At 39.1% G+C, this 65690-nt stretch overlaps 1 protein-coding gene across 1 annotated transcript; it reads left to right on the top strand.

The window, feature by feature from the left end:
* Positions 1-7460: 7460 nt before the first annotated feature.
* SLC18A1 (solute carrier family 18 member A1) lies at positions 7461-32861 on the top strand. The gene is made up of 16 exons (XM_047719784.1): positions 7461-7513; positions 9332-9553; positions 10221-10584; positions 11232-11290; positions 14061-14144; positions 15004-15096; positions 17629-17718; positions 17964-18007; positions 20013-20073; positions 20155-20250; positions 28427-28505; positions 29427-29478; positions 30692-30755; positions 31021-31140; positions 31361-31494; positions 32453-32861. The coding sequence occupies exons 2-16, from the start codon at positions 9430-9432 to the stop codon at positions 32567-32569; spliced, it is 1581 nt and encodes a 526-aa protein (XP_047575740.1). The 5' UTR covers positions 7461-7513; positions 9332-9429; the 3' UTR covers positions 32570-32861.
* The last annotated feature ends 32829 nt before the right edge of the window (positions 32862-65690 follow it).

Here is a 65690-nt window from a genome sequence, read left to right as displayed (position 1 = left end):
TATGGCCAAATTTTCTATCTTCTTTGGTTTTAGACATTCCTGAGTCTGCTATCTCTTATAGGCAGGGCTATATCCTCAAGAACACTGGGGATCAAGAGGTGTTGGTTGGAAATGGGGGAATGCTGAATTTCCCTAATCTCCAGTCTACTTAATCATTTTATCCAGTTTGTGTCCAGGTCTCTACAATACAATTATTCTATGAAGTTCCAGCTTATTTTGAGTTTGGTTTTAAACTACCTCATTTCCCTTGGTCTGAAATGAACTCTTCCCTCAGTTTACTGGGCATAGCACTTCCATGCCTTTTGGACACAAACCCATTCCTGCAGGGTCTACAATACCATATATATCGTTGCCATAAAGTAACATCTTCCTGGCGTTCTTTTCAGAAGCTTGTGACAGGAACCAAACCCCTCTAGTCTGAGGCTGGAACGCTGACATACACACTTGATATAAGAGGAAGTCTGAAACGATTGCTCAATATTTCAACAGCAAGAAAACCAGGAAGCAATGAGAAACAAAAGTACCCTCTAGATCTGAGCTATCAGACCATCTGCTCTGGCAGGCTATGTCAGTCACAGGCAAAAGAGTAATTAGGTTATGCATGTTATTTGGTCTGGAGAAAAATCTATCTGTCTGATGATGCTGTGTGCCAGCCATTTTAACTGGAATGATAACAAAACCACTATCAAAGGTCCTCAAATTTCCATTTCAGTCCCAAATTGCTCTCAATAAGCTGCTCTGTCTAGAAATCACTAGTCTATATCAAGGACTCAGAGTTCGTTAGTCCAAAAGCATATAGAATGAGCTACTTTTTTTTTTACTGGTGACTATTTTTACATTTTCCACTGTAATTTAGATAATAATTGAAGAATCTCCATAATTTGCCCATTTAGCATAACCACTAATATAATTTACGTATACTTATTCTATTTACATGGAGTTTTCATAGGCATATAATACAATGTACTTGAAATGTCAAGCATTTTTTAGTTGTGGTCAAATATACACAAAATTTATTATCTTAAAAATGTTTAGGTCTCCAGTTCAGTAGTATTAAGTATATTCCCATTGTTGTGCAACCTGTCTCCAGTTTTTTGTCTTGCAAAATTGTAACTCTATTAGTTTAGTCTATTAGTTAAACAATTCCTCACTTCCTCCTCTCCCTCCAGGCCCTGGAAACCACCATTATGCTTTCTGTTTCTATGAATTTCACTACTCCAGATACCTCCTATAAGTGGAATCATACAGCATTTGTATTTTTGTGACCAGCTTATTTTACTTAGCATAACATCTTCAAGATTCATCTTCAAGATTGACATGTGTCAGAATTTCCTTTTTTTTTTTTTTTTAAGATTCGTTTATTTATTTGGAGGGAGAGGGGCAGAGGAAGAGGGACAAAAAGTTTCAGGCAGACTCTGCCCTGGAAAGTCTTAAACGGAATTGTCATGAAGGGCAAAGCCTGACTCAGGGCTCAATCTCCCCAGTGACTGGAGATCTTGACCCGAGATGAAACCAAGACTCAGTCACTCAACCAACTGTACCATCCAGGTGCCCCAGAATTGCCTTCCTTTTAAAGAATTCATGGTATGGATATACCCCACCACATTTTGTTTATCCATTCATACATCAATGAATATTTGGGGCTATCTCTACCTTTTGGCAATTGCGTATAATTCTACCATGAATATACATAAACTGTCATGTCCTACTTTTCACTTCACATTATAATAACTATGTATATGCAAAGATAATTTTTTTCAGGTTCATATGTAGTCTTTTTTAAAAAAGATTTTATTTATTTGATTTATGATTTATTATTTTATTTACTTATTTATTTGACAAGGAGAGAGAGGGAATACAAGCAGAGGGAGTAGGAGAGGGATAGGGAGAAGCAGTGAGCAGGGAGCCCAATTCAGGGCTTGATCCCAGGACCATGGGATCATGACCTGAGCTGAAAGCAGATGCTTAATGACTGAGCCACACAAGCACCCCAGATATATGGTCTTCATAATAATCTTTTCTTCTCTGTTTTAACAACAGATAGTTCTTAATCCCATGTACTTACACATTTCTTAAAAGTTTGATATTTTCAATTTTTCCTTAATTACTATGATAAAAATATTGTATTTATCATGTTCCTCGCATATTTTAGATTATTTTCTTAGAATAGATTCTTAAGAAGTCAACTTACTAGGTCAAAAGGTATGAACATTTTATGACTTGAAAGACAAAACATAGAAAGCCAAATTGCTTTCTAGAAGAATTGTGTCTGTTTGCATAGCTACTAATAGTGAATTTGCATTTCATTATATACATATCTGCTTCATTTTTTTTTACATTAGGAAATTAAATCAGAGATGAAAAAACGGATAAGTGAATTTGGTAAAGTTAGGATACAAAGTCAATGTACAGAGATCCATTGCATTTCTATATGCTAATAATGAAGCAGCAGAAAGAGAAATTAAAAAATCAATTCCACTTACAATTGCACCAAAAGTAATAAAAATAAAAATAAAATAAATAATAAATTAAAAAATAATAAAATAAATAAAATAAAATAAAAATAATAATATGTCTAGGAATAAACTTGTGAAAATGTGAAAGACCTGTATTTTGAAAAATATTAAACACTGATGAAAGAAATTGAAAATTTCTGGATTGGAAAAATAAATATTGTTGAAATGTCTATACTACACAAAGCAATCTACACATTTAATGCAATCCCTATCGAAACACCCACAGCATTTTTCATAGTACTAGAACAAACAATCCTAAAATTTGTATGAAACTACAAAAGACCCTGAATAACCAAGATAACATTGAAACAGAAAAGCAAAACTGGAAGAATCACAATTCCAGACTTCAAGTTATATCACAAAGCTGTAGTAATCAAAACAATATGGTACTGGCACAAAAGTAGACACATAGAACATAGAACAGGAAGCCCAGGAATAAGCCCAAAATTATATGGTCAATTATTCTCTGACAAAGAATGCAAGATTATGCAATGGGAAAAAGACAGTCTCTTCAATACATGATGGTGGGGAAAATGGACAACTACATGCAAAAAGAAAGAAACGGGACCACTTTCTTATACCATACACAAAAATAAACTCAAAAAGGACATAAATGTGAGACCTGAAACCATAAAAATCTTAGAAGAGATCCCAGACAGTAAATTCTCTGACATTGGTCATAGCAATATCCTTCTAGATATGTCTCTTGAGGTAAGGGAAACAAAAGCAAAAATACAATACTGGGATTACATCAAAATAAAAAACTTCCACACAGTAAAAGAAAATAGCCTGGTGGTGGGTATTAAGGAGGGCATGTATTGCATGGAGCACTGGGTGTTATACATAAGCAATGAATCTTGGAACGCTACATCAAAAGCTAATGATGTACTATATGGTGATGAACATAACACGATTTTAAAAAGAGGAAAATAACCAACAAGACTAAAAGGCAACATACTGAATGAGGGAAGATATTTATAAATGACATATCCAATAGAGGGCTAGCATTCAAAATATAGAAAGAGCTTATACAAAAACTAAATAATTCAATTAAAAAATGGACAGAAGACATGAGCAGACATTTTTTCAAAGAAGGCATCAGGATGGCCAATAGACATATTAAAAGCTGCTCCGCATCACTGATTATCAGGGAAATGCAAATCAAAACCACAAGGATATCATCTTACATTTGTCAGAATGGCTAAAATCAAAAACTTAAGAAACAACAAATGGTGGTGTGAATGTAGAGAAAAATGAACCCTTGTGCACTGTTGGTGGGAATGCAACCTGATGCAGCCTCTGTGGCAAACAATATGGAGTTTCCTCCAAAAGTTAAAAATGAACTACCCTACTGTTCAGTAATTGCACTACTGGGCATTTACTCAAAGAATATGAAAACACTAATTCAAAAGGATATATACATCCATTATTGCAACATTATTTACAGTAGCCAAAGCATGGAAGAAGCCCAAGTGTCCACTGACAGATGAATAAAGAAAATGTGATATATATATATATATATATATATATGAATTCATATGAATGTGATATATATATATGAATTGAATATTTAGCCATGAAAAATAAAATCTTACCATTTGCAACAATATGGATGGATCTAAAGAGTACAGTGCTAAGAGAAATAAGCCAGTCAGAGAAACATAAACGCCATATGATTTTACTCATATATGGAATTTAAGAAGTAAAACAAATGAACAAAGGGAAACAAAGGGAAAGAAAAGAAACAAAGACACAGACTCTTAATTATGGAAAACAAACTGATGGCTGCAAAAGGGTAGAAGGGTAAGGAAATGGGTGAAATAGATGAAGGGGATTAGAGTATACTTATCTTGATGAACTCTGATATAATGTAATATATGAAACTGCTGAATCACTATATTTTTAATTATTTTTATTATATTAGTCACCGTATAGTACATCATTAGTTTTTGATGTGGTGTTCCAAGATTCATTGTTTATGTATAACACCCAGTGCTCCATGCAATATGTGCCCTCCTTAATACCCATTACTGGGTCAACCCATCCATTTAACCCTCCGCTCTAAAACCTTCAGTTTGTTTCAGTCTCTCCTGGTTCATCTCCCATTCCTTCTGCCCCCAGCCCCGTTTATTTTTCCCTTCCTTCTCCTAATGTTCTCCGTGCTATTCCTTTTGTTCCACAAGTAAGTAATGAAACCATATGATAATTGACTTTCTCTGCTTGACTTATTTCACTCGGCATAATCTCCTCCAGTCTCATCCATGTTGATGCAAAAATTTGGTATTCATCATTTCTGATGGCTGAGTAATATTCCATTGTATATATGGACCACATCTTCTTTATCCATTTTTCTGTTGAAGAGCATCTCTACTCTTTCTGCAGTTTGGCTATTGTGGACATTGCTGTTATGAACAATGGGGTGCATGTGGCCCTTCTTTTCACTACATCTGTATCTTTGGGGTAAATACCCTGTAGTCAAATTGCTGGGTACCTCTATTTTTAATTTTTTTGAGAAACCTCCGCAGTGTTTTCCAAAGTGGCTATACCAACTTGCATTCCCACCAACAGTGTAAGAGAGTTCCACTTTCTCGACATCCTCTCCAACATTTGTTGTTTCTTGCCTTGTTAATTTATGCCATTCTAACTGGTGTAAGGTGGTATCTCAATGTAGTTTTCTGAATAGCTATATTGTATACCTAAAACTAATGTAATGCTATATCTTATCTATACTGGAATTAAAATTTAAACAATTAAATGGGAAGATAAAAACTCATTCCTATTTAATAGAAACACTCTGATTATTAACAGTGATGAACATTTGTCTTTTTTTTTAAAGATTTTATTTATTTTATTTTGACAGAGAGTACAAGTAGGCAGAGCAGCAGGCAGAGGGAGAAGCAGACACCCCACTGAGCAGGGAGCCCGATGTGGGGCTCAGTCCCAGGATCATGACCAGAGCCAAAGGTAGCCGCTTAACCAACTGAGCCACCCAAGCCCCCCAGTGATGAACATTTGTAAGAACATCCCAGGCTTGGATAACCTGTAAGTACTAACATGGTCACAGTCAACCTATGTAAGTATAATTATATATGTGTATTAAAAACATACCTTACATAGTGGGTACTCAATAAATGATAGCTATTATTACTGTTGCCATTGCTTCTATTAATACATAAAGTATGATTATTTTTAATCTGTACCTGCTCTTTCAAGCCCTCAGCTCCCACAAACCATGACTTTCCAGTTATGTTGGGTCATTCCCAGTTTGGTGGTATCTCAGAGGAGTTTTTTCTTCACTGTGGAGGTGCTACACCCAAGTCCTCTGCTGCTGGTGTTCTCTCTTAAGTCACAGCTTTGCTTTGCTGGTAGCTTTCCTAAGCCCTCAGTGTTCCAAAACTGCACTTAGGGTGGGTAGCAGAGTGGCAGAAGTGTCACCTGGGCTTCATATATGGCACCACCTTAGCTTAGAGTCTTATAAATGCCTTTATTAATATTGCTCCTCCATCTTTTAGTCACAACCCACTCTCTTCATAAAGGCTCAGGCCACAGAGTATACAAGGGGATAGTACGTCATGCTCCCCACAGTAGGAAGAACAATGGCCCCAGAGATGTCCACCTTCAAATCCCAGAACCTGTGAATATGTTACTTTCAATGGTAAAGAACCTTTGTTAATGTGATTAAGTTCAGAATTTTCAGATGGAGGAGATTATTTCAGATTATGTGGATTGGCTCAATGCAATTATACATGAATTCTTATAAGTAAAGGGAGTATATAGGAAACTAAGAATTAGGGAGACACACACAGAGAGAGAGAGAGAGAGAGAGAGAGAGAGAGAGTGTTAAACGAGTTAGTGCTTTGCTGCTGCCTTGAAGGTGGAATGGAGCTGCAAGCCAAGAAACACAGGCCACTTCTAGAAGCTAAAAATGGACAAGAAAACAGATTTTTTCCTGGAACCTCCAGAAGAATTGCAGTTCTGTAAACACTTTGATTTTTAGTTCAATACAACCTATTTTGGAGTTCTGACCTCCAGATCTCTAAGATAATAAATCTGTGTTGTTTTAAGCCACTAAATTTGTGGTAATTTGTTAAAGCAGCAACAGGAAACTCATATGCTCCCTTAATGTCCTTGCCCCTTGTCCTTATTTCTCTTTTCAGGTTTCCTTTAAAACTCTTTCCTTCTTTTTTGACCCTAAATTGAAAATCCCCAAGTTACTTAAAACAGGAGGGAACATGAATTGGAAACATCTGTTGCTGCTTTTGTTCTTTTGTGAATTGTTTATGTTCTTTGCCCCACTGATGACTCCTAAGTTCAGAAAAATATAGATCTGTAGTTGTACTCCAAGACCCCACAATGAGCCACACTCTCTTCTGTAGCCATTAATTCAATCATCCATACAAGAAATAGTTGTTGGAAGCCACTGTATGTCAGGCAATCTGCTAGCATTGAGATGCAAAGATGGCAGTACTATCTATGCCTTAGAGGAAATAGAGGTTGGATTTTTATGATTTGAGAACAATATGCATAAATTTTTGTTTGTTTCAGTCTGGTGGATGTTCTAAGGTTTGTTTCTTTCTGGAAAGCAATTGGGGTACATGGAGTCTCTTTCACTAAGTAACAAGGGACAGGAACTGTACTCTGGCTTCATCCAATCTTCCAATTTATATTCAGACCTAGGCAAGAGTTAATGAATTCAATGATAGATAAGCACAGATGAAAGACAGCACAGCCCAGTCCATCTTTGCTTAGGATAATTTCCCCCTCTCTTTATCCTCTCCAGTTCTGCTTTCCTGTCTCTGACGCAGGGAACTAAGGCTCTGAATGAAAACTGTTGGAAGTTCCAATTAAATCTTTGTGGACAAAGGGCACACATGACATCCTCAGATAACAGGTGGCAATAAATCCATCAGAACATCCACTCAGAGAACAGAGTCCCTTCTGAACTGCTAACAGCTGCCAATACCTCACTGAGTACCTCACATGAGATGGGCTCTAAGGTAAGGTGTTTCTTTCCCTGGACATTTAATCTTTTCTTATAATTTGTCTCTTAACAGAGAATTTTGACTCTAAGGTAAAGTTTACTACTGATTGGTTGGCAAATTCTTGGTTTGGTTTGGTTTGGTTGTGTTTTTTTGATCTGTCTTTACAGTACTTATTCCATTCAGGTTTCTATTGCTTTTTTTTCTTTTTTTTTTTAGTCTCTTAATTTTTTCCTTATGTATCCCAGGTAAATTTGTATTTAGAAACACTATCTTTACATAGAGAAATGAAAAATCTTAAATGATTGCATGTATTTTCTGGTTAAAACTTATCTGGGTCTTTGGTTCCATGGGGACCTCTTGGTCACTTAGAACTATAGAATGGATGATCTTCTCCCAGCTCTGGTTTAGAATAGAACAGAGTAGCTCAGTGCTTGGGATGTTCCCAACATTTAAGACTCACTATTGAACTCCAGTGATAATCACTTAAAATTATTTGCTTCTTGTAAAGTATGTTAATTATGAAAGTAGTCAATTAAAAAATATTTAGGAACTACAGAAAAGGAAAAAGAAACTAAAATTAAGTTAGTAATTATAATAGCTGACACTTGAGAATGTATTTTTCTAATTTTTAAAAATATCAACATAATTTTTTTATATAATTGAAGTCAAGCTGCAAATATAGTTTACTATCCTTTTTAACTTAACAATATGTTGGGTATTTCTAAGTCATTGAAATTATTAAAAAATGATTTTTAAGAGCTGTTTATATTCCACCATTAAAATGTTTGATTTTTTCACTAATATAAGTAATTCAACAATTAGTAATTTTAAACATAAATCTTTGGCCACACTTCTGATTTTTTCCTTAAGATATGTTCTGAAAAGTAGAGTTACTTAAAAGTAGAATTACTGAATCAAAGGTTACATTAATTTTAGAGCCTGATGCATTTCATGATAGTAATATATATTAAAATGTGTATGATTGATATTGCTGATATCACAATTGAAGTCATACACACACAAAAATTCTTCCCTGAAACTGCTATTACCTGAAGTTTAACAAAATGTTGTGACTTAATGCTGACTAAAGACATGAAATCCTAAGTAGAGAACTAATTATGATAGCATTTTATTTATACACAGTAACACACCTTACTGAGCAGGGATTTATAGCTCAAATAACATAGAAGTGCTTCAAATACTACAGTATAAGGGAAGATGGTGGACTATAATACTGCAAGTTAAAATGCTTGGAGTTTCATTCCAGTTTGATATGAACTATGTAAAACAGATCTCTTAGCCTTCTGAGTCTCATATTTCTCATCTGTGAACTGACAGTGTTGGTCTAGGTCAGTGTTTCTCTGGGCACCACAAGTAACACTTGTAGCACATGACATATTTTGGGGTGGTGCAGACCATAGGCTATAATTTTGGATTAATGTACAATTATGAACCATAATTTGTTTTGTATGGCATATTTTTTAAAATAATAGTGGTTTAGTTTTTAAAAAGAGTGGATTTAGAGGAAAAGATTGAACAAGTAATAATACAAATGGGCTCCAGATATTGTCATAAACCATTGAAGTGATAGGAATTTGAGACACAGAGCTAAGTGAACAGAGCTAGAATCTGCTTAATGTGCTAGGTAGAATTCCAGATATAAAAAGCCAGTAAGCAGGGCTTTCTTAGAAGGCAATCTGAGAATCAGGTGGAATTATTGAGATGTATAGGAAGTAAGCAGAGATACAGGCAAAGAAATGGTTCAAATACATCCTAGTATTTGCAACTACTTGCACTTTTCATTTTATTAGTGAGTTTCACTTGTCTGGGCAGAATTTCTCCCCTCTTCTATAAAGGCTGCAGAAGACCTATAGCTGTAACGGGACCTTTCATAAGAAACTGGAGAAGACGCTCCCAGCCCAGCCATCACCATGCCCAGGGTGTTTTTGGACACTTCTCAGCAGTTGCTAAAGGAGGGGAGAGAGTCACAGAAGCTGGTACTCGTGGTGGTATTTGTTGCTCTGCTTCTGGACAACATGCTGCTTACTGTAGTGGGTATGTTTGGGTCTTTATGCTGGGGGTTAATTTGCTCTGGGCCCCAGCAGGCAGCATACACCCTGATAAAATTCAGCAGTGAGTGGACTTGAGAATTTTTCTTTTTATGCTTAGAAAACACAAAATAGAAAATGAGATTCAGAAGTATCATATGACTTGCCTTAGGTGCCCAGTTGGGGTTCAAGCTATATCCAACTGACTCCAGAGCTGGAGTTTCTTACACTATACTTCCCTGCTCCTACCATTTCCATGCTCTGCCATCTTTATATGAGAGCTGAAATAATAAGACAGAGACTATCTTCTTCCACCTCAGCTGTGAAAGTAACCATTGGTAACTTGAAATTTTCCCCACTCTCTGCCTGCGTGTCCAAGAAAAATTCTGAAAACTCCATGGGTATTGATTTTGTGATTACAACTAAATGTTAGCAAGTAGGTGATTGGCCAATACAGAATTCAGGAGTAATGAGGGCCAGTTGTATGTAGGTTGGAATTTAGGTACTTAATCTAATAGGATAATTTGGCATGTATAGTTCTTTAAGTAGGCTTCAAATTATGTCACTTAGACAGCTTCCTTAAACATGAGTATAAAGCTCATAATAATGCCCCTGAACCAGTTAGTGTTAAAAAGTGTCCTTGGCTCTCATCGTTTGTCTTTCTCGATTTTCAGTGCCCATTATACCCAACTTCCTGTATGCCACAGAATTCAAAGAAATCAACGCTCCTCTCTACCTTGGTTCCACCACAATTTCTCAACATGTCCTTACTTCTCCTACCTTCTCCACCATCTTCTCCTTCTTTGATAACAACACCGTGGCTATCGAAGAAAGTGCACCCAATGGCACAGCATGGACAGATGACAATACTGGCACCATCCCTCCTCCAGTCACTGGAGCCATCCTAGCACAACAAAACAACTGCTTGCAAGGCACAGAGTTTCTGGAGGAAGAGAACATACGGGTTGGGGTTCTGTTTGCTTCAAAGGCTCTGATGCAACTTCTGGTCAACCCATTTGTGGGACCTCTCACCAACAGGTATCTCAATGGGTACAGTGCTCTACCTGGTACTCACTGGCTCAGGAGTAAGAGGATGATAGGCTAAGGTATCATAAAGGTAGTTAGAATGGAAAAAGAAGGAAACTCACTTGTCCATTTCCAGGGCAAACAACTGTTTGGAAAACTGGTTACCCAAAGGATAACATGATATTGGTGAAATGCCATAGGCTTCAAATTTTCTTAGTGATGTAATGATTACTGAGCACCAAAAAAAAAAAAAAAAAAAAAAAAAAAGAACCAGTGATCAGAAGTATACTGCTGATGTTATTTCAGTGCCTTGAAACATGGCTCCAAGGCAGGACTACTGCAATCTGGAGCACTGGCTTGTTAGCAATGTTTGGGATTATCCTGATGTTTCAAAGGGATATACACTCTAACTAGGTCATCTTTTCTGGAAAAAAGGATTTGGTCCCTGTTCTATGGGTAAATTTGCATGTTTGTTCATTTACTTATACAAGTTAATATATCATGTCCCATCTGTACACTTGCATTCAGAGACACGTTTTTCCATGTACTCAAATAACTGCATTTCTCTTCCCAATCACATGAAAAAAAAAAAAAAAACCAGCCCAAGTATATGGATGTCTATTGGGACTGTATCTTTTTTCTTCATAATTCTCTTTTAGGATTGGATATCACATCCCCATGTTTGCTGGCTTTGTTATCCTGTTTCTCTCCACAGTTAGTAAGTAAATTGCTTCCTTCTATTTCTTTCATTGATTACCTTTGATTTTATCACATGCACTACAATGCAGAGAGTAGGGTCAAGTTAGCTAATGAGGCATCTGACTAAATGGTCTATGCAAAATCCTTTGCAATTTTGAATATGGGTATTAGAGCAGTAGTGGCAAATCAGTCTAGTTGAAATTTGTATATTCTGCTATAGAAGAACAGATACTTTACTTCCTCCAACTGGGGAAAATTATAAAGTTTGTTTTAATAGATATGCTGTTTTGTGTGTGTGTCAGTAGTCCCTTGAACGAGGTTAGTCTAAATATCCCAACTTTGGGAAGAGGTTGTATTATTTTGATACACAAAGGTAAAGGACTGCCAGCAAAGAATCTAAATTGGACAATAGCAACTAGATAATACCAAAAAGTCTACTGCCTTGAGGTAAGGACATTAAAGGTCATAGCTTAGAGAAATAAATTAGCTAAAAAAACAAGAAAGAGAAAGACAAATAGTCTATCCAATATCAGATAAATGTTCTAATAAAATAGAGATGGGGTAAGAACAGGAAGTAAACAAATTTTGTCTGGAAATTTACCCTGATAATTAAAATAAGAAGGAATGATGGGGGGGATGTTGTGCGGTGGGAGGTTAACTGAAGGAGAAGGCAGCCTCTGGAGCCTTTGGTGGCTCCCTGATATCTCTGCTGACTCTGCTCCCAATAACAGATCTCCTTCTTTCTGTTTTCTTATCAACTTTTAGTTACTTTTCTGTCTTTTTTGTTGTTCCTCCTCAAGTTTTCTTCCCTTTCAGCATATGGCTTGACTCTTCTCAACCAATACTTAACAGGAATTTGTTAGAGTCAATGCTGGAAGGTTGCAAAGAGCAGGAACTTGATGTGTAAAGTTCTGAGAACTGGAGCTTACTTGTGAAAATTCTAGTAAATCAAAGAAAATGAGGGAATTCAAGTTAGAAATGTTTATTGAACTTCTAGAATCTCAGGCTATGCCAAATAATAAATTAAAAACTAATAGGATTCTTTGTTTCCTCAAATGAGACTCATAATTTTCTCCAAAAAACTTTATGTAGCACACATAAGTCTTGATGGCAGAAGTCACTGGGGAAAGATAAAGAATGGAATGACATGGTTCCAGCCTAGGAGTTGGGGAGATACAACAAACACCCTGCAAAATAGGATAATGCTAGACTATTGTGAACTCTTTAGCATAAGGACCTTGCTGGATTCTCTGCAATTAAATAATTATTGTTTCCATGTCATAACCAGTGTTACTATACTAAACTGGCCAAATTCTAGCAAATGTTGGTCTTTAGGGAATCTTATGGGGCATCTCCTTGGGGTTTTTTAAGTTGCTGATGCCCCTTACCACCATTAAGGGCTCCTAACTGAGACCCATGCTTAATCTAATTAGGAGCGAAGTGGTAACCCATGTTGGGGGTAAAGTGAGAAAGAAATTATTTTGGTTTTCCTACATAGGGTGACCAAACTTTCTACTTTGTCTTGGATTCGGGGGCCTCCCAGAATATACAAAGTCCTTGGCAAACTGGGAAAAGCTGGCCATTCTATTCTCAAAGGACATAGGAATAGAGGTACCTGGGTGGCTCAGTCAGTTAAGCATCTGCCTTCAGCTCAAGTCATGATCCCAGGGTCCTGAGATTGAGTCTGTCTTTGGGGTCCCTGCTCCTCCAGAAGCCTGCTTCTCCCTCTGCCCTTAACTCTCCCTACTTGTGCTCTTTTCTCTGTCAAATAAGTAAATAAATAAAATCTTTAAAAAATCTTTCTAAAAAATGAAATAGGGAATAACTAACCTTGAACAGACGAAATCAGAAGGCCTAGGAGAAGATATTGGAAGCCCAGCAAAGAGACACCAAACACGCACATGTTTGGGAGACAGTGTGATCACATAAAGAAGTAATGGGAGAAGATTACAAGACATCAAACAACCCAATATATCTGTAATGAAAGGGTAAAGGGATTCAGATTCTGATGATTCAGATACTTTGGAGGAATTTTTTCTTTCAAGGGCATTGTCTTGAAATAGAGGTGAGACGTGTCTGGATTTACCAAGCTTACCTCCAACACCATGTAATTTAGTTTTTGATAACATATTCCTGTTTGGTAGTCAGTTTTGTGAATGCTAGTCTCATGTAGATGGAACCTCTTAAAGGACATGAACTGGACGTTCTCTTTATTTCACATGATGTTGTATAGTTGTATATCTAATATTACTTAATACATACTCACTGATTTGATTTGGCTAAAATAGGTTCCACTATAAGATAAAAGGAAATATCTAAGACACTATTTTCTACCCAATGCTTATGGGTCCTTCAATTACACATAGCTTTTATTCCCTCACTGTTGATGACCCACTGGAGCCCAACAATGACAAAGGTAAATCTGGGTATTGAATATGAAGGATTGAGAAGTAGGGTCTAAAGGCATTATACTTATTGGACAGCATGATTCCAGTGGACAAGATATTGAGTTTTGGGCCAGAAATGTGAAAATCTAGGCTTCCATCCACTGTGTGGTAAATTGGTTTGTGTTTCTGTGGCTTCTTAGTTTTCATGTCAATTAAAATACAATCCTGATTAAGGTGTGGGAGATTATAAAGACAACTCCAAGAACAGGGGAGCAATGATCATCCTTTATTAAAACATATACATAGTGGTTCATATCTATAATATCATGGGCACATTTTCTGGTGGTTAGGGAACCAAGACAATTTGCTAACTGGAGCATTCTTGCTATTCTCTATACACAGTGTTTGCTTTTTCTGGTACCTACACCCTACTGTTTGTGGCCCGAACCCTTCAAGGCATTGGATCTTCATTTTCATCTGTTGCAGGTAATGCTGATAACACACACACACACACACACACACACACACACACACACACACACACATCTCTTACTACCTTCAGACCCTATAAGATTTATGAGTAGGTAGGAAAGTATCCTAGTGGGCAGAAATTATGATTCAAAAACAAGGTAATTGTAGAGTTATTATCAGTGTTATAAATCCCTAAGCCTGACATAACTTTCTCTGATAATATTTAGATACAGACAGCTCAGGGCAAAACAAGCCCAATGTAAAACCATGAAGTAAACCAGGCTTTTATTTAATGGCCCTCTATGGTCTTTTCTCTGCCCCCCCCTTATCATTTTATAATAAAATAATGCTAATATTACCAGTAACATTATCACTTTGCAAAGTATCATCAAATAAAATATTTAACGTAATCCTATGAAGTAGCTATTTTATGCCATTTTACACATGGGTAAATGATAAGAGAGCCCAGACCATGCTATCTTCCACATGTCTTCTGCACTTCCCTCTTCCTTGGGCACCTCCACTGAACAGAATAGTGTTCTGTGTTTATAGATTTTCCTTTGATTTACTCCATGTCCATTCATTCAGAGAAGTGTGCTAGAAATAATAAAATGCAATAAAATGCTGTATCAATGGACGGTGGTATTCTGTATTACCCTTCCCAGAGACTTTTGTGCTTCTAACGATATTGTGAACAGAAGGAATAAGCAATGTGGGAATTTTGGGGGACCAGTGGAGACAGTATTTGTAAAATAATATGGGCTAATTTTTACAAGACCCCTCAAACTGTAAACTAAGTATAGAACAGGGATTCTGTGAGAGAGGCAGACAGAGAGCTCCTGTATGCCAACTCCTTATCTCCCTCTCCTTTCAGGTCTTGGGATGCTGGCAAGTGTCTATACTGATGACTATGAGCGAGGGCGTGCCATGGGAATTGCTTTGGGGGGTCTGGCTTTGGGAGTGCTGGGTAAGTGGCACCTGGTCTCAAATCTAGGTTCAAAGGGTAAGATACTGCATACTCTTCGAAGATGATCCATGAGGCAAGTGTTCCTAAGGGTCATGGAAGATAGGATTTTCTTTCTTTTTCTGTCCAATCATATTTTGAGTCCTGAAGTTTTTCCCAGGAAAGGCAAAATCCCCTTCCCGTTAAGAAGCTTAATAGTCCATGTGAAATAAGTCAAGCAGAGAGAGTCAATTATCATATGGTTTCACTTATTTGTGGAGCATAACAAATAGCATGGAGGACAAGGGGAGATGGAGAGGAGAAGGGAGTTGAGGGAAATTGGAAGGGGAGGTGAACCATGAGAGACTATGGACTCTGAAAAACGATCTGAGAATTTTGAAGGGGTGGGGGGTGGGAGGTTGGGGGCACCAGGTGGTGGGTATTGTAGAGGGCACGGATTGCATGGAGCACTGGGTGTGGTGCAAAAATAATGAATACTGTTATGCTGAAAAAAATAAAAATAAAAAATTAAAAATAAAGAAAAAAAAAAAAGAAGCTTAATAGTCCACGACATCCTGGAAATGGAAGAAACCTAGTCTATTCCAGTGAGCAAATATCCCCCATGTTAGCAGCTGCTGCCTCACCAGTGCTTTCCCAAAATGAGAGGAGATCTTTGTTGGATTTTGTGCAAAATACATTGCAGACATAATCTCTTTTAATCCTCACACTATTGTCAAGAGGTAATGATTGTCTCCACCACAGAAATGAGGAATAAAAAAATGTTAAATAGCCATCCAAGTTTACATAGATAGAAAATGCCAGAGCCAGGATATAGACTCAAATTCTGGACTCAAACCCCAAACTCTAAACCATAATGTATTTTCTTTGAGGTTCATTCCTCGTATAGATTGATTGACTATTCCAAGTCACATATTTTATGGAACACTTACTATATGCCAAGGTCAATGCTAGGACACAGGGAATTTAGGTAAGGAGCCTCAAAAATGGTTCCTTCCCTAGAGGAGATCACAAGCTAGTTAAAGAGAAAACGCCAAAGGTCTCTTCCTGGTACATATCCACCCCTCTCCTCCAAAACCATGGGAGAAGAGGGAACAAAAATCCTGCTCTCTGTTAACATCCATTTTCCCAAACATCCAAGCTGAAACTTTGGTACATCCTGGTCTCCTTTATTACTTCTCACTCTCAAATGGATAAGCCCATTAATATTCTCTACAACCACTTCCTCAAGGTCGGTTCCTCATCACATCTCAGTTGGAACCAGCCTACTACCTGATTTCTTGTACCTTCCCTCCTTCCACAAAGGTGCCATTAGAAGAAACTTCCTTTGCCCACAGATGGTGGTATTTCTCCCCAGCTAAAACACGTTTCTTCACTGTCCACAAGACCAAGTAGATGCTTTATCTGGGGCCTTTACAGGGCCCTTGATTATTCGGCCTTGACATTCCCCACCTCTACTTTTCCTCTCCCAAATACTCATATTCTAGTGACTGCACACTGAATATTGATATTCTTCTATTTGTTATCCAACCACACTCTTTTAACTTTTTTTTAATTTAAATTCAATTTAATTAACATATAGTGTATTATTAGTTTTAGAGGTAGAATTCAGTGATTCATCAGTTGCATGTAGCACCCGGTGCTCATTATGTCAAGTGCCCTCCTTAATACCCTTCACCCGCTTACCCCACCTCCCTTCCCACCTCCCCTTTAGCAACCCTCAGTTTGTTCCCTATAGCTAAGAGTCTTTAATGGTTTGCTTCTTTCTTTGTTTTCCTCTTAATTTATTTTTCCTCCCCTTCCTCCATGTTTATTTGTTTTGTTTCTTAAATTCCACATATGAGTGAAATCATGTGGTATTTGTTTTTCTTTGGCTGACTTATTTCACTTAGCATAATACCCTCTAGTTCCATCCATGTCATTGCAAATGGTAAGCTTTCATTTTCTAATGCCTAATATTCCATCATATATACTACATTTTCTTTATCCATGCATCTGTTGGACATTTGGGCTCTTTCCATATTTTGGCTTTTGTGGACATTGCTGCTGTAAACATTGAGGTGCATGTGCTCCTTTGAATCGCTATGTTTGTATCCTTGGATACATACCTAGTAGTACAATTGCTGGGTTGTAGGGTAGCTGTGTTTTTAGCTTTTTGAAGAACCTCTATACTGCAACCACACTCTCTTTTATGATGCCTCAATGCTCTTCACTTATGCTTCTTCCCCACCTATATTACCCACTTGACAAAGCCCTGTGTTCACCTGAACTCAATGAATCGTGTTTCTACAGCACCTTGTAGATTGAACCTTTACTGTTGAACTCTACCCTTCACCATGTTCTAATTATTTGGGTTCCTCTTCCCCACCCCACCACATGCATTTTCTCTAGTAGAAAGTGAGCTCCTGAGAGCCAGGTCTTCTTCATTTCTGAGTCCCCAGAACCTTACATGGAGGTTCATTGAGTAAATGTGGACAAGTCACACCAACTAGGAATATGTCCTTACTTCTAAAATCTGTGCCTGCTTTGCCTTTTCAGTGGGAGCTCCTTTTGGAAGTGTGATGTATTCGTTTGTTGGGCAGTCTTCACCTTTCCTCATATTGGCCTTCCTGGCACTACTGGATGGAGGTAAGTCACCATAAGCAGTCACCAGACAGATGATAGCTTAAGTCAGATTGGGAATGCACTATGCTGTAGTGTCAGTTTTGACGTGCTTTAAAGATCAAGGACTGCCCTATTTTAGGAAACAAGGAAGAAACTCAGGGAGTTAGATCTGTACATGATAGGGTGATATCAATGTGGCTGTTATTAAAGCCTTCAACTAATCAGTGGACAAAATAAACTGTTTCTTTCTCTCCCACTTTCTTTCTTAGCACTCCAGCTGTGTATCCTACAGCCTTCCAAATTCTCTCCTGAGGTAAGTTGACACTAAGCTCCATTGCCAAAGGATATAGAGAATGAATATTTACAAAGACCCCCCCCCCCACTAGATCATCCCTGTCAAAACAAAAGAAGAAAGATGAAGAGGAGTGGAGTCAAAGAAACTGACAACTATACTTGGGTAGTGTCATATTTAGGGTAGCATTGGAGATGGTGGTGGGGCAGTCTGGTCTGATATTGGACAAAGATGGAGGAAAGGCCTTATGAGGGATCAAGGAAATATTACAAAATTTATATATATATAAACTCAGAACCAAAACACAATGACAATGGGACTTGTATGTTCATAGTTACAATACCTCAGAGCTAGAAAAGTTCTTAGAGGCTGTTTAGATAATCTCTCCCAAATAGCATCTTTATAGATTATCATTATATCATGGTTAAATATCAGAGTTGGTATTTGTCTGACTCCAAGCCACAGATATCTCTGGGAAATCCATATCAAACCACAAAGAATGAAAGATAAGGAAGTACAGAAAGTATGGGGAAGTCTGAACTAAAAACCTTGATTTTATAGCCAAGACAGACAAAAGTGTGAGTAACCTCGGAACCCACTATTTTCAATTGGGATCTGAGAGGGTCAGTCTTGTGGGACTGAGCCCTTTACCTGTGGTGTCTGTGTTAACCCTAAGAAGTCAATGCAGAATTGTTTGGTGGGAAAGCCCTCACATATGGTACCAAAAGTGTTGTAAGAGGAAAAATTATTTTCCTTTAATATATTTCTGCATGGTTTTGACTTAGATGATAATATTCTACATATTCAAAAATTCAATTATTATTTTTTTGCCTGTAGGAAATACCACTGTATGCATGCCATATTTTATTTAATCCTCTATGTTTGAACATTTAGGTAATTGCCAGTATTTTATAAAGAATGCTACGATTAATAACCTTATGCATATGCATTTTTATAAAATTGGAAGTAATCTATAGAATAAATTCCTATAAGTGGAATTGTTAGGCTAAAGGCCTTATTGGACTTCTTTATGTGTATTTTGTGATTTAGATCTGTCTCTTTATTTTGAATTATATATTTAGTTTTAATATCTCAGAATATTTTATTGTACCCCTGTTAAGTATGCAGTGAGGGTTATTATATCAAAACCATTAAATTAATATCAAATAGAATGTAGTTAGCACCACAGATTAGGGCACAGTGCTCAGGAAGTTTGTTAGAGGGAGAAGTTTCAGCTACTGAGTCAGGAAATACAGTGGAAAAGAAGGAGCCTTTGAGAATGGGTAGGAGCTGGACCTGAAGAGAGAAAGAAGGTAGTTTAGGCAAAAACAAAAACAAAAACAAAACAAAACAAAAAACAAAACAAAACAAAATCATGAACATAGTTTAGGCAAAAATAACCTGCTGGAATGCATGAGAGGAAAGTGGAGTGATTTGAGTTTAATTGGACTAAAGATTTTCTGAGGGAAAGGGGAAATTAGAACTGAGCATTTAGGCTTGCATTTTAAATCTGTATTTTCAAACACCTTCAGCTTGACTTGCCGATGTGGCTCAAAATGGTCAGGATGAAGCCTCCAGAATGCTTGAAGATCTTTCTAAGTTATCACCTCTGGGCTCACCTTTGGGATTCAGTACTCTGCCTGTGGGCAAACATTAACACCAGCAAGATCTCGTGGTGAGGCCCAAGACCAGGAGTCCCGACACCCATTGCCCATTGCTGGCCTTGCTGACAATCCATTTTCATCTAGTTGATGATCATTTGAAAACAAGAATTGTGTCTGGAATATGTTGTCTTACTCTTTGTGACTACCACTGTGTTTGCCTTGCACACAGGAGGTATACTGCCAGCTGACTCTGTGACATTGGGGAAGTCACTTTATCTCCTTTGATTTGGGTGTTTGGTCTCTTCATTAAAGGAGCTGACATAGATGATTTCTAAGGTCCTGTCTGCATATTCTCAGATTCTATGACAATAGGAGAGATGTACACTGTAAAAATGGAAGTTTTTTGTTGTCCATGTTCTCAGAGTGCCAGGGGGACTCCTCTCCTTACACTTCTCAAAGACCCTTATATCCTGGTGGCTGCAGGTAAGCTGAAAATGCCTCTCTTTGCAATGGGAGGGTCTGGGTTTCTGGGTAGCCCTGGTGTTCACAGAACTGTCTCTCCAGGCTCCCTCTGCTTTGCTAACATGGGAGTGGCTATGCTGGAGCCCACACTGCCCATCTGGATGATGCAGACCATGTGCTCACCTGAATGGCAGTTAGGTAAGTGACCTTGTTCCTCAACTTGGGCTTAGGCAGAAATAGGTGTGTGCCATGCGCCTTTTTTCAGGTAATTGAGATGCACTATCAGGCCCAGGTCTTCAGAGTCACAGAGGCACAATGTGCTTCCTTTGCAGAGTTATCTTCTCTGTCCATACCTGTAAATCAAATCTGAGTGGGCATGCAGCACCTCCAAGAAGCAGCCCAAGAAAGGCAAGGTGGGAGGGGTTGAGAGGGGCTATTGAGTGACAACATACCTAGCTATGTGGTAGAATGATCAATGATTTTTTTTTAATTTTTAATTTATTTTCAGCGTAACGGTATTCATTGTTTTTGCACCACACCCAGTGCTCCATGCAATCCGTGCCCTCTCCAATACCCACCACCTGGTTCCTCCAACCTCCCACCCTCTGCCCCTTCAAGACCCTCAGATTGTTTTTCAGAGCCCATAGTCTCTCATGGTCCACCTCCCCTTCCAATTTCCCTCAACTCCCTTCTCCTCTTTAACTCCCCTTGTCCTCCATGCTATTTGTTATGCTCCACAAATACGTGAAACCATATGATAATTGACTCTCTCTGCTTGACTTATTTCACTCAGCATAATCTCTTTCAGTCCCGGCCATGTTGCTACAAAAGTTGGGTATTCATCCTTTCTGATGGAGGCATAATACTCCATAGTGTATATGGACCACATCTTCCTTATCCATTCATCCGTTGAAGGGCATCTTGGTTCTTTCCACAGTTTGGCGACTGTGGCCATTGCTGCTATAAACACTGGGGTACAGATGGCCCTTCTTTTCACTACATCTGTATCTTTGGGGTAAATACCCAGGAGTGCAATTGAAGGGTCATAGGGAAGCTCTATTTTTAATTTCTTAAGAAATCTCCACACTGTTCTCCAAAGTGGCTGCACCAACTTGCATTCCCACCAACGGTGTAAGAGGGTTCCCCTTTCTCCACATCCCCTCCAACACATGTTGTTTCCTGTCTTGCTAATTTTGGCCATTCTAAGTGGTGTAAGGTGTTATCTCAATGTGGTTTTAACTTGAATCTCCCTGATGGCTAGTGATGATGAACATTTTTTCATGTGTCTGATAGCCATTTGTATGTCTTCATTGGAGAAGTGTCTGTTCATATCTTCTGCCCATTTTTTTATATGATTGGAATGATCAATGATTTTTAGTCAAAAATCCACATTTTCATTTTAGTTCCATTGATTGGCTATGTAAACTTGTGCAAACCACATCAATTTTCTGGGCACCAACTCTCTCATCTCTGAAATGGGCATTGGAATACTGTCTAGTTCAAAGGGTCATTTGAGAAATAAATGGCATAATATGTGGAAATGCTCTGCACCTGCAGAATATTAATACGTACTATTGCCATCCACACTTTTCTCTTCAACTCCCTTTCCCCTACATTAGCTTTTGCTCTCCTTTTACCTCTAACAAGGTGTTTATGGAGGCTTCCAGCTGGAAGATCTTCCTCTTCTTCATGGAGAGATGTCCCTGTGATTCATCTGAGTTTAGAGAGGAGGTTCTGGCCCTTCCCAGGAAGCCGAGGACAGGGAATAAAGAAGGCTATTGTGCCATTCGGTCCCTGTGGGGAAGAGTCTTATGGGGCCAGAGGGGAAGTTGATAAGGACCTGATATAGCTCAGCATGCAACAAAAAGCACTAAATCTAATTTTTGTAGGGGACTATTCTAAGCAGGGCTCCAAGCTGCACTCTTAGCTTCAAATTGGATTTTTCTGGGCTGCTAATGCCTCAGACCATGACAATTAATTGAGTTAGTTGGTGCTCTGCCCCAAGGCTATGACAGCTCAGGCTCTGGGTGCAGGTGGGCAAACACAGCTCAGAGCAGCTTCTCCTCAGCTCTTCTTCACCACATAGGAGAGAATATTAAAAGCAAACCAGCCTTCAGTAACTGGTGAATTGTTGACTTTGAGTTTAATTATAATTATCATGACAATTCCTAGTAGGCAACACTGTTTCCTCTACACACAGAAAGGCATTGAGAGGCTAGTAAAACCCAGTGAAATGCACTAGGCTGATTCTATACAGCCCCTTATGCAGGTGAGGCTGCAGTCGAAAGCTCTCAGGAGAGAAAGTCAGAATAATGAGAGGGCTTTGTCTCCCACACTCCTTTACAACTTTCCTCAATGCTATCTGCATCTCTAAGTCTGGCTTCAAAAGCTCTCACAACACCTGGAGAGCTTGTTAAAACTCGGAGTGTTGGGCCCCACCCAGAAATTCAATAAAATCAAATTTGCATTTTCTTAAGTTTCCTGGTGATGCTGATACAGTATCAGGGATCACACTGAAAAATATTGCACTAAATGCAGACAACCTGTCAAAGTTGTTTGGAGGAGACAGCACTTTTGAGAGTGATTGGTAGTCTGTGACTGAGTACTCCCTAAGTGACCCATTTTGTGCCCAGTACTCTCCCTGTGGGGAGGAAACAGGCTGACCTGGGTGTGACTCCTGACCACTTACTAGTTGTGACCTTGGATGAGTTATTTAACTTCTTCAAACACCACTTTCTTTCATTTGAGGAAATGGAGACGCTTTCAGAGTTGTTTTCAGGATTAAATAAATCTATGTATTCTAAAGGGATTAACACAGGGGCACCTGGTGGCTCAGTTAGTTGAGCGTCCAACTCTTGATTTCAGCTCAGGCCATGATGTCAGGGTCTTGAAATCAAGCCCTGTGTGGGGCTCTGTGCTCAGCATGGAGTCTCTTTGCCACTCTCCCTCTTCTCCTCCCCCCACCTCTCTCTCCTTCTCTCACAAATAAATAAATAAAATCTTTAAAAATAAATAGGTAAAGGGATTAGTACAATTGGTTAGAATACAGGATAGATATACTATGTAAATAAAAATAACTATTTTCACCATTGTTTTTGTTGAAATAATTTTGACAGTCACAGCTATGTGTAATTCCCTGCTCCTTGGAAGATATGCTGTGAAAAAATATATGTTTGTCTATAAACATATATTTTGGAATATATTTTGCAAAAAATGCTACTGAAAATGCAAGCTATACCCAGTCTTAAAGAGCAAGTCACATTTTTTGAGGAAATTTCATTTAGGAAATTCCACATCATTTAAAACATTAAAACATTTAAAAGGAGGATATTAAGCTTCCTAGAGGTGCCTATCTCCAGATCTCCAGTAAACAGTGGAATAGTTATGGTTCTAAATTTTTAAAAGCAATTAAACATAAACAAATGGGTACGGTTGGAAATATTGCAGCCCTGTGCAAATAGACAAATACACTAAGATATGCTTCACTTCCACCCCATGAAAGAGAATATTAAAATCAAACAAGCTATCAACCAGTAATTGATGAATTGTTGACTTTAGGTTTAATTGTAATCATCATGACAGTTTCTATTAGGCACCGCTGTTTCCTGTAGGTTGAAAGGCATAGAGAGGCTGGTGAGACCTGAAAAAACTCTCACTGCTCATTTTGTGCAGTACCTTATGCCAGAGACATCTGTGCTGTCATGCTCTGGTGTGGATAGTGGAAACATATGAAGTTGGAAGGTGAAGGCCTGGGTTCAGGTCATGACCCTGTTACTAACCAGTTAGGACAATAACAGTTAAGGCTGATGCACAGAGGGCACTTAATCTGTGCCAGACACTGTGCAAAATGGTTGGCACACAGTATCTCATTCAAGGCTCACAAGCAGCCTATCTGGTAGGAATTATTATTATCCCCATATTTCATAAATTTCTTAATCTGATCCAATTTCCTATCTCCCCCTCCAAAAATTCCTGGAGCTTGTAGAACCTCCTGTCATTGACAAGTGTCCCGTGTCTTCAAACTCTTCTCTAAACATTTCCATCATCTTCTTGCCCTGAGAGCTGAATGTTTCCTGAGAGCACTGTTTCCCAGCTGTCTTGATGGAAATGCATGTTCCTCTAGACTTCACTCACCTTTGTTACTTCTGAATCATTTCTTCTTCTTCTTCCTTTTTAAGATTTTATTTGTTTATTTAGAGAGAGAGAGAGAGAGCGCACAAACAGGAGGAGGGGCAGAGGGAGAGGGAGAAGCAGACTCCCCTCTGAGCAAGGGACCCTGACTAGGGGCTCCATCCAAGGATGCTGGGATCATGACTTAAGCCAAAGACAGACACTTAACTGACAGCCACTCAGGCACCCCAGAATTATTCCTTCTTTATTCTCCTTCAAAGACCTCAACTCCCTTGAAGGTCATGTCATTATATTATACCCCCCTCCACCTCTCTTCACTGCAATCACCTATTGACCCCTTAGGTCTCCCTTTTCATTCGTTAAAATTGTCAACACCTGGCTCATATTCTTTTCTCCTTTATTCCTTCCATCATTCTTTTTTTTTTTAAAGATTTCATTTGTTTATTTGACAGAAAGAAACACAGTGAGAGAGGAAAAATAAGTAGGCGTGTGGGAGAGGGAGAAGCAGGCTTCCCACTGAGCAAGGACCCCCGATGAGGGGCTTGATCTCAGGAACCTAAGGGAGATGCTTAACGACTGAGCCACCCAGGCTCCCACCTTTCACAATTCATTTTTTTTAAAAGATTTTATTTATTTATTTGACAGACAGAGATCACAAGTAGGCAGAGAGGCAGGCAGAGAGAGAGGGAGGAAGCAGGCTTCCTGCTGAGCAGAGAGCCCAATGAGGGGCTCAATCCCAGGACCCTGGGATCATGACCCGAGCTGAAGACAGAGGCTTAACCCACTGAGCCACCCAGGTGCCCCACCTTTCACAACTCTTGATGGCTTCAATATCCAGGTGGATAATTCTACCAACATCTTGGCCTATTCTTTAATCTACTTTCTTGCAATAATCTTTTGCAATGATCTTTTTCTCCTTTCCACCTTAACCAATCAAACCTTTTTGACCTTGACATTAATTTTATCATCTCTGAAATTTAATTTCAGATAATTCAGTCCAATTATCAATTCACATATTCCCTATTCACATATTACCTACTCAGGTATTCTAATATCCCATATCAACAAATTTTGGCCACATGGAGTTCACCAATCCATTGGCCTCAAGTCATTTTCTACTTTCTATCACTTCTCATGTCCTCACTTTTTTATTTATTCAGCTTGAATTCCATCATGATGTTACTCCTTTGAAAGTATTAATTCCTTTGCCCTGCTTTCCCTCTGGGGTTGTCAGCTGACACAGCATTGATTCTGGTTAAGCCAATCTGTTTGCCTACTCCTTGTCTATGCATGAGTGGCACATTGGGGATGTGGGAAAACACATAGCAAGGCTGTTGGTCTCACCTTACATTTATGGCTAAAGAAATAAAGTAGGTTTTCACATTGCCCAACAATCTTTCTCTAGGTCCCCAGTTATGTCCTCCTTCCCACTTTCTGAAATGACTGTTTTGTACTTATTCATTCAAACCTCTTCTACACCCTCATCCTTTCATCATTCTTAGCTCCTAGTCATTGAGAAATCAGAAGCAATGAGATGGGAACTCACATGTTCCCATCACTAAGTATACTAATTTTCCTGCATTTGTATGCATATTCACTGCCTTCTTTTTGTGGTCAAAGCATCGTAACTCCTTCAGAGGCCAAACTACTACTACTCCCACCACCACCATTACTTCTCCTCCTTTTCTTCTCCCTCCTCCTCTTTCCCCTCCTCCTCCACCACTTATTCCTCTTGTTGTTGTTGTTGTTGCCTTCCTCCTCCCCCTCCCTCTCCCTCTTCTTCTCTGACTTCTACTTCTTCATCTTCATCTTCTTCTTCTCCTCCTCCTTCTCTTCTTCTTCCTCCTCCTTCTTCATTCCATCCCCTCTAATCTTCTTATCACCCTTGTTATCTCCTCTTCCCTGCTAAATTTTTTTTTATTTGATTTCTTTTCAGTGTAACAGAATTCATTGTTTATGTACCACACCCAGGGCTCCATGCAATAGTGCCCTCCATAATACCCACCACCAGGCTCCCCCACCCTCCCATCCCCCGCCCCTTCAAAATCCTCAGATTGTTTTTCAGAGTCCATAGTCTCTCATGGTTCATCTCCACCTCCAATTTCCCCCAACTCCTTTCTCCTCTCCATCTCCCCATGTCCTCCGTGTTATTTCTTATGCTCCACAAATAAGTGAAACTATATGATAATTGACTCTCTCTGCTTGACTTATTCCATAAGTCATAATAATAATAATAATCTCTTCCAGTCCTGTCCATGTTGCTACAAAAGTTGGGTATTCATCCTTTCTGATGGAGGCATAATACTCCATAGTGTATATGGACCACATCTTCCTTATCCATTCGTCCATTGAAGGGCATCTTGGTTCTTCCCACAGTTTGGTGACTGTGGCTTTTGCTGCTATGAACATTGGGGTACAGATGGCCCTTCTTTTCACTACATCTGTATCTTTGAGGTAAATACTCAGTAGTGCGATTCCCTACTAACTTTTAAATGTAAGAGTCCCTGAAAGCTCAGACCTTGGATCTCTATCTTCTCTATCTAATGTTTCAGAGGTTATCCCAGTCTTTCCTATGGTCTTAAGAACCAAGTGTAAATGATCATTTTGAACTTGAATAAGTGAATAAATGAATATTTATATCTATGCTTAGGCTCTGTCCTTGGAAATCTAATCTTGTACACCAATGCCTTGCATCTCCAGCTGTATATCTAATATGCATTCAAACCTTGTTTCCCCAGGCTCTTCCTCCATCTCCAGTTACCCAACTAAGTAAGACAAAATGAATGATTTTTGATTTCTCTCTTTCTCTCACTCCAACTATGGCCACACCCAACTCAACAGAAAGTTCCACTGACTACCACCATAATAATATTTTGGTCACTTCTTTCCATCATGACATCCAAGCTGAAACATTGTCACTTTCTTCCTGGGTTCTGCAAATAGTTTTCTGGCTTTTACTCTTGTCCTATGAACCCATTCTTCTAACCACAACCAAAAGACTTGAAAAAATGTAAATTAAAATATGTCATTCCCCTCCAAAGTTTCCCATTGCGCTTGGAATAAATTCCAAATTCTAGGCCTACATTTTCTGTTACTCTTCCCTTTGCTCATTGTGCTTCAGCCACATAGACCTCCTTTCCATTTCTAAAAGAGACCAAAAGTTTTCTTTAACATCTTTGTATTTGCATGAGATGTTTTTATTTGCTTACTTGTTTGTTCTGCTTGAAATACTCTGTTTAGGTCATTCCGATATTCCAGTTTAAATATCATCTCCTCAAAAAGGTCTTACCAGCCCCCAAACTGAAGTTAGCTCTATTCCTGGTCACACTTCCATGCCATATTAAATGTTTTTCGTACAACTTATTATTTTTCAAAATTATCTTTTCTTTCATTTGTTTACTTGTTTATTGTCTGGATCCCTCCCTTGAAATGTAAATGCCCTAAAAGCTAAGATTTTTTTCTAGCTTATTTACACCATCTTATTTATCCCATCATGTTCTAATCTTAGAACACCAGACACATAGTAAAAGCTCATTAAAAGTACTGAATGAATGAACAAATGGATGAATGAATAAGACTTAGGGAGGGTAAAGTGCTCAAAGTCACAGAGATAAAATGTAGCCAAGCCACAGTTTCAACTCAGAACTGTATGACTTCAAAGACCATGCTCTAGAGCACATGACTCTACCATCGGAGAAAGAAATGTGACCAGTGCTTCATTTTACAAAATACTTTTAAATATGCTATCCAATTTGCTCCTCAGTATAAGTTGGTATGATAGAATCATAGCTTTGTTTTTGCCAGATGTGGATGGTAAAGCTCTGAAATCAGTAACTTTTCTGAGATCACCACTAGAGCAATGGAAAGAAAGGTGAATAGCAAGGCAGGAATTTCACTTCCCAGGTAACATGTATTTCTTTTTCTAAGACTGATGATATTCTTATGTTGATAATCAGAAGGACTTTTACATATGAATTTCTCATTAGGGCTATTCTTTAGGAAATCTATGTGGAGGAGCTGGAAGGACATTGTATTAAAGCTAAACAAAGCCTGGCTCCTGAGGAAAGTGGAAGTGTAGAGCCTCATGTCAACTGTTCTGTGTTGGCACAGGGATCTCTAACACACAAAACAAAGGGGTTTGGAATCCTTGAAGGTAACAGAGAAACTTCACTATCTTGTCGTAAATATAGTATTTTGTAGTAAATTGGGCATATCCTCATCTTAGAATTGTGTCTTTCTACAGGTCTTGCTTTCTTGCCTGCCAGTGTGTCCTACCTCATTGGCACCAACCTCTTTGGTGTGTTGGCCAACAAGATGGGTCGGTATGTAGCCTGGAAATATGTGGAGAGTATAATAGGAATGTAAGATGGGAGAGATTATTGACGTTGTCCCTGCACCTAGGATAATGAACAGCTTCTCTAAGGTTGGAAGTTTAGGACAAGCATGCATGGATAAAAGCTGCCTACAGAAAGGATAGGAGTAGATAGGTGGTGAAGGGGATATGGATAAAGGATGGCCCTGAGTTGGTTGTGAATATATGATGGATAACCTTTACTTACCAGATGTTTGTTGTCTAGTTGAAGAGCTAAAATAACCCCACAGAGAACAGCTATGAAAAAGCTCATTACTTTGGGGGCAGTGTGTTCCCTGGAGCCCTAGAGAGTTCTAAAGAGGTACCTCAGAGACCACCAAATGGAAAGGGTTTGAGGCTAAAAAGTAAGTCTGGATTTTGTTCTACCACAGTGAGAACAGCTTCAATTTTATCTTTGAAGCTCAGCATACAGATTTTAAGACAAGCTTAAAAACCCCTGCTATAGGAAATCCGAAAAGGAAAGAAGTTTGGTATTTTTTGTGCATTTTGTAATGGGCTTTGAAGACCAGATAAAATACGAGTAAGTGAGAGGTAGTCTGAATTGGGAAAGAGCATGAATTAAGTTTGAGTGTTACTTTCAAGGGGCAAGTATCTTCTGAGTAAACTGATTCCTCTGCTAGTGGAAGAAAGAATATGTCCCATTGAACCTCCTCTGCTTCTACTATGGAAAAGATATGGAACCAGGCAAGGGGGAGGTCAGGGAAAGGGTCCACTTGGTTACAAATGGATCATGTAGAGATGTCTTCATTTTATCACATCCTAAGGGGTTCATGGAATTAGGAGTGTAGGACTGGCTGGTGTAGTGGAGATAAGATGATAGGTGAAGGGATTTCTCCCTTTAGCATAGTTTGTGATGGCTCTTTTCTTCCAGGTGGCTGTGCTCCCTGATTGGGATGATTGTAGTAGGCACCAGCTTGCTTTGTGTAAGTATGATGAAGTCTAGGAGAGAGAGAATGAGAGAGAGAGAGAGAGACCCCCAGACATTTAAAGACAATTTTCCTTTGAAATGAACAGAGGGTTAACTTGTCAATGACTGTTGGAAAGACTGTTTCTACATGGGTAAGAATTTAGCTCTGGGAGAAATGCCACCAGGCATCCCATTAAAGGAGGTGGAGAAGGAGGGGAAAAGGGCAATGGAGCAGCTGTAGCCGGAGGTCTGAGTCCCTATGTATGGACACATGAAACAATTCATGTTGATACCTATTTCTGGAGCCATTAAAGTGGTTCATTTTATGATTTAATTTATTTATCTCAACCTAACAAGACCTCATAAGCCACCAGGGGAACCATCACATGAGTTGCAGTCTCTAGTGCCAGAATGTTTCGTAGAAAAAGAAAAAAAAAGAAGAGCTTTCCTATTTTAAAGAGACCCTTCAAGCTCTCTAAGCCTTCATTTTCTCCTCCTCATAATGGGGATCATACATACACTTGCCTCCTAGAGCTGTAAAGCACTGAGTACAATGTTCAAGAAAGCCTGGAGGTCTTGATCAGGAGCATGTGTTCCACATCATTCCCAGCTTTGCTACTTCCTGCTTGTGTGATTTTGAGCTAGATATGTCACCTCTTTTTGTTTAGTATCCTCATCAGTGTAGAAAGGGATCTGTTAGCCTCTCTTAGGACTGTCCATATAAACTACACCACAGTGGGTCCACAGTAAATCTTAAGGCAAGCTATTGATAAACTATAATTACCTTTTGAGGAATAACCCCTAAAGTTGTTATTAGCCACTAACATCTAGATGGTATGTTAAACCTCTGAGAGGTAAATATGTTGGGGTAGCATGTTCAGGTGAACAGAAGTGTATGTCTGGGAGGGTGGTGAAAGCAAGCTGAGGAAGAATTCTTGCAATAGAAGAGGTCCATTATTATGTAAAATGGAGTCAAATCTGAGATTTAGACTTAATCTTGCCACTTATTAGCTTTTTACCTTTGGATAGGGCATTTAACCCAAATGATACCAATCTAGCTTTCATATCTTTAAAATAAAGATTCTTCTTCGTAAAGAGAAGTGATAATCCAAATAACTAACATATGTGGTACATAGCATATGGCTAATAAATGCATATCATGTGAAAACCCTTTGTTTTGTGGTAACTGATTGGACTCCTGATAAATCCTTCCTCCTTCCCTGCTGCAGGTTCCTCTGGCTCACAATATTTTTGGTCTCATTGGCCCCAATGCAGGGCTTGGCTTTTCCATAGGTAAGAGTACTTTCAAAGGAGCCAAAGGCCCCTGAATTTTGGCTTTGGACCAGATTAGAGGAGGTATATGGAAAGGGAGAAGGAGCAGGAGGGTGGCTAGCAAAGCTGTGGGTTCCTAACTCCTACCAGGGATAGGTGTTGGTGCTGAGAGGGAGGATAGCAGGCAAATGGAATAGACTAAAGGGAGGAGAAGAAAGAATGGTGCCACAAAAAAGGGAGGGGACTGTGGGTAGAGCTGACAGTGTCCTGTTTCCTTTGGCCACAGGCATGGTTGATTCCTCTATGATGCCCATCATGGGACACTTGGTGGACCTGCGTCACACCTCGGTGTATGGCAGTGTCTATGCCATAGCTGATGTGGCTTTCTGTATGGGCTTTGCCATAGGTATGTTGGCAGGGGAGAGGGGAGCACACAGGACTTGGTGTCCCATTTTCTCTTATCTACTGTTTACCAGCTGAGAGTAAAGCCAGAGGGCTGATTCTCCTAGGGTTCTGGAGATATTTGACTTTGGGACATCCTCTGGGTCACCCATTGCTCCTTGCATAGTGTTTTCTGTGTGATCAAGGGCCAATAAACACTTGCGAATTTGGTTTATTCCTCACAGGCCCATCCACTGGGGGTGCCATTGTGCATGCCATTGGCTTCCCCTGGCTTATGGTCATTATTGGGGTCATCAACATCATCTATGCTCCTCTCTGCTACTACCTGAGAAGCCCCCCAGCCAAGGAGGAAAATCTTGTAAGAGACTCTGACTGTTGCTAAAAGAATAATAATTTTTAAAAAAATTTTTATCGTGTTATGTTAGTCACCATAAAATACATCATTAGCTTTTGATGCAGTGTTCCAAGATTCATTGTTTATATAGTCTGTGGACTCTGAGAAACGAATAATAATCTGCTGTTTGTTTTTGATCTCCCGTTCTCTCATTGTTTTTCATCGTATGCTGTTTCCTCCATCTTTGGAAGTCTTTTTTGCTTTGTCATATTTTCTGATCCCATTTTCAACTTTATTTTTCCTTTGTGCTCTTTCTTATTTTCCCTTCTTTAATAACCACTTCCCCTCTTATACTGGGTGGTTAAGAAGGGCCCTAAGTAAAGAACAAAACTGAGAAGGTTATAAAGAGTTGGGGCCAGGGTCCATCAAAGGCATCCCATACTTCAGTTACCAGCAAAATGTGAGTTAACATATTATCTCCTCAAGGTGGTCAAAATTCCATTGGGATCATTCATTCATGTCTGCCATTGTTCTTACCAGGTCATGATTTAAAGTACAAAACCACAGGGAAGAGAGCTATAACTTTTGATTTTAGTTAATAAGGTACTTTATTTTATTGTAGCATGAGGACCCTAAAGGTTTAGGTGGCTCAATGATGGATGTTGGGGCTGGTCACAGGGATGAAAGAAGACAGGGAGGCCAGATAGGGGATAGTACTGGTTTCAGCTGGCTCCCTACTATAGCTTGTACTACCACTATTAGGATTCAATAAAAAACATGACAGACATTTGTCTTGACCAGGGTGGCTACATTGAGGTGCCTTGGGTGGTCTTGTGCTTGTAAATGATGCAGAAGAAGAGTACTATGCTTGTTTCTTGAATATTTCCTGAGCAACACTAGACTTGGATGAGCTAGTGAGGGAAGTGAACAGGGAGACTGATAAAAGATGTGCAGTAATTTCTCCTCCTGTGTCTTGCTTCAGGCAATTCTGAGCCAGGACTGTGCCATGGAGACTTGGATATGTGCAACTCAGAAGCCCACAAGGGAATTTCCTCTGGGGGAGGACAGCGATGAGGAGGCTGGCAGTGAAGAGTGGTAGGAGAAGGTGGTCTCTGAACCTTGTCACATGCGGATACATCAGCCTTGGACTTTAGTGACCAAAGTGACCACCTCCTTTTCTGATCACCAGATCACCATGGGCTGCTCAATAGACTTCATTTCTCTTTCCCCTTGGTATCTCCTTTCCTCCCCTCCCATGGGTGCAATTTCTTGATTCTCTCCTTATCTGTGTAACCCATAGTTCTTCCTCTGAGCTTTGTGGCTTCAGGTGCCCAGTTTTTCTGGGAGAACATAGTGATGCTTTTTCCTAGGCTATTGTGAGGTTGATTAAACTTGAGCTGGTGCATTCTGCAAGGAGTGACTTATTCCACGGGAACAGCAATGACCACAGCATGCCCTTGAAACCAGTAGGGTGACTGACAAACCTCATATCATCTGTTATCTGATTTTCTTTGACATTCCCAGCAAACCATAAAACTTTTGTCCTCTGTTCCTCCATGTGGTCCTTCCTGAGTTTTCTCCGTTAAGTTGGGAATGTGTCCTCAATGTTATACTGCTGCCAGATTGCCAATTTAAATTGTTTTCCTGGTTTTTAGAAGCTGAGTGGTTCTTCTGTGGCTAAACCTATAGCTGTTAAAGTATTTTGTCCTCAGCGAATGGAAAGCTGGGTTTACACCTTTCCTAAATCTCTTTGACTGTTAGAAATAACAACAGGAGGACAGAAAAAAAATATCTCCAAGGTTTTATTGGAGGAAGTAAAAAGAAACTGCCCTGAAATTTCTTCCCACAGTGGATTTCCTAATACAAGGATTATAATGAGGAATTATTCTCACTTCTTTTTTTTTCTTAACATCTTAATTTAATTTAATTTTTTTCAATGTTCCAAGATCCATTGTTTATGCACTACACACAGTGCTCCATGCAATATGTGCCTCTTTAATACCCACCACAAGGTTCACCCATCCTCCCACCCCTCCCTTCCAAAACCCTCAGTTTCTTTTTCAGAGTCTACAGTTTCTCATGGTTCATCTCCCTCTCCAATTTATCCCAATTCATTTTTTCTTTCTGTCTCCTAATATCCTCCATGTTATTCTTTATTCACAAGTAAGTGAAACCATATAATAATTTACTCTCTCTGCTTGATTTATTTCACTTAGCATAATCTCCTCCAGTCCGGTCCATGTTGATACAAAAGTTGGGAATTCATCCTTTCTGATGGCTGTGTAATATTACATTGTATATATGGACCACATCTTCTTTATTCATTCATCTGCTGAAGGGCATCTCAGCTCTTTCCACAGTTTGGTGATTGTGGCCATTGCTGCTATGAACATTGGGGTACAGGCCCTTCTTTTCACTACATCTGTATCTTTGGAGTAAATACCCAGGAGTGCAATTTCAGGGTCGTAGGGAAGCTCTATTTTTACTTTTTTGAAGAACCGCCACACTGTTTTCCAAAGTGGGTGCAACAACTTGCATTCCCACCAACAGTGTAAGAGAGTTGCCCTTTCTCCACATCCTCTCCAACACATGTTGATTACTGTCCTGTTGATTTTGGTCATTCTAACTGGTGTAAGGTGGTATCTCAATGTAGTTTTGACTTTAATTTCCCTGATGGCTAATGATGATGAACATTTTTTCATGTGTCAGTTAGCCATTTGTATGTCTTTTTTGGAGAAGTGTCTGTTCATGTCTTCTGCCCATTTTTTGACATGATTACCTATTTTTTGGGTGTTGAGTTTGAGGTGTTCTTTATAGATCTTGGATATCAGCCCTTTGTCTGTAGTGTCAATCACTTCTTATTTATTTATTTATTTATTTATTTATTTAAATTTCTTTTCAGTGTACCAGAATTCATTGTTTATGCACCACACCCAGTACTCCATACACTACCTGCCCTGCATAATACCCACCACCAGGCTGACCCAACTTCCCATCCCCACCCTTTCAAAACCCCCACATTGTTTTTCAGTTGTTAATCCCCCTTTATCTTAGGAAAGTTTAGTTCTTTAACAAAGATATCAAGATACATCCAGGAAGAATCAAAAAAACCTTCCTTGCCCACATGGAGAATTTATAACCACTCTCCCATCTTTTTCTTCTGTCAGTGTCTGTGTCTTTGTTTTTGTCTTGGTAGTATATAAATCTTATACTTGGGGTTCTTTTTTTTTTTAATTTTTTGAATTCATTTTCAGCATAACAGTATTCATTGTTTTTTGCACCACACCCAGTGCTCCATGCAATCCGTGCCCTCTCCAATACCCACCACCTGGTTCCCCCAACCTCCCACCCCCCACCTCTTCAAAACCCTCAGATTGCTTTTCAGAGTCCACAGTCTCTCATGGTTCACCTCCCCTTCCAAATTCCCTCAACTTCCTTCTCCTCTCTAACTCCCCTTTTCCTCTATGCTATTTGTTATTCTCCACAAATAAGTGTAACCATATGATAATTGACTCTCTCTGCTTGAGGTATTTCACTCAGCATAATCTCTTCCAGTACTTGGGGTTCATTTTGATGAGGTTCTTATTTATTTATTTATTTATTTATTTATCTCTTGTCATCTACTTTTGTCGGTCTTTCTGTTTGTCTGTTTTTGTTTGTATACCTCATGAATCTTGGGGCCCATTTGGACCAGGCCTTTTCTTTTATCTTTTTTTTCCCCCTGTCTCTCTCTCTCCCTTTTTTCTTTTTTCTTTCTTTTGTGTGGGGACTCTTAATTGCTCAGAAACATTCCATGGTGCACCTTACCTGCACCATGGTTGACACATTCAGCTACACATCCGTTCAGCCATCTCTCACCAAAACGATTAAGAGGAGGAATGCCCAACAGAAGAAAAATTCAGAGACTGGGCCTTCTGCATCACAGCTATTGGATATGGACACAGACATTATGTCAGAAAGGGAATTCAGGCTAACAATTATCCAGGCAATAGCTAGGTTGGAGAAAGCCCTTGATGATAAAATAAAATTGAATAGGGCAGAAGTGAAAGCTACCAGGGATGATATTCACAATGTTCTCAATGAGTTCCAATCTAATCTAAATTCTCTAACAGCTAGGGTAGCTGAGGCAGAAGTTAGAATTAGTGATATGGAGGACAAGCAGATAGAGAAAAAGGATCAGGAGGAAGCCTGGAACAAATAGCTTAGAAGCCACAAAAACAGAATTAGGGAAATAAATGATGCCATGAAACATTCCAATGTCAGAATTATTGGAATTCCTGAGCGGGAGGAGAAAGAAAGAAGACTAGAAGATATAGTTGGTTGAACAAATTCTCCATGAAAATTTTCCCAATCTCGTGAATGGAACCAGCGTTCATGTACTATAGGCAGAACGGTCTCCCCCTAAGATTATAGAATCTAGAAAGACCTCGAGACCCCTGATAGTGAAAATGATTAATCATAATTGTAGACAGGAGCTCTTGAAAGCAGCTAGGGCAAAGAAATTCCTTATGTACAGAGGAACGCCCTTAAGAATAACAGTCCTGTCCATAGAAACCTGACAAGCTAGAAAGGGCTGGAAAGACATATTCAGGGCACTAAATGGAAAGAGCATGCAGCCAAGAATACTTTATCCAGCAAGACTGACATTCAAAATGGATGGAGAGATAAAGAGCTTCCAAGACTGGCAAGGTTTAAAAGAGTATGTGACCACCAACCTGACACTGCAGAAAATATTAAGGGGGGTTCTATAAAAGAGGAGAAATCCTAAGAATAGCATTGAGCAGAAATATATGGAGACAATCTACAGAAACAGACTTCATAGGTAACACGATGTCAATAAAAACGTATCTATCAATAATCACTCTTAATGTGAATGGCCTAAATGCACCCATAAAACAACACAGGGATCCAGTTTGGATAAAATGATGGGGCCCATCCATATGTTGTCTACAAGAGAGCCATTTTGAACCTAAGGATACACCCAGACTGAAAGTGAAGGAATGGAGAAGCATCTTTCATGCCAATGGGCCTCAAAAGAAGGCTGTAGTAGCCCTTCTCATATCAGATAAATTAGATTTTAAACTAAAGACTGTAGTCAGAGATAGAGAAGGACACTACATCATTCCTAAAGGGACTAACCACCAAGAGGATCTAACAATTGTAAATATTTATGTTGCCAGTATGGGAGCAGCCAATTACATAAGAAAACTGTTAATCAAGGGGCACCTGGGTGGCTCAGTGGGTTAAAGCCTCTGCCTTTGGCTCAGGTCATGATTCCAGGGTCCTGGGATTGAGCCCCACATCGGGCTCTCTGCTCCTCAGGGTGACTGCTTCCTCCCTTCTCTCTGCCTGCCTCTCTGCCTAGTTGTGATTTCTCTGTCAAATAAATAAAATATTAAAAAAATAAAATTTAAAAAAATTAAAAAAAAGAAAACTGTTAATCAAGATAAGAGTTATATTGACATGAATACATTAATAGTAAGAGATCTTAACATGCCACTCTCAGTAATAGATCATCCAAATAGAAAATCAATAAAGAAACAAGAGCATTGAATGACACATTGGATCAGATGGACCTCAGAGAAATATACAGAACATTCCACCCTAAAACAACAGAATACTCATTCTTCTCGAGTGCTCATGGAACCTTCTCCAGAATAGACCACATACTGGGTCACAAATCAGGGCTCAACTGATACCAAAAGATCAAGATTATTCCCTGCATGTTCTCAGATCACAGTGCTTTGAAACTAGAGATCAACCACAAGAAAAAGGTTGGAAGGAATTCAAACACCTGGAAGCTAAAGACCACCCTGCTTAAGAATGCTTGGATCAACCAGGAAATCAAAGAAGAACTTAAACAATTCATGGAAACCAATGAGAATGAAGACACTTTGGTCCAAAACCTATGGGATTCAGCAAAGTCGATCCTAAGGGGGAAATACATAGCTATCTAAGCCTCCCTCAAAAATGGAAAAATCCAGAATACACCAGTTGTCTCTACACCTTAAAGAACTGAAGAATCAACAACAAATTAAGCCAACTGCACACACAAGAAGGGGAATAACCAATATTAGAGCAGAGATCAATGAGATAGAAACCAAAGATACAGTAGAATGCACCAATGGAAATAGCAGCTAGTTTTTTAAAGAATCAATAAGATGAATAAAATATTGGCCAAACTAATCCAAAAGAAAAGAGTGAAGGCCCACATTAATAAAATTATGAATGACAAGGGAGAGATCACAACTAACACCAAGGAAATAGAAACAATCATCAGAAGTTATTATCAACAGTTGTATGCCAATAAGTTAAGCCGCCTAGATGAAATGGATGCATTCCTGGAAAACTATAAACTTCCAAAACTGCATCAGGAAGAAATTGAGAACCCGAATCGACCAATATCTAGTAATGAGATTGAAGCACTGATCAAAAACCCCCCAAGGGGCGCCTGGGTGGCTCAGTGGGTTAAGCCGCTGCCTTCGGCTCAGGTCATGATCCCAGAGTCCTGGGATCGAGTCCTGCATCAGGCTCGCTGCTCAGCAGGAAGCCTGCTTCCCTTCCTCTCTCTCTGCCTGCCTCTCTGCCTACTTGTGATCTCTCTTTGTCAAATAAATAAATAAAAAATCTTAAAAATAATAACCCCCCCCCCAAAAAAAAACCCAAAAACAAGAGCCCAGGACCTGATGGATTCTCTGGGGAGTTCTACCAAACTTTCAAAGAAGAAATGATACCTATTCTCCTGAAGCTCTTTCAAAAAACTGAAGCAGAAGGAAAATTTCTAGACTCTTTTTATGAAGCCAGCATTACCCTGATCCCCAAACCAGGCACGGACCCCACCAAAGAGGAGAATTTCAGACCAATATCCCTGATGAATATAATGCCAAGATTCTCAACAAGATCCTTGCTAATAGGATCCGACAATATTTTAAAAAGATTATCCACCATGACCAGGTGGGATTTATCACTGGGTTGCAAGGATGGTTCAACATTAGCAAATCATTCAATGTGATAAAATGAACCAATAAGAGGAGAGGAACCACATTGTTCTCTCAATTGATGCAGAAAAAGCATTTGACAAAAGCCAGCATCAGTTCCTGATTAAAACACTTCAATGTATAGGGATAGAGGGAACATTCCTCAACTTCATCAAATCTATCTATGAAAAAACCACAGTGAATATCATCCTCAATGGGAAAAAGCTGACAGCCTTCCCTTTGAGATCAGGAACACGACAAGGATGCCACTCTCACCACTATTGTTCATCATAGTATTTGAAGTCCTAGCAACAGCAATCAGACAACAAAGAGAAATAAAAGGTATTCAAATTTGCAATGAAGGAGTCAAACTCTCTCTTCACAGATGACAGAAAACCCAAAAGTGTCCACCCCCAAATTACTAGAACTCATACAGCAATTCAGTAATGTGGCAGGATACAAAATCAATGTACAAAAATCAGTTGGTTTCTTATGCACTAACAATGAAAACACAGAAAAGTAAATTAGAGAATCGATTCTATTTACTATAGCACCAAGAACCATAAGATACCTGGGAATAAACCTAACCAAAGAGGTAAAGGATCTGTACCCGAGGAACTAGAGAACACTCATGAAGGAAATTGAAGAAGACACAAAAAGATGAAGGACCATTCCATGCTCATGGATCAGAAATATAAACATTGTTAAAATGTCTATACTGCCTAGAGCAATCTATACTTTCAATGCCATTCCGATCAAAATTCCACTGGCATTCTTCAAAGAGCTGGAGCAAACAGTCCTAAAATTTGTACGGAATCAGAAGAGATCCTGAATTGCTAAGGAAATGTTGAAAAAGAAAAACAAAACTGGGGGCATCACGTTGCCTGATTTCAAGCTTTACTACAAAGCTGTGATCACCAAGACAGTATGGTATTGGCATAAAAACAGACACATAGACCAGTGGAACAGAGTAGATAGCCTAGATATGGACCCTCAGCTCTATGGTCAAATAATCTTCAACAATGCAGAAAAATATATCCAGTGGAAATATTACAGTCTCTTAAATCAATGGTGCTGAGAAAATTAGACAGTTATGTGTAGAAGAATGAAACTTGACCATTCTCTTATACCATACACAAAGATAAACTTGAAATGGATAAAAGACCTTAATGTGAGGCAGGAATCCATCAGAATCCTATAGGAGAACATAGGCAGTAACCTCTTCCACATCAGCCACAGAAACTTCTTTCAAGATATGTCTCCAAAACCAAAGGAAACAAAAGTGAAAATGAATTTTTGGGACCTCATCAAGATTAAAAAGCTTCTGCAGAGCAAAGGATACTGTCAACAAAACAAAGAGATAACCCACAGAATGGGAGAAGATATTTACAAATGACAATACAGACAAAGGGTTGATATCCAAGATCTATAAAGAACTCCTCAAACTCAACACACACAAAACAGATAATCATGTCAAAAAATGGGCAGAAGACATGAACAGTCACTTCTCCAATGAAGACATACAAATGACTAACAGACACATGAAAAACATGTTCATCATCACTAGCCATCAGGGAGATTCAAATCAAAACCACATTGAGATAACACCTTACACCAGTTAGAATGGTCAAAATTAACAAGATAGTAAACAATGTGTGTTGGAGAGGATGTGGAGAAAGGGGAACCCTCTTATACTGTTGGTGGGAATGCAAGTTGGTGCAGCCACTTTGGAAAACAGTGTGGAGATTCCTCAAGAAATTAAAAATAGAGCTTCCCTATGACCCTGCAATTGCACTACTGGGTATTTACCACAAAGATACAGATGTAGTGAAAAGAAGGGCCATCTGTACTCCAATGTTCATAGCACCAATGGCCACGGTCGCCAAACTGTGGAAAGAACTGAGATGACCTTCAATGGATGAATTGATAAAGAAGATGTGGTCCATATACACTATGGAGTATTATGCCTCCATCAGAAAGGATGAATACCCAACTTTTGTAGCAACATGGACGGGACTGGAAGAGATTATGCTGAGTGAAATAAGTCAAGCAGAGAGAGTCAGTTATCATATGGTTTCACTTATCTGTGGAGCATAAGGAATAACATGGAGGATGTGGGAGATGGAGATGAGAAGGGAGTTGGGGGAAATTGAAGGGGGAGACAAACCATGAGAGACTATGGACTCTGAAAAACAATTTAAGGGTTTTAGAGGGGCTGGGGGGGGGTGGTAGGTTGGGTGAGGATGGTGGTGGGTATTATGGAGGGTACATATTGCATGAAACACTGGGTGTGGTACATAAACAATGAATTCTGGAACACTGAAAAGAAATTTAAAAAAATAAAATAAATTAAAAAAATAATAATAAAAAACAGAAGTCTTTTGCTTCCTGCTTTCTCACCCCCTTGAAAAATCCAGTTTCAAATTTTAGGTTATTTATTTATTTATTTAGTTGGTTAGTTTTCCTTCTTCTTTCTTTATTTCTAAGAAACTTACTTACCCAGCCAGGTCTTCCTTGATTTAGTATCTTTTAAAATTATTTTTAATTGAGCTTTTAAATTTTAATTTCAGTATAGTTTACTTGCAGTATAGTTAACTAATGTTTTGTGTGTATAATATAGTGATAAAATTGTATACATTACTGAGTGCTTTTTTATGGCTAAATAATATTCTACTGTGTTTGTATGTCTGTCTCTGTGTGTGTGTATACTACATCTTTTTTAGTTAAAATCAATTAATATATAGTGTATTATTAGTTTCAGAGGTAGAGTTTCATGATTCATCAATTTCATATACACCTAGTGCTCATTACAAGTGTCCTCCTTAATACCCAATAGCCAATTACCCCATTCCCCCACCCACTTCATCTCTAGCTAACCTTAGTTTGTTTCTTAAGGTTATGATCTCTTATAGTTTTTTCCCTCTCTGATTTTGCCTTCTTTTATTTTTCCTGTCCTTCCTCTATGTTAATTTGTTTTGTTTCTTAAATTCCACATATGATTGAAATCATATGATATTTGTCTTTCTCTGACTGGCTTATTTCACTTAGCACGATACCCTCTTGTTCCAGCCATGTCAATGAAAATGGCAAGATTTCATTCTTTTTGATGAATGAGTAATATTCTATCTCATATGTATACAACTACTTCTTTATCCATTTATCTGTCAACAGACATCTGAGTTCTTTCTATATTTAGTTATTGTGGACATGACTGCTACAAACTTTGGGGTACATGGCCCTTTCAAATCAGTATGTTTTTATCTTTTGGATAAACACTTGGCAGTGTAATTGCTGGGTCATATTCTTTAATTTTTTTTAATTTTATTTTTTATAAACATATATTTTTATCCCCAGGGGTACAGGTCTGCAAATCGCCAGGTTTACACACTTCACAGCACTTACCATAGCACATACCCTCCCCAGTATCCATAACCCCACCCCCCCTCTCCCAACCCCCCTCCCCCCATTAACCCTCAGTTTGTTTTGTGAGATTAAGAGTCATTTATGGTTTGTCTCCCTCCCAATCCCATCTTGTTACATTTATTCTTCTCCTACCCCCTTAACCCCCCATGTTGCATCTCCTCTCCCTCATATCAGGAAGATCATATGATAGTTGTCTTTCTCCGATTGACTTATTTCGCTAAGCATGATACCCTCTACTTCCATCCACGTCGTCGCAAATGGCAAGATTTCATTTCTTTTGATGGCTGCATAGTATTCCATTGTGTATATATACCACATCTTCTTTATCCATTCGTCTGTTGATGGACATCTAGGTTCTTTCCATAGTTTGGCTATTGTAGACATTGCTGCTATAAACATTCGGGTGCACGTGCCCCTTTGGATCACTACGTTTGTATCTTTAGAGTAAATACCCAGCAGTGCAATTGCTGGGTCATAGGGTAGTTCTATTTTCAACATTTTGAGGAACCTCCATACTGTTTTCCAGAGTGGTTGCACCAGCTTGCACTCCCACCAACAGTGTAGGAGGGTTCCCCTTTCTCCGCATCCTCGCCAGCATCTGTCATTTCCGGACTTGTTAATTTTAGCCATTCTGACTGGTGTGAGGTGATATCTCATGGTGGTTTTGATTTGTATTTCCCTGATGCCGAGTGATGTGGAGCACTTTTTCATGTGTCTGCTGGCCATCTGGATGTCTTCTTTGCAGAAATGTCTGTTCATGTCCTCTGCCCATTTCTTGATTGGATTCTTTGTTCTTTGGGTGTTGAGTTTGCTAAGTTCTTTATAGATTTTGGACACTAGCCCTTTATCTGATATATCATTTGCAAATATCTTCTCCCATTCTGTCAGTTGTCTTTTGGTTTTGTTCACTGTTTCCTTCGCTGTGCAAAAGCTTTTGATCTTGATAAAATCCCAATAGTTCATTTTTGCCCTTGCTTCCCTTGCCTTTGGTGATGTTCCTAGGAAGATGTTGCTGCGGCTGAGGTCGAAGAGGTTGCTGCCTGTGTTCTCCTCGAGCATTTTGATGGATTCCTTTCTCACATTGAGATCCTTCATCCATTTTGAGTCTATTTTCGTGTGTGGTGTAAGGAAATGATCCAATTTCATTTTTCTGCATGTGGCTGTCCAATTTTCCCAACACCATTGATTGAAGAGGCTGTCTTTTTTCCATTGGACATTCTTTCCTGCTTTGTCGAAGATGAGTTGACCATAGAGTTGAGGGTCCATTTCTGGGCTCTCTATTCTGTTCCATTGATCTATGTGTCTGTTTTTGTGCCAGTACCATGCTGTCTTGATGATGACAGCTTTGTAATAGAGCTTGAAGTCCGGAATTGTGATGCCACCAACTTTGGCTTTCTTTTTCAATATTCCTTTGGCTATTCGAGGTCTTTTCTGGTTCCATATAAATTTTAGGATTATTTGTTCCATTTCTTTGAAAAAAATGGATGGTACTTTGATAGGAATTGCATTAAATGTGTAGATTGCTTTAGGTAGCATAGACATTTTCACAATATTTTTTCTTCCAATCCAGGAGCATGGAACATTTTTCCATTTCTTTGTGTCTTCCTCAATTTCTTTCATGAGACTTTATAGTTTTCTGAGTATAGATTCTTAGCCTCTTTGGTTAGGTTTATTCCTAGGTATCTTATAGTTTTGGGTGCAATTGTAAATGGGATGGACTCCTTAATTTCCCTTTCTTCTGTCTTGTTGGTGTAGAGAAATGCAACTGATTTCTGTGCATTGATTTTATATCCTGACACTTTACTGAATTCCTGTACAAGTTCTAGCAGTTTTGGAGTGGATTCTTTTGGGTTTTCCACATATAGTATCATATCATCTGCAAAGAGAGATAGTTTGACTTCTTCTTTGCCGATTTGGATGCCTTTAATTTCCTTTTGTTGTCTGATTGCTGAGGCTAGGACTTCTAGTACTATGTTGAATAGTAGTGGTGATAACGGACATCCCTGCCATGTTCCTGACCTTAGCGGAAAAGCTTTCAGTTTTTCTCCATTGAGAATGATATTTGCAGTGGGTTTTTCATAGATGGCTTTGATAATATTGAGGTGTGTGCCGTCTATCCCTACGCTTGGAAGAGTTTTGATCAGGAAGGGATGCTGTACTTTGTCAAATGCTTTTTCAGCATCTATGGAGAGTATCATATGGTTCTTGTTCTTTCTTTTATTAATGTGTTGTATCACATTGATTGATTTGCGGATGTTGAACCAACCTTGCAGCCCTGGAATAAATCCCACGTGGTCGTGGTGAATAATCCTTTTAATGTACTGTTGAATCCTATTGGCTAGTATTTTGGCGAGAATTTTTGCATCTGTGTTCATCAAGGATATTGGTCTGTAGTTCTCTTTTTTGATGGGATCTTTGTCTGGTTTTGGGATCAAGGTGATGCTGGCCTCACAAAATGAGTTTGGAAGTTTTCCTTCTATTGCTATTTTTTGGAACAGGTTCAGGAGAATAGGAATTACTTCTTCTTTAAATGTTTGGTAGAATTCCCCCGGGAAGCCGTCTGGCCCTGGGCTTTTGTTTGTTTGGAGATTTTTGATGACTGTTTCAATCTCCTTACTGGTTATGGGTCTGTTCAGGCTTTCTATTTCTTCCTGGTTCAGTTGTGGTAGTTTATATGTCTCTAGGAATGCATCCATTTCTTCCAGATTGTCAAATTTGTTGGCATAGAGTTGCTCATAGTATGTTCTTATAATTGTCTGTATTTCTTTGGTGTTCGTTGTGATCTCTCCTCTTTCATTCATGATTTTATTTATTTGGGTCCTTTCTCTTTTCTTTTTGATAAGTCTGGCCAGGGGTTTATCAATCTTATTAATTCTTTCAAAGAACCAGCTCCTCGTTTCGTTGATTTGTTCTATTGTTTTTTTTTGTTTCTATTTCATTGATTTCTGCTCTGATCTTTATGATTTCTCTTCTCCTGCTGGGTTTAGGGTTTCTTTCTTGTTCTTTCTCCAGCTCCTTTAGGTGTAGGGTTAGGTTGTGTACCTGAGACCTTTCTTGTTTCTTGAGAAAGGCTTGTACCACTATATATTTTCCTCTCAGGACTGCCTTTGTTGTGTCCCACAGATTCTGAACCGTTGTGTTCTCATTATCATTTGTTTCCATAAATTTTTTCAATTCTTCTTTGATTTCCTGGTTGACCCATTCATTCTTTAGAAGGATGCTATTTAGCCTCTCCATGTATTTGGGTTCTTTCCAAATTTCCTCTTGTTATTGAGTTCTAGCTTCAGAGCATTGTGGTCTGAAAATATGCAGGGAATGATCCCAATCTTTTGATACCGGTTGAGACTTGATTTAGGACCAAGAATGTGATCTATTCTGGAGAATGTTCCATGTGCACTAGAGAAGAATGTGTATTCTGTTGCTTTGGGATGAAATGTTCTGAATATATCTGTGATGTCCATCTGGTCCAGTGTGTCATTTAAGGCCTTGATTTCCTTGTTGATCTTTTGCTTGGATGATCTGTCCATTTCAGTGAGGGGAGTGTTAAAATCCCCGACTATTATTGTATTCTTGTCGATGTGTTTCTTTGATTTTGTTATTAATTGGTTTATATAGTTGGCTGCTCCCACGTTAGGGGCATAGATATTTAAAATTGTTAGATCTTCTTGTTGGACAGTTCCTTTGAGTATGATATAGTGTCCTTCCTCATCTCTTATGATAGTCTTTGGCTTAAAATCTAATTGATCTGCTATAAGGATTGCCACTCCTGCTTTCTTCTGATGTCCATTAGCATGGTAAATTCTTTTCCACCCCCTCACTTTAAACCTGGAGGTGTCTTCGGGTTTAAGATGAGTTTCTTGTAGTCAACATATAGATGGGTTTTGTTTTTTTATCCATTCTGATACCCTGTGTCTTTTGATTGGGGCATTTAGCCCATTCACATTCAGGGTAAGTATTGAGAGATATGAATTTAGTGCCATTATATTGCCTGTAAGGTGACTGTTACTGTATATTGTCTCTGTTCCTTTCTGATCTACTACTTTTAGGGTCTCTCTTTGCTTAGAGGACCCCTTTCAATATTTCCTGTAGAGCTGGTTTGGTATTTGCAAATTCTTTCAGTTTCTGTTTGTGCTGGAAGCTTTTAATCTCTCCTTCTATTTTCAATGATAGCCTAGCTGGATATAGTATTCTTGGCTGCATGTTTTTCTCATTTAGTACTCTGAATATATCATGCCAGCTCTTTCTGGCCTGCCAGGTCTCTGTGGATAAGTCTCTGCCAATCTAATATTTTTACCATTGTATGTTACAGACTTCTTTCCCGGGCTGCCTTCAGGATCTTTTCTTTGTCACTAAGACTTGTAAATTTTCCTATTAGGTGACAGGGTGTGGATCTATTCTTATTGATTTTGAGGGGGGTTCTCTGAACCTCCTGGATTTTGATGCTTGTTCCCTTTGCCATATTGGGGAAATTCTCTCCAATAATTCTCTCCAACATACCTTCTGCTCCCCTCTCTGTTTCCTCTTCTTCTGGAATCCCAATTATTCTAATGTTGTTTCGTCTTATGCTGTCACTTATCTCTCGAATTCTCCCCTCGTGGTCCAGTAGCTGTTTGTCCCTCTTTTGCTCAGCTTCTTTATTCTGTGTCATTTGGTCTTCTATATCGCTAATTCTTTCTTCTGCCTCATTTATCCTAGCAGTGAGAGCCTCCATTTTTGATTGCACCTCATTAATAGTTTTTTTGATTTCAACTTGGTTAGATTTTAGTTCTTTTATTTCTCCAGAAAGGGCTTTTATATCTCCCGAGAGGGTTGCTTTAATATCTTCCATGCCTTTTTCAAGCCCGGCTAGAACCTTGAGAATTGTCATTCTGAACTCTATATCTGACATATTACCAATGTCTGTATTGATTAGGTCCCTAGCCTTTGGTACTGCTTCTTGTTCTTTTTTTTGTTGTGAATTTTTCTGCCTTGTCATTTTGTCCAGATAAGAGTATATGAAGGAGCAAGTAAAATACTAAAAGGGTGGCAACAACCCCAGGAAAATATGCTTTAGCCAAATCAGAAGAGATCCCAAATCGTGAGGGGGGAGAAAGGGGATAAAAAGGGGTTCAGAAAGAAAAAAATAAAATAAAATAAAATATAAAAAGAAAGCCGATAAAGAAAAAATATAAAAAGGAAAAATATATATATATATTAGATAAACTATTTAAAAAACGTTAAAAAGGAGGAGGAGCAAGATGGCGGAGAAGTAGCAGGCTGAGACTACTTCGGGTAGCGGGAGATCAGCTAAATAGCTTATCTAAAGATTGCAAACACCTACAAATCCAACGGGAGATTGAAGAGAAGAAGAACAGCAATTCCAGAAACAGAAAATCAACCACTTTCTGCAAGGATCTCTTCTGATATGGCTAAAGCATATTTTCCTGGGGTTGTTGCCACCCTTTTGGTATTTTACTTGCTCCTTCATAAACTCTTATCTGGACAAAATGACAAGGCGGAAAAATTCACAACAAAAAAAAGAACAAGAGGCAGTACCAAAGGCTAGGGACCTAATCAATACAGACATTGGTAATATGTCAGATATAGAGTTCAGAATGATGATTCTCAAGGTTCTAGCCGGGCTTGAAAAAGGCATGGAAGATATTAAAGCAACCCTCTCAGGAGATATAAAAGCCCTTTCTGGAGAAATAAAAGAACTAAAATCTAACCAAGTTGAAATCAAAAAAGCTATTAATGAGGTGCAATCAAAAATGGAGGCTCTCACTGCTAGGATAAATGAGGCAGAAGAAAGAATTAGCGATATAGAAGACCAAATGACCGAGAATAAAGAAGCTGAACAAAAGAGGGACAAACAGCTACTGGACCACGAGGGGAGAATTCGAGAGATAAGTGACACCATAAGATGAAACAACATTAGAATAATTGGGATTCCAGAAGAAGAGGAAACAGAGAGGGGAGCAGAAGGTATATTGGAGAGAATTATTGGAGAGAATTTCCCCAATATGGCAAAGGGAACAAGCATCAAAATCCAGGAGGTTCAGAGAACCCCCCTCAAAATCAATAAGAATAGGTCCACACCCCGTCACCTAATAGTAAAATTTACAAGTCTTAGTGACAAAGAAAAGATCCTGAAAGCAGCCCGGGAAAAGAAGTCTGTAATGTACAATGGTAAAAATATTAGATTGGCAGCAGACTTATCCACAGAGACCTGGCAGGCCAGAAAGAGCTGGCATGATATATTCAGAGTACTAAATGAGAAAAACATGCAGCCAAGAATACTATATCCAGCTAGGCTATCATTGAAAATAGAAGGAGAGATTAAAAGCTTCCAGCACAAACAGAAACTGAAAGAATTTGCAAATACCAAACCAGCTCTACAGGAAATATTGAAAGGGGTCCTCTAAGCAAAGAGAGACCCTAAAAGTAGTAGATCAGAAAGGAACAGAGACAATATACAGTAACAGTCACCTTACAGGCAATATAATGGCACTAAATTCATATCTCTCAATACTTACCCTGAATGTGAATGGGCTAAATGCCCCAATCAAAAGACACAGGGTATCAGAATGGATAAAAAAACAAAACCCATCTATATGTTGACTACAAGAAACTCATCTTAAACCCGAAGACACCTCCAGGTTTAAAGTGAGGGGGTGGAAAAGAATTTACCATGCTAATGGACATCAGAAGAAAGCAGGAGTGGCAATCCTTATAGCAGATCAATTAGATTTTAAGCCAAAGACTATCATAAGAGATGAGGAAGGACACTATATCATACTCAAAGGAACTGTCCAACAAGAAGATCTAACAATTTTAAATATCTATGCCCCTAACGTGGGAGCAGCCAACTATATAAACCAATTAATAACAAAATCAAAGAAACACATCGACAAGAATACAATAATAGTCGGGGATTTTAACACTCCCCTCACTGAAATGGACAGATCATCCAAGCAAAAGATCAACAAGGAAATCAAGGCCTTAAATGACACACTGGACCAGATGGACATCACAGATATATTCAGAACATTTCATCCCAAAGCAACAGAATACACATTCTTCTCTAGTGCACATGGAACATTCTCCAGAATAGATCACATTCTTGGTCCTAAATCAAGTCTCAACCGGTATCAAAAGATTGGGATCATTCCCTGCATATTTTCAGACCACAATGCTCTGAAGCTAGAACTCAATAACAAGAGGAAATTTGGAAAGAACCCAAATACATGGAGAGGCTAAATAGCATCCTTCTAAAGAATGAATGGGTCAACTAGGAAATCAAAGAAGAATTGAAAAAATTTATGGAAACAAATGATAATGAGAACACAACGGTTCAGAATCTGTGGGACACAACAAAGGCAGTCCTGAGAGGAAAATATATAGCGGTACAAGCCTTTCTCAAGAAACAAGAAAGGTCTCAGGTACACAACCTAACCCTACACCTAAAGGAGCTGGAGAAAGAACAAGAAAGAAACCCTAAACCCAGCAGGAGAAGAGAAATCATAAAGATCAGAGCAGAAATCAATGAAATAGAAACAAAAAAAAAAAACAATAGAACAAATCAACGAAACGAGGAGCTGGTTCTTTGAAAGAATTAATAAGATTGATAAACCCCTGGCCAGACTTATCAAAAAGAAAAGAGAAAGGACCCAAATAAATAAAATCATGAATGAAAGAGGAGAGATCACAACGAACACCAAAGAAATACAGACAATTATAAGAACATACTATGAGCAACTCTATGCCAACAAATTTGACAATCTGGAAGAAATGGATGCATTCCTAGAGACATATAAACTACCACAACTGAACCAGGAAGAAATAGAAAGCCTGAACAGACCCATAACCAGTAAGGAGATTGAAACAGTCATCAAAAATCTCCAAACAAACAAAAGCCCAGGGCCAGACGGCTTCCCGGGGGAATTCTACCAAACATTTAAAGAAGAAGTAATTCCTATTCTCCTGAACCTGTTCCAAAAAATAGCAATAGAAGGAAAACTTCCAAACTCATTTTATGAGGCCAGCATCACCTTGATCCCAAAACCAGACAAGGATCCCAACAAAAAAGAGAACTACAGACCAATATCCTTGATGAACACAGATGCAAAAATTCTCGCCAAAATACTAGCCAATAGGATTCAACAGTACATTAAAAGGATTATTCACCACGACCAAGTGGGATTTATTCCAGGGCTGCAAGGCTGGTTCAACATCCGCAAATCAATCAATGTGATACAACACATTAATAAAAGAAAGAACAAGAACCATATGATACTCTCCATAGATGCTGAAAAAGCATTTGACAAAGTACAGCATCCCTTCCTGATCAAAACTCTTCAAAGTGTAGGGATAGACGGCACATACCTCAATATTATCAAAGCCATCTATGAAAAACCCACCGCAAATATCATTCTCAATGGAGAAAAACTGAAAGCTTTTCCGCTAAGGTCAGGAACACGGCAGGGATGTCCGTTATCACCACTGCTATTCAACATAGTACTAGAAGTCCTCGCCTCAGCAATCAGACAACAAAAGGAAATTAAAGGCATCCAAATCGGCAAAGAAGAAGTCAAACTATCACTCTTCGCAGATGATATGATACTCTTTGTGGAAAACCCAAAAGACTCCACTCCAAAACTGCTAGAACTTGTCCAGGAATTCAGTAAAGTGTCAGGATATAAAATCAATGCACAGAAATCAGTTGCATTTCTCTACACCAACAACAAGACAGAAGAAAGAGAAATTAAAGAGTCCATCCCATTTACAATTGCACCCAAAACTATAAGATACCTAGGAATAAACCTAACCAAAGAGACTAAGAATCTATACTCAGAAAACTATAAAGTACTCATGAAAGAAATTGAGGAAGACACAAAGAAATGGAAAAATGTTCCATGCTCCTGGATTGGAAGAATAAATATTGTGAAAATGTCTATGCTACCTAAAGCAATCTACATATTTAATGCAATTCCTATCAAAGTACCATCCATTTTTTTCAAAGAAATGGAACAAATAATCCTCAAATTTATATGGAACCAGAAAAGACCTCGAATAGCCAGCGGAATATTGAAAAAGAAAGCCAAAGTTGGTGGCATCACAATTCCGGACTTCAAGCTCTATTACAAAGCTGTCATCATCAAGACAGCATGGTACTGGCACAAAAACAGACACATAGATCAATGGAACAGAATAGAGAGCCCAGAAATAGACCCTCAACTCTATGGTCAACTCATCTTCGACAAAGCAGGAAAGAATGTCCAATGGAACAAAGACAGCCTCTTCAATAAATGGTGTTGGGAAAATTGGACAGCCACATGCAGAAAAATGAAATTGGATCATTTCCTTACACCACACACGAAAATAGACTCAAAATGGATGAAGGATCTCAATGTGAGAAAGGAATCCATCAAAATCCTCGAGGAGAACACAGGCAGCAACCTCTTCGACCTCAGCCGCAGCAACATCTTCCTAGGAACATCACCAAAGGCAAGGGAAGCAAGGGCAAAAATGAACTTTTGGGATTTTATCAAGATCAAAAGCTTTTGCACAGCAAAGGAAACAGTGAACAAAACCAAAAGACAACTGACAGAATGGGAGAAGATATTTGCAAATGACATATCGGATAAAGGGCTAGTGTCCAAAATCTATAAAGAACTTAGCAAACTCAACACCCAAAGAACAAAGAATCCAATCAAGAAATGGGCAGAGGACATGAACAGACATTTCTGCAAAGAAGACATCCAGATGGCCAACAGACACATGAAAAAGTGCTCCATATCACTCGGCATCAGGGAAATACAAATCAAAACCACCATGAGATATCACCTCACACCAGTCAGAATGGCTAAAATTAACAAGTCCGGAAATGACAGATGCTGGCGAGGATGCGGAGAAAGGGGAACCCTCCTACACTGTTGGTGGGAATGCAAGCTGGTGCAACCACTCTGGAAAACAGCATGGAGGTTCCTCAAAATGTTGAAAATAGAACTACCCTATGACCCTGCAATTGCACTGCTGGGTATTTACCCTAAAGATACAAACATAGTGATCCGAAGGGGCACATGCACCCGAATGTTTATAGCAGCAATGTCTACAATAGCCAAACTATGGAAAGAACCTAGATGTCCATCAACAGACGAATGGATAAAGAAGATGTGGTATATATACACAATGGAATACTATGCAGCCATCAAAAGAAATGAAATCTTGCCATTTGCGACGACGTGGATGGAACTAGAGGGTATCATGCTTAGCGAAATAAGTCAATCGGAGAAAGACAACTATCATATGATCTCCCTGATATGAGGGAGAGGAGATGCAACATGGGGGGTTGAGGGGGTAGGAGAAGAGTAAATGAAACAAGATGGGATTGGGAGGGAGACAAACCATAAGTGACTCTTAATCTCACAAAACAAACTGAGGGTTGATGGGGGGAGGGGGTTGAGAGAGGGGGTGGGGTTATGGATATTGGGGAGGGTATGTGCTATGGTGAGTGTTGTGAAGTGTGTAAACCTGGCGATTCGCAGACCTGTACCCCTGGGGATAAAAATATATGTTTATAAAGCTGTAAAAAAAAAGAAAGAAAGAAAGGATGAATACCCAAGTTTTGTAGCAACATGGACGGGACTGGAAGAGATTATGCTGAGTGAAATAAGTCAAGCAGAAAGAGTCAATTATCATATGGTTTCACTTATTTGAGGGAAATTGGAAGGGGAGGTGAACCATGAGAGACTATGGACTCTGAAAAACGATCTGAGAATTTTGTTAAGGGGTGGGGTGGTGGGAGGTTGGGGGCACCAGGTGGTGGGTATTGTAGAGGGCACGGATTGCATGGAGCACTGGGTGTGGTGCAAAAATAATGAATACTGTTATGCTGAAAAAAATAAAAATTAAGTTCAATAAATAGAAAAAAAAATAAAAAAATAAAAAACGTTAAAAAAAAGAAAACGGTAAAAGTTAAAAAAATTTAGCAGAAGAAGAGAAAAAAAATTGAAAAAGAAAAAAAAAAATAAATTAACTGCAAGGCTAAAGAATCATGGGGAGAAAGCCATGAGTTCCGTGCTTTGCTTTCTTCTCCTTTGGAATTCCGCCGCTCTCCTTGGTATTGAAACTGCACTCCTTGGTAGGTGAACTTGGTCCTGGCTGGGTTTCTCATTGATCTTCTGGGGGAGGGGCCTGTTGTAGTGATTCTCAAGCGTCTTTGCCCCAGGTGGAGTTGCACCGCCCTTACCCGGGGCCGGGCTGAGTAATCCGCCTGGGTTTGCTGGGTTTGCTTTCGGGAGCTTTTGTTTCCTGAGCGTTTTCCGTAGAGTTCCAGAGGACGGGAATGAAGATGGCGGCCTCCCGGTCTCCAGCCCGGAGGAGCCGAGAGCCCGGGGCCCCACTCCTCAGTGTGCCCTCAGAGCACATTGCCCAATTACTCCCGTCACCCTGGCCTCCGGCCGCGCTCTGAGCTGACCGAGCCTGCGACTGGTTCAAGGTAACCCCGAGCTGGGAGTCACTCCTTGGCTCTGTCTCTGTAGCCGGCTTCCCCGTTCTAATACCGGTAAGCTCTGCGACACTCAGACACCCCCGATCCTTCTGTGACCCTGTAGGACCTGAGGCCGCGCTGACCCCGCCCGGGCTTCACCCCGGTTAAGCCTCTGGAGCGATGTCCCTCAGCGGAACAGATTTTTAAAAGTCCTGATTTTGTACTCCGTTGCTCCGCCGCTTGCCGGGAGCTGGCCGCTCCCTCCGCAGTCTATCTTCCCGTCGCTTTGGATTCACTTCTCAGCCAGTCCTACCTTCAGAAAGTGGTTGATTTTCTGTTTCTAGAATTGCTGTTCTTCTTCTCTTCAATCTCCCGTTGGATTTGTAGATGTTTGCAGTCTTTAGATAAGCTATCTAGCTGATCTCCCGCTACCTGAAGTAATCTCAGCCTGCTACTTCTCCGCCATCTTGACTCCCACCGCATAGTCTTTAATTTTTTGAGGAAACTGTTTTCTTTTTTTTTAAAGAATTTATTTATTTATTTATTTATTTATTTATTTATTTATTTATTTACAGAGAGAGAGAGAGCTAGCTCACAAGTAGGAAGAGAGGCAGGCACAGAGAGAGGGAAAACAGGCTCCCCACTGAGCAGAGACCCCAATGTGGGACTTGATCCTGGGACCCTGAGATCATTACCTGAGCTGAAGGCTTAACCCACTGACCCACCCAGGTGCCCCTAGGAAACTGTTTTCAAGAGCGACTGCACCAGTGTTTATTCCCACCAACAGTGTAAGAGGGTTTCTCTACATCCTCACCAATATCTGTTGTTTCCTTAGTTGTTAATTTTAGCCATCCTGACCAGTGTGATGTGGGATCCAACTGTAGTTTTTATTTGGATTTCTCTGATGCCCAGTGTTGGTGACTATTTTTTCCTGTGTCTTTTGGCCATTTTTATATCTTCTTTGGGGAAATGTCTGTTCATATCTTCTGCCCATTCCTTGACTGGATTTTTTGGTTTTGGGGTGTTGAATTTGATAAGTTCTTTATTAATCTTGGATATTAGCCCTTTATCTGATAAGTCATTTGTAAATGTCTTCTCCCATTCCATAGGTTGCCTTTTAGTCTTGGTGACTACTTCCTTTGTTGTGCTACAGCTTTTTAGCTTGATGTATTCCCAATAGTTCATTTTTGCTTTTGTTACCCTTGCCTCAGGTGAGGTGTCTATCAAGAAATTTCTGTGGCCAGGGTCAAAGAGGTTGCTACTTGTGTTCTCCTCTAGGATTTTGATGGTTCCCTATCTCACATTTAGGTCATTCATCCATTTTGAGTTTATTTTTGTGTATGGTGTAAGAAAGTGGTCCAGTTTCATTGTTCTGCATGTGGCTGTCCAATTTTCCCAACACCAGGTTTTTTTTTTTAATTTTTTAAATTTATTTTCAGCGTTTTTGCACCACACCCAGTGCTCCATGCAATCTGTGCCCTCTCCAATACCCACCACCTGGTTCCCCCAACCTCCCACCCCCCGCCCCTTCAAACCCCTCAGATTGTTTTTCAGAGTCCATAGTCTCTCATGGTTCACCTCCCCTTCCAATTTCCCTCAACTCCATTCTCCTCTCTAACTTCCCTTGTCCTCCATGCTATTTGTTATGCTCCACAAATAAGTGAAACCATATTATAATTGACTCTCTCTGCTTGACTTATTTTACTCAGCATAATCTCTTCCAGTCCCGTCCATGTTGCTACAAAAGTTGGGTATTCCTCTTTTCTGATGGAGGCATAATACTCCATAGTATATATGGACCATATCTTCTTTCCATTTGTCCATTGAAGGGCATCTTGGTTCTTTCCACAGTTTGGCGACCATGGCCATTGGTGCTATAAACATTGGGGTACAGATGGCCCTTCTTTTCACCACATCTGTATCTTTGCAGTAGTGCAATTGCAGGGTCAGAGGGAAGCTCTATTTTTAATTTCTTGAGGAATCTCCACACTGTTTTCCAAAGTGGCTGCACCAACTTGCTTTCCCACCAGCAGTATAAGAGGGTTCCCCTTTCACCACATCCTCTCCAACAATTTTTGTTTCCTGTCCTGTTGATTTTGGCCATTCTAACTGGTGTAAGGTGATATCTTCCTGTGGTTTTGATGTGAATTTCCCTGGTGGCTAGTGGTGATGAACATTTTTTCATGTGTCTGATAGCCATTTGTATGTCTTCATTGGAGCATTGTCTGTTCTTGTCTTCTGCCCATTTTTTGACATGATTATCTGTTTTATGTGTGTTGAGTTTGAGGAGTTCTTTATAGATCTTGGATATCAGTGCTTTGTCTTTACTGTCATTTGCGAATATCATTTCCCATTCCATGGGTTACCTCTTTATTTTGTTGACTGTTTCCTTTGCCGCACAGAAGCTATTGATCTTGATGAAGTCCCAAAAGTTTGTTTTCGCTTTTGTTTCCTTTGCCTTTGGAGACATATCTTGAAAGAATTTGCTGTGGGCAATGCCAAAGAGGTAACTGCATATGTCATCCAATATGATTCTGATGGATTCCTGCCTCTAGGATTCAGATGGATTCCTGTTGAGGTCTTTTATCCATTTTGAGTTTATCTTTGTGTATGGTGTAAGAGAACCATTTATTGAAGAGACTGTCTTTTTCCCATTGGATATTTTTCCCTCCATTGTTGAAGATTATTTGACCATAGAGCTGAGGGTCCATATCTAGGCTATCTACTCTGTTCCACTGGTCTATGTGTCTGTTTTTATGCCAGTACCATACTGTCTTGGTGCTCACAGCTTTGTAGTAAAGCTTGAAATCAGGCAACGTGATGCCCCCAGTTTTGTTTTTCTTTTTCAACATTTCCTTAGCAATTCAGGATCTCTTCTGATTCCGTACAAATTTTAGGACTGTTTGCTCCAGCTCTTTGAAGAATGCCAGTGGAATTTTGATCGGAATGGCATTGAAAGTATAGATTGCTCTAGGCAGTATAGACATTTTAACAATGTTTATATTTCTGATCCATGAGCATGGAATGGTCCTTCATCTTTTTGTGTCTTCTTCAATTTCCTTCATGAGTGTTCTCTAGTTCCTCGGGTACAGATCCTTTACCTCTTTGGTTAGGTTTATTCCCAGGTATCTTATGGTTCTTGGTGCTATAGTAAATAGAATCGATTCTCTAATTTACTTTTCTGTGTTTTCATTGTTAGTGCATAAGAAACCAACTGATTTTTGTACATTGATTTTGTATCCTGCCACATTACTGAATTGCTGTATGAGTTCTAGTAATTTGGGGGTGGACACTTTTGGGTTTTCTGTCATCTGTGAAGAGAGAGTTTGACTCCTTCATTGCAAATTTGAATACCTTTTATTTCTCTTTGTTGTCTGATTGCTGTTGCTAGGACTTCAAATACTATGATGAACAATAGTGGTGAGAGTGGCATCCTTGTCGTGTTCCTGATCTCAAAGGGAAGGCTGTCAGCTTTTTCCCATTGAGGATGATATTCACTGTGGTTTTTTCATAGATAGATTTGATGAAGTTGAGGAATGTTCCCTCTATCCCTATACATTGAAGTGTTTTAATCAGGAACTGATGCTGGCTTTTGTCAAATGCTTTTTCTGCATCAATTGAGAGAACAATGTGGTTCTTCTCTCTTCTCTTATTGATTTGTTTTATCACATTGAATGATTTCCGAATGTGAACTACCCTTGCATCCAATGGATAAATCCCAGTTGGTCATGGTGGATAATCTTATTAGCTAGGATCTTGTTGAGAATCTTGGCATCCATATTCTTCAGGGATATCAGTCTGAAATTCTCCTCTTTGGTGGGGTCCATGCCTGGTTTGGGGATCAGGGTAATGCTGGCTTCATAAAAAGAGTTTGGAAGTTTTCCTTCTGTTTCAGTTTTTTGAAACAGCTTCAGGAGAATAGGTATCATTTCCTCTTTGAAAATTTTGTAGAATTCCCCAGGGAATCCATCAGGTCCTGGGCTCTTGTTTTTTGGGAGGTTTTTGAACACTGCTTCAATCTCATTAAAGGATGTTTGTCTATTCAGGTTCTCAATTTCTTCCTGGTTCACTTTTGGAAGTTTATAGTTTTCCTGGAATGCATCCATTGCATCTAGGTTGCTTAACTTATTGGCATACAACTGTTGATAATAATTTCTGATGATTGTTTCTATTTCATTGTTGTTAATCGTGATCTCTCCCTTTTCATTCATAATTTTATTAATTTGAGTCCTCTCTTTTCTTTTGGATTAGTGTGGCCAGTGGTTCATCGATCTTATTGATTCTCTCAAAATAACAGCTTCTAGTTTTGTTGATGTGTTCTACTGTATCCTTAGTTTCTGTCTCATTGTACTCTGCTTGAATTTTTATTATTTCCCTTCTTGTGTGTGGGGTTGGCTTAATTTGTTGTTGATTCTCCAGTTCTTTAAGGTGTAAAGAGTGTTGGTGCATTCTCGATTTTTTACATTTTTTGAGGGAGGCTTGGATGGCTATGTATTTCCCCCTTAGGACTGCCTTTGCTGTATCCCATAGGTTTTGGACTGAAGTATCTTCATTCTTATTGGTTTCCATGAATTGTTTAAGTTCTTCTTTGATTTCCTGGTTGATCCAAGCATTCTTAAGCAAGGTGGTCTTTAGCTTCCATGTGTTTGAATTCCTTCCAAACTTTTTCTTGTGGTTGAGTTCCAATTTCAAAGCATTGTGATCTGAGAATAAGCAGGAAATAATCTCAGTCTTTTGGTATCAGCTGAGCCCTGATTGTGAACCAGTATGTGGTCTATTCTGGAGACAGTTCCATGTGCACTTGAGAATAATGAGTATTCTGCTGTTTTAGGGTGGAATATCTATGAGGTCCATCTGATCCAATGTGTCATTCAATGCTCTTGTTTCTTTATTGATTTTCTGCTTAGATGATCTGTCTATTATTGAGAGTGGCGTGTTAAGATCTCCTACTATCAAGGTATTCATATCAATATGACTCTTTATCTTGATTAACAGTTTTCTTATGTAGTTGACTTCTCCCATATTGGGGGCATAAATATTTACAACTGTTAGATATTCTTACTGGATAGACCCTTTAAGAATGATGTAGTGTCCTTCTGTATCTCTGACTACAATTTTAGTTCAAAATTTAATTTATCTGATATGAGAATTGGTTCCCCAGCCTTCTTTTGAGTCCTATTGACATGTAAGATGCTTCTCCATCCCTTTACTTTCAGTCTGGTTGTATCCTTAGGTTCAAAATGGGTCTCCTGTAGACAACATATGGACGAGTCCTGTTGTTTTATCCAATATCCAACCCTGTGCCATTTTATGGGATCATTTAGACCGTTCATGTTGAGAGTGATTATTGAGACATATGCTTTTTTTGCCTTTGTGTTGGCTGTGAAGTCCTTGTTTCTATAGATTTTCTCTGTAAATTTCTGTTCAATGACATTTTTGGGTTCCTTTTTCTTTATAGGACCCCCCCCCCTTAATATTTCCTGTAGTGCTGGCTTGGTGTTCACATACTCTTTTAAACCTTTCAGGTCTTGGAAGCTCTTTATCTCTCCATCCATTTTGAATGTCAGTTTTGCTGGATAAAGTGTTCTTGGGTGTATTTCTTCTCATTCAGTGCCCTGAATACATCTTGCCAGCCCTTTCTGGCTTGCCAGTTTTCTGTGGGCAGGTCTGATGTTATTCTGAGGGGACTTCCACTGTATGTAAGGAATCTCTTCCCCCTAGCTGCTTTCAAGAGCTACCATCTAAAATTATGATTTGTCGGGGCACCTGGGTGGCTCAGTGGGTTAAGCCGCTGCCTTCGGCTCAGGTCATGCTCTCAGGATCCTGGGATCGAGCCCCGCATTGGGCTCTCTGCTCAGCAAGGAGCCTGCTTCCTCCTCTCTCTCTGTCTGCCTCTCTGCCTGCTTGAGATCTCTCTGTCAAATAAATAAATAGAAATCTTTAAAAAAAATAAAATTATGATTTGTCATTTTCACAATCAGGGGTCTTGAGGACTCTTTAGATTCTATGATCTTGGGGGAGACCTTTCTGCCTCCAGGACAGGAACACTGGTTCCATTTGTGAGATTGGGAAAATTTTCATGGAGAATTTGTTCAACTCTATCTTCTAGTCTTCTTTCTCCTCCCCCTCAGGAATTCCAATAATTCTGATGTTGGAAGGTTTCATGGCATCATTCATTTCCTTAATTCTGTGTCCATGGCTTCTGAGCTGTTTGTTCCAGGCTTCCTCCTTTTTCTCTTTCAGTTTTTCCTCCAGAGCACTAATTCTATCTTTACCTCATTTGCCCTAGCTTTTTGAGAATTTAGATTAGATTGGAACTCATTGAGAGTATTTTTGACATCATCCCTGGTGGCTTTCACTTCTGCCCTAATCAATTCCATTTTGTCATCAAAGGCTTTCTCCAACCTGGTTATTGCCTGGATAATTGTTTTCCTAAATTCCCTTTCCAACATACTGTCTGTGTCCATATCCAATAGCTCCGATGGAGAGGGCCCGGTCTCTGAATTTTTCCTCTGCTGGGCATTCCTCCTCTTAGTCATTTTGGCTAGAGATGGCTGTATGGATGTGTAGGTCAATGTATCAACCATGTTGCAGGCAAGGTGTACTTTGGAACGCTTCTGAGCAATCGAGAGTCCCTAACAAAATAAAGGAAAAAGAAAAAGGGAGAGAGATAGAGAAAAAAAGAAAGAAAAGAGAAGTCCCAGCCTGAATGGACCCCTAAAGGTAAGATTTATAAAGTATACAAACAAAAACAGACAAAACAAAAACACCGACAGAAGTACATGACAATAAATAAATAAATAAATAAATAAATAAAAAGAACCCAGCCAAAATGAACCCCTGTGTAAGATTTATATACTACTGGAACAAAAACAAATAACAGAAACACTGACAGAAGAAAAACATGGGAAGGTGGTTATAAATTCTCCCTGTGCGCAAGAAAGTTTGTTTTGATTCTTTCTGGATCTATCTTGATATCTTTGTTAAAGGACTCAACTGTCCTGAGATAAAGTGAGATTAAAACTGGTTTATATATAGGGGTAGCATTGATTGGGAAAGGGGATTACCCTGAAGCTTATCTTTATATGAATATTAAAAAAAATAAAAAATTTAAAAAATAGAAAAGCAAAAGAAAAACACAGGTATATGTATCAAAAAGTTCAGATTAAAAGGTTATTATGAAATTTGATGTAGTATGGTAAGTAGGTTAAAAATTATATAAAAAATGAAAAGAACAAGAATAGTGGAAACGAATTAAAAATAAAAGTTGTATCTATGAAGCAGCGGTGGTTGTCCTCTTGTTTTGTTGTTGTTGTTTATTTTTTGTTTCTTTTCTGTTTCTTTTCTTTTCTTTTCTTTTCTTTTTTTTTTTGGCTGGCTTTCTGGGGGGAGGGGCCTGCCACGTGTCTTTTCATGCAGTCTTGCTAGAGTTGAGTCCTCATACCCCCATCAAGGGACTGGGCTCTGAGGAACCCAGTTTTTCAGGCTTTTGTTTTCTGGAGGTGTTTTTGTTTGTTTGTTTTTTCTCCCCGTGGTGGCTATTGGTGGTTCATTGGAGGTTTAGAGGAAAGCAAACTGTACTCAGACCTCCGTCTCAGAGAGAAGCCTCAGTTTGTTCCCCTCTGGGTGCTCCAGAGCACATAAATTCCCCCTCTGCCACTGGCAGAGCACGTCCACAGTCTCAGTCTCTGGGGTCACAGGAACTCCCACTTGTACCCAAAACCATGAGAAATACTTGCGTTGGCTGTCTGGGTAAGTCCAGACTGCCAGAGAGGTCCCAACCAGAGAGAGCCCACTGAGATTTTCACACTGGCCTGGGCTGGGAGTGTTCAGAATCTCTGGGTCCTAGAGAGTGCCTTCTAGTGCCTGCACGGACCTCTCTCAGGGGAGCATGTGGAGTGCGACTCAGACCCTGGTCTTGCCTTGCATGTGCAGAGCACAAAAGGCTGTGGTTCTAGAGAGCGCCAGCTGGTGCATCCACACCAGACTCCCTCATGGGTACCACCACCCAGATGCTCTTAGGCAAGCCAGTGGCTCAGGGACCAAGACCTGGCTTCTTCATTGCACTCTCTGGTTCTGCACCAGCGGTGGCCATCCTGGGCCCATGGGCTTAAGCCCCTGTCCCTAACCGCCCAATTCCACCAACTTTCCCTTAAAGATCTTTTGCTCTTTTTGAGTGTTTTCAACCAGACTCCAAGTTAATGCTGGTCCCCAACCACAGGGCATTCTTGTATTGGGGTATTACTTTCCAATGAGTGACTTCTGGTGGCTCCCTCCCCCTTTTGTTTATCTTCAAATATCAGTCTGATGTTCCCACTCCACTTTACCTGTCCACTGGTGTCTTCTGTCCCCATAGAGATCCAGAAGTGTATAATTTTAATCTTATGCTGATTTCATAGGTGATCAGAGTTCTTTGGTAGGTAATCAGCTCACTTTAGGGGACTGGTTGAAACAGCACCTCCTACTTCTCCGCCATCTTGTCTCCTCCCCCCCATATCATTTCTCACAATATTCTTTCAGAATTATTTGTATTTCTGTGGTTTCCATTGTGATCTCTCCTCTTTCATTCATGATTTCATTAATTTGGGTCCATTCTCTTTTTATTTTTGATAAGTCTGGCCTGGGGTTTATCGATCATTTTGACTCTTTCAAAGAATAAGCCTCAAGTTTGGTTGATCTGTTCTATTGAGGTTTTTGTTTGTTTGTTTGTTTTAATTTCTATATCATTGATTTCCATTCTAATCTTTATTATTTCTCTTTTCCTGCCGGACTTCAGTAAAGGATTTTCTAGTGTTTTCTATAATTTTGCAAGCCCATCCAGTTTCTATGTAATCATTGTTTTAAGTTCTATTTCAGGCATCTTACTTATATCCATATTAATTAAATCTCTGACACTGAGGACTACCTATTGTTCTTCCCTTTGGAATGAATTTCTCTGTCTTGTCATTGTGTTCAGAAAAGAAAGGAAGAAAGGAAAAGAAAAGAAAAAAAAAACATGAGAAAAATAACAATAACAACTACAACAACAAAAACTCCAGGAGATATTTCTGATGTATGCTGTGTATACTCTACTGTTGTATTTTGGCTGCACTTTCCCACTGGTTCTTCTTCTACAAAGTTCTTCCTTGGTTGTTGTGGGGAATAGAAAACATTTTTCCTCAATGAACTGACAACAACTTGACAAAATACACCTTTGTGAACAAATTAAATCAATTATTTTTTTTCTCCCTACATGAATTCTCCAGAATTCAGAAACTCTCAACAAATATTCTTATGTTTTTGTGGCAATATATTCATTTGCATAAGTTCAATTAGAATCTGTTCTCTTTCTGACAAGACACAACTGGAAATTGGTTATATTACCAAGGCTTTGTCCAGAATGTCATATTTGAGAAAGACCTGCATAGATTCAGATATGATCAGAAAGTTTTAAGGATATAAGGTTGACCTTATGGAGCCAATAAAACTGCCTTGGAAATATTAGCCTGATACCTTGCTTACAGAGTTCCCAACATACTTACCAGGTGACTAAAGAAGGTCATTTCTTGGCAGGTATGGGAACCTCTGGATATTTTGGGGACCTTGAGAAGAGAGTATTTCACCCAAATCTATAGATATCATAAGCAAAGTCTGATAGCAAGCATTTGGCTTGGTTTCTGGCCTCCGGAGTCTATTAAATTTCAATCTAGAGATTCCTTATGAAAAGTTCCAGCAAACTAGTTTTATTTATTTTTTTCCATCCCAAGTTTTTATTCAATTCTAGTTACTTAACATAAAAAGTAACATTAGTTTCAAGTGTAGAATTTAGTGATTCATCACTTACATACAACACTTAGTGTTCATCACAAGTGCATTCCTTAATACCCATCACCTATTTAACCCATCCCCTTGCCCGCCTCCCCTCCAGCAACACTCAGTTTGTTCTCTGCAGTTGAGAGTCTGTTTTTTGGTTTTACTCTCTTCCCCCCCTACACTATGTTCATTTTTTTTTTCTAGAATTCTAAATATAAGTGAGATCATATGGTATTTGTCTTTCTGTGACTGGCTTATTTCTATTAGCATTATACTCTCTAGATCCATCCATGTTGTTGGGAATGGCAAAATTTCATTTTTTATTGCCAAATAATATTCCTGTGTGTGTGTGTGTGTGTGCGCACGCGCGCACGCATGCGCATGCACCCCACTTTTTTTTTTTTTTCCGTTCATCAGCCAATGGACACATTTGGACTATTTCTATAATTGGGCTAATACAGATAACGCTGCTATAAACATTGGAGTTCATGTATCTCTTTGAATTCATATTTTTATATCCTTTGGTTAAATACCTAGTAGTGTGATTGCTGGATCATAGGGTAGTCCTATTTTTAACTTTTTGAGGGACCTCTATACTATTTTCCAGAGTGGCTGCACCAGTTTGTATTCCCACCAACAATGTAAAAGGGTTCCCCTTTCTCCACATCCTTGCTGATGTTTGTTGTTTCCTGAGTTGTTAATTTTTACCATTCTAATCAATGTGAGGTAGTATCTCATTGTTTTTGATTTGTATTTCGTTGTTGATGAGTACATGTTGAGCATCTTTTCATGTGTTTGTAGGCCATCTGGATGTCTTCTTTGAAAAAATGTTTATTCATGTCTTCTGCACATCTTTTAACTGGATTGTTTGTTTTTTTGGGTGTTGCACTTGATAAATTCTTTATGGATTTTGGATAGTAACCCTTTATCAGATATGTCATTTATATTTTCTCCCGTTTTCAAGGTTGCCATTTATTTTGTTAGTTTTTCCCTTCACTGTGTAGAAGATTTTTTAAAAATTTTAATACATCCTGAATTTTTTATATAATGTTCAATGATTTATTAGTTGCATATAACACCAAGTGGTTATCACATCACGTGCCTTCTTTAATCTCCATGACCCCAGTTACATCATTCCCCCAACCCACCTCCTTTTCCACAACACTCAGTTTGTTTCCCAGAAGCTTTTTATCTTGAGAAATTCCCAGTAGTTTATTTTTGTTTTGTTTTTTTTTCCTCCTCAGCAAACAAGTTTTAAGAGTGTATATGGCAGTTCTCTATTCTTGCTACACTTAAGTAAATAATCAAACCAGATCTTTTTGAGACTAGACTTATTTTGCAAACACATTAGTGTCGATTAGACTATCTTTGGTAAAAACGAGGGTGGTTATAGAGAGAAAATATGTTTCAATAACACATCTTTGTAGTTATTAGATTTTAATACTATTTACTATAAACTTGACTAGATCCTGGTTTCTTCTAGTTTCCTCCAGTGCCTAGTTAACATTTTGATATTTCTCCCAATTTTCTGACTTGGAATCATTTGGGAACTAAAAATGCCTTTTTTTTTTTTCTGAAGACCTGCAAACTAAATATCAATAACTTGATGTAAAGAAATCACCATAATAACTGTTTTATAGACATTCTTTATGCTTGTTGCTTTATGGGCTACTGACAAGATCACCAGAGACATTTGAATTACAAACTGGGAACATCTGTCAGATTGCCTCTATTTGCCCTCACTCTATGTGAAGATGCTTAAAGTCTGACATCTAGAAATCTTCTCAACTGGCTCTCCTTAGAACTCAGATACTGGCTTAATATTTGATCCAATTGACTATTGTTTTTCCTTTATTTCCATAGAAACATTTTTTATTTAATACCTGATTACTTGAACCATAGGCCTAGCTTTGAGAATATACCTGCATCACTGTTTTCTGATATGAGTTTAACTAAACTGACCTATTGTCAGAACAAAGCAACTGGATCAATGAGATGAAACAACCTTCCAGCTCAACTTTTAATATGTGATACTCCCATGGAAGTTTCAGATGGGGGAACTGAAGGAGATCAGGAGAGCTACCACCTCCCCAACCGTGAATGTGCCACTTTGGCATGTGGATTACTTTGAGCTGAAGTCACCTGAGACCCTGTTGGCTCAAAAGAAACTTCTGTCCCTCCCTTAACCACACAGAAGAATCTAAATTGGAGGTCTTTCCAAACCATGAATGACTTAACTGTGGAAAACAAACTGGGGGTTGCTGAAGGGAAGGTGGGTGAGGGGATGCAGTAACTGGGTGATGGTAATTATTAAATTATTAAATTTGATTTTTTCCTGTTAATCTGTCTCATGTCAACTTGATGAGGAGACGGGTATTTCTCCTTCCCAACAACCTGTAGAGTCTCACTTGCCTTCAGCTTAAAATAATTTTCCTGTAAAGTGGCCCATCTTTGGGCCCTTGGGCACTGTAGAACTATAAGATAATATATTTATATTGTTTTAAGTCATTGCATTTGTGATAATTTGTTACAATAGCAATATAAAACTAATATACATA

The sequence above is a fragment of the Lutra lutra genome, chromosome 2 (genome assembly GCF_902655055.1).
Source record: "Lutra lutra chromosome 2, mLutLut1.2, whole genome shotgun sequence".
NCBI classification, from domain to species: Eukaryota; Metazoa; Chordata; class Mammalia; order Carnivora; family Mustelidae; genus Lutra; species Lutra lutra.
Note: the sequence above shows the minus strand (reverse complement) of the source record. Positions and strands in the feature narration are given on the sequence as shown.

What these genes read in the sequence shown, in the direction of transcription:
- SLC18A1 (XM_047719784.1), top strand. Translation starts at nt 9,430, where the DNA reads ATGCCCAGGGTGTTTTTGGACACTTCTCAGCAGTTGCTAAAGGAGGGG. An exon ending in TTCATTTTCATCTGTTGCAG is followed by an intron (nt 14,145 to 15,003) that starts GTAATGCTGATA and finishes CTCTCCTTTCAG; the next exon opens with GTCTTGGGATGCTGGCAAGT. An exon ending in TTGGCCAACAAGATGGGTCG is followed by an intron (nt 28,506 to 29,426) that starts GTATGTAGCCTG and finishes CTTTTCTTCCAG; the next exon opens with GTGGCTGTGCTCCCTGATTG.